Source organism: Chiloscyllium punctatum, chromosome 5, assembly GCF_047496795.1.
Source record: "Chiloscyllium punctatum isolate Juve2018m chromosome 5, sChiPun1.3, whole genome shotgun sequence".
NCBI lineage: Eukaryota > Metazoa > Chordata > Chondrichthyes > Orectolobiformes > Hemiscylliidae > Chiloscyllium > Chiloscyllium punctatum.
In genome coordinates this window covers 22,186,009-22,258,097 of record NC_092743.1, presented here as the reverse complement: position 1 = coordinate 22,258,097, position 72,089 = coordinate 22,186,009, and the positions used below count along the sequence as shown (strand labels likewise).

Sequence of the window (72,089 nt, the reverse complement as noted above, 5' to 3'; positions counted from 1 at the left end):
TTAAATTTGTAAATCAAGATAACTTCATGCTGGACATAGTGTTTAATTTCTGGAGCTTCTTTGTTAAGTTTCACCTCATCCTCTATTTTTCTCTATGACTTTCTCGCTTCCATATATTGTTTTAACATTATTGGGTAGCACTCACCAAGATGGGAGATATGGTTTTAAAAATACATAGAGTGCAGTGGTCTTGAAAGTTAAGTCTGTCGGAGGTGGATGTCCCAACCCCTTGACAGCTATCATTCACTGCTGGAGGGCCAACACTCCATTTGCCTTTTTTATTATTCACTAAACTCGGATGATCATTATTTTACAATTCATGCATAAAGCTTCCAAAATATCCACTTTAATAGCTTTCAGCCATTTTTCTCCAGTAAAATAATATTCAACTCCTTTATTTTTCCTGCCGCAGGTCATAACCTCACATTTCCTCACGCCATATTCTATCTGCCAAGTTTTTAACCTGTTTAACTTGTTAACTTTTTAACTTGTTTAACCTGTTTCTGTATTTGTATTATTCTAACCACTTGTCTTCCAACCTATTTTTGTAACATCTGTAAACTCGGCTATTGCACATCCTCTTTCCTCATCCACATCAGTAACATGTATTATAAATCATTGTGGCCCAGTACTGATCCCTGTGGCACTCCACTAGTTATGTTTGATCTGATTTGTTATTATGTGGAGGTGCTGGTGTTGAACTGGGATCGACAAAGTTAAAAAATCACACAACATCAGATTGTAGTCCAACAAGTTTATTTGAAAACGCAAGCTTTCCATGTTGGACTATAACCTGGTGTTGTGTGATTTTTAACTTTGATTTGTTATTGTCACATGCGCTGAAATGCAGTGAAAAATATTATATTGCCTGCTAACCAAGCAAAGCATACCTTACATAAGTACATCAGGATAATAGAACAGAATGCAGAATATACTGTTATAGCTACAAAGAAGGTGCAGAGAAAGATCAACTCTAATATATGAGAGTTCCATTCGGAAGTCAGATAACAGCGGAGAGGAAGTTGTTCTTGAATCTGCTGACACGTGTTTTCAAGCTTTTGCATCCTCTGCCTGATGGACGAGGGTGGAAGGAGTATTTGATGATGTTGGTTGCTTTCCCAAGGCAGCACGAAGTGTAGACGAAGTCAATGGCTGGGAGGTTGGTTTTCGTGATAGACTGGGCTACGTTCACAACTCTCTGTAATTTCTTCTATTCTTGGGCAGAGCAGTTGCCATACCATGCTGTGATGCATCCTGATAGGATACTCTCTATGGTGCATCTATAAAAATCAGTAAGAGTCGTTGTGAACATGTTGAATTTCCTCAGCCTTCTGAGGTGTCTATGACTGTTACGTCAACATGGATGGAGCAGGATACATCATCTATTTAATTCTAGGAACTTGAAGCTCTCAACCACCTCCACCTCAGCAGCATTGATACAAACAGGGACATGTCCTCCACTCAGCTTCCTGAAGTCAATGACCAACTCCTTTGTTTTGCTGACACTCAGGGACAGATTGTTGTCTTTACACCATGCTACTAAGCTGTCTGTCTCGTTCCTGTATTCTGTCTCATCATTGTTGGGGATCTGACTCATCACATTGGTGTCATCAGCAAATTTATAAATGGTGTTAGAGCAGAATTTGGCCACACACTCGTGAGTATATAGGGAGTACAGTAAGGGGCTGAGTACATAGCCTTGTTAAGCAATAGTATTGAAGATTATTTTGGCCAATCCTCACTGAGTGCGATCTGTGGGCCAGGACATCGTGGATTAGTTGTAGAGTTGGGTGCAGAGTCCTAGGTTTTGGAGTTTGGAGATGAGTTTTTTGGAATTATGATGTTGAAGGTGGAGCTAAAATTAATAGGACTCTGATGCAGGTGTCCTTCTTATCCAGATGTCCCAGGGATGAGTGTAGGGCCAGGGAGATGCTGTCTGGCATGGACCCATTGTGACAAGAGGCAAATTATAGTGGATCAAGGCATTCTGGGAAGCTGGAGTTGATGTGTGCCATTACTAACCTCTTGAAGCACTTCATGATGATGGATGTCATAACCACTGGGCAGAAGTCAAGGAGGCACTTTCCCTGATTTTCCTTTGGCACCTGGATGATAGTGGTCCTCTTGAAGCAGGTGGGAACTTCAAAGTTAAAGGTTAAAAATGTCTGTAAATAATCCTGCCAGCTGGATTGAAATGCATAGATAAGGATTCCATCCAAGTCAGTCACTTTCCATGGGTTCACTCTCAAGAAGGCCAGTCTGACATCTGCAGCAGTGACTATGGGTACAGGTGCACCCAAGGCTTTCAGGGCAGGCGACATCATTTCACTAACCTGTTCAACACAAACATAGAGTGCATTGTGCTCATCGGGGAAGGTTGCATTGTTGTCAAGGATTCCACTCAAGTTTGTTTTGTAGTATTATGTCATGTAATCCTTGCCACAGCCAACATGCACTCGTGTGGTTAGTCTGGGACTCTAGTTTAATCTGGAATTGTTTTTTGGCATCCCCGATGGCTTTGTGAATACTGTACCTAGATTCCCTGTATAGGACAGGATCACAAGATTGAAGACTTCAGACCTGGTCTTCAGTGAGAGTGGATCTTCCAGTTCATCCATGGTTTCTGGGTGGGGATTTGTTTGGATTAACTTCTTCGGCACACAGGCCTCTGCATTCTTACTGATGAAGTCTGTGATGGTAATGGCTCACTCATTTTGATTGGCCTCTGATTTTGTGAATTTAGAGCAGTCATGTCGGAGCTCATCCATCACCTCAGACCGGAAATGTATGACTTTCGGCACCAGATCCTTACACATCAGTTTCTGCTTGTAAGCACAGCTCTATGGTCTGATTTACCAAAATGCGGGAGGGGGGTGCAGTGGGAGGCATTTTTGATGGTTGTGCAGCAATGGTCAAGGGTGCTTGGGCCGCTGGTGGGATAAGCGATATGTTGGTGGTAGCACATTCTTGAAATTGACCTGATTGAAGTCACTGGCTATGATGAGATACAAACTGCAGTCAGGATAGCAAAGTAAATCCCCGTAGCTGCTAGTAAGTTCAGTACTGCACTTCACCATTAGATATTTTAGGTCCAGGCAGCATCAGGATAATCGTGTGTAAGCAACAAGAGGTGTCTATAAGGAGATAGACCTCCCCACATTTTGCCTTGCTCCAGGACATGATGTAGTCCATCTGGTTGTAAGGTAGAGTGAGGTGAAGCAGGAGTGAGCCATGTCTCTGTAAAACAAAGCACACAGCAGTCCATCTTGGTAGATGAGACTAGCTTTAAGTTTTTCCAGCCTATTTCTATGGCTTGGACATTTGCCAGGAGTATGCTGGAAAATGTTTGAAACTGTGCTTTTTCAATCTCAACTGTAGACCAGTGCATCTCTCACATTTCCTGGGTCAGTGGTGGGAAATCTTGAAAATGGCCCCCTTATCCTAACTCTCTGTTTTCTGTTCGTAAGCCAGTCATCTATCCATGTTAAACTATTCCCAAGTCAATTGGCTGGATAGTTATTTTGTGATATCAAATTATGCCAAAAGTGTGGGTTCAATTTCTACAGCGGTTACAATGAAGGACTCTCCTTCTCAACTTCTCCCCTGGCTGGAGCTATGGTGACCATCAAGTTGAGCCACCACCAGTTGCCTCCCTTTAATGAGAAAGCAGCCCAATGCTCTTGCAATTTCTGCACTGTTAATGGCTCCAACATAAACTGCTGAGAGCTTAAGTTCTAGCAATACCTTCCTGCATCTTCTTGTACAGATCTTAAAAATACTATACCTCTAAGGCTGTTGGATAGCATCCTGACATGTGACATTCTAGTATCAGTTGGTCAGTTAAGCAAGCAGTAAGTCAGACACTATGTACATGATTTAATAGTAACATAAATAAGAAAATGGAGTACTATTTGCTGTTCTGGTGGTCACACTATAGGAAGGATGTGGAGACGTTGAAAAGGGTGCAAAAGCTTCCAGGATATTAACTGGATTAGAGTATATTAGCTCTAAGGAAAGATTGGATAAACTTGGATTGTTTTTGCAAGAACATTGGAGGCTGACCGATGACCTGATAAAAGTATATAAAATTATGAGAAACATGGATACAGTGGATAGTCAGAGTCTTTTTCCCAGCGTGGAAATGTGAAATACTGGACATAGGTTTAAGGTGAAGGGAGAGTTTCAAGAAGTTATACGAGGCAAGTTTTTTATACAGAGGATGGTCAGTACCTGGAACATGTTAACAGTGAGGTGGTTGAATTTTTATGATAGCAATGGTTAAGAGGCATTTAGACAGACATATAAACTCATTGAGAATAGAGGGATACAGGAGATGTGCAAGCTGATGGGATTAGTTTAGAATGGTACCATGATCGGCACAGACATGAGGGCCAAGAGGCCTGTTCCTGTGCTATACTGTTCTACGTGCATAATCTAATCCAAACTCTATCTAAGTCTGTAATATAGTATTGGTGTACATACTTCATTGTTAATAAATTAATAATAATTTAGAAGGCTACATCTATATTGAAGAACAGCAAAAGAAACAATTGTGAGTACAATCTCTCAGAAAAAATAGATGGCCACAGTTTGTCCCTTTAAAAACATCAGTGGTTTGCAAGAGGCCCAGGACAGTTTCAAATTGACAAAACAATTCCAGAAGAATGTGCAAACCAAAACGTTAGAAAAAATGCATTCGATATATTGTTAAAGCTAAATCTGTGCACAGTCATTGGCTGATTCTGCAATTTTGTTTTCTTTCAAAATGCTAAGTTAATAAAAAAGAAAGCAGCAACAAGGAAAGGAACACCAAAATAAGAAAAGCATTATACTGAGCTGCAGACATTTTGTATATTGGCAAAATGTAAAGAGCACAAAGTTCCACTTTAAGGATGGAAGCAAAATCTGAACATGGATTGGTATTCACTCAGAATTTCAGTTATTTGAAGAAAGAACAAAAGTGTCACCTTGACGACAGATAGCTGACAAAGAAAGACAGGCAATTAAACTTCTTGTCACCTTGGGAAACAAAAATCCTTCGGTATTTCTAATGATAACAATCAAGGTTCTGACAAAGATTTCCAATTTTTAGATGATCAACGTAAGGCCTATATCAACTTCAAGATACACAGCTTGAGTTCATGTCACACCAGTAAGAGTTAAACAATAGACTGATTTAAAGGCAGCTATTCACACAAAACCTTGACTGCACCAAACATACTTTAGGTGAAAAGCTTCCAGCTTATTGTCACTACCTTTACACTTGTCAAACCTTTTCAAAAGGGACTTCTGGACAATCCTAAAGATTACACCATTGAGTCACTGCTGAATAAGTATGCACATTCAAAGCAAAGCTCGCAGGTCAGCAACATCTGCAGATGTTTGACTCTGCAGCAGCTGTTGCAGCCATCAACAGGATCTATGAAACATCTAGATCTTGCACTAGATATGGATTGCTTTGGTGAGTGAGACAATATCCAATGTTTTGTGTTACATACACGCTATGCTGTACAAAAAGTCCAAGTACACAAAGAAACCCTAGAGCAACAAATGCTTCATAGCAGCAAAGGAAGCAAAGGAAGATTCCTGAAGAAGGGCTTATGCCCGAAACGTCGATTCTCCTTCTCCTTTGATGCTGCCTGACCTGCTGCGTTTTTCCAGCAACACATTTTTAAGCAAAGGAAGAATGGCCAACCAAGGAATAAATGTTCTTCTATTCATGAAGTACCGCAATAAAGTCTGAGATGCAACTAAAACATTGCAGCTTTCAGACACCAGTAAGATAATACATTTTGTAAACCCGACACAAAACATTCTGAAACAACTCCACGAAAGCTGGCATCCCATCATCAAGTCAGCCTTTAATTACACGTGCATAGTACATCACACTGACCCAGCTAGCACAGAGCCAGCTCTCAGAGTGAACAAAAGACCTGACAATCCTGTTTCTAACTGTCAGTCAGGGCTCCTGATTGAACCAGATTAGCAGCCCCAATCAGGGAACTCATATTCGATGAAGTCCACCTGACTGACCTCATTACAATCACTACAGATGCCATCAGATAATCTGAAGCTGTTCCATCCATCCAAGTGATACACCCCAAAGGATATGTACTAAGTGCCAGAATTGACACTGCTGCAGTTGTTTACACATAAGGAATGTGCTCAGGAAATTAGTACAATATGGTGCTTATACACATAATAATAAGATAACTGCTTACACTGGACTGACATCCCAAAATTGGCGTTACCCATCTTAAATGTCAATACAGCTCCTTGGGTTGGACGCCTAAAATATTTTACAACAGGATCTTTAATTATTGATTTATCTCCACACACAGATCTACGTATTATTATGATCCACGAGGTGTTGAATACCTCAATTCCAACACCAAAGATTCCAGCCTGCAAAAACAAGACTATCTGTAGGCTGACTTGACTCTCTTGTCAACTTTAAAGGAAATTCCTTTGACCAGTCCCCAGACAAGGTTCTCCTTTTTGAAGCAGTCCAGATGGGATACATCAAACCATTAAGCTTATGAATGAGAAGGGATGTATCAGCTATCCTTGGCTATTCACTCATGCCTTGGTTGGTTGCAACATGTTTAATTTTTAACAGATCCTTTGTAGATAGTTTTCTCCTAGACCCAAGTGAGCTTACATTTTAAAAGGAGTCAATTTAAGATGGCTTTCTTGAACTATCAAAAAAGACTGAGTTTATTAATTTCTAAACACAAGAAGAGATAGTAATGCAACAGTGGCATGGATAGAGGATTGGCTAACTGGCAGAAGTCAGGGAGTGGGAAGAAAGAGACCTTTTTCAGGATGGCAGCTGGTGAGTAGTGGAGTCCTACAGGGGTCAGTGTTGAGACAACTATTCACATTATACATTAACAATCTGGGCAAAGGAACTGAGGCATTGCTGCTAAGTTTGCAGACGACACAAAAATAAATGGAGAGACAGGTAATTTTGAGAAAGCAGGGAGGCTGTAGGTGGAATTGGACAGTCTGAGAGAGTGAGCAAAGAAGTAGCAGATGGAAAACAGTACGGGAATAAGTCAGATTGTGCACCTTAGTTGGAAAAATAGAGGCAGACACACATTTCTAAATGGGGAAAGGTTTCAGAAAACTGAAGCACAAAGGAACTTAAGAGTCAGAGTTCAGGATTCTTTTAAGGTTAATATGTAGGTTCCATTGACAATTAGGAATGCAAATGCAATGTTAGCAAACATTTTGAGAGGTATAGAACACAAGAGCAGAGATTTACTGCTGAGTCTGTATTAAATTCTGATTTTAGTTTTGGGTCCTGTGCCCAAGGAGGGGTGTGCTGGAGTTGAAGGGGGTCCAGGGGAGATTTATAAGAATGATCCTGCAGATGAAGGACTTGTCATATGTGGAGTCGGTACTTGATGGAGTTTAGAAGGATGAGAGGGGCTCTCCTTGAAACTTAGAATACTGAGAGATGTGGATGGAGTGGAGATGGAGAAGATTTTTCTACTAGGAAGAAAAACTACAACCCAAGGGCTCGGCGATTGAGTGAGGGGTTTGACTATTTAGAACTGAAATGAGGAGGAATTTCTTCAACCAGAAAGTGTTGAATCTGTGGAACTCATTGTCACAGAGAACTGTGGAGGCCAAGTCATTGGCTGTATTTAAGACAGGAATGGATAGATTCTTGACTAGTAAGAGGAAACAAGGATTACAGGGAGAAGGCAAGAGAATAGGGTTGAGAAGTATATCAGCCATGATTGAATGGCAGAGCAGACTCAATAGGTTGAATGGCCTAATTCTACTCTTATATCTTCTGGTCTTATGGTCTAACACACATACAAACCGATTGTAAATAAGAGAGGAGTCCATAAAGATTCAAGTTAAAAACATAAATGGTTCAGGGGCTGAGTTGTTCATGAGGAGCAAATAGTTGAATATTAGAGCTGGTGCAGATAGCATTGCTGTTGGTAATTGAATAGTTGATTAAGATTCTTGGCTTTTTAGATTATTGAAACCCATTTGTCCTGATTTCTCTAGGCAGTGCCTCACGAACAGTATTCAGTGTTAGAGAGTATTTGGTCTTTGTTTTGCAATGCAGGGGTGTTTATGTGGCTTTTCTCACCCTCACTGCAGTCTAATTCACACACTCAGACATCCAATACTAACACAGACTGACCAAAGTTGAAGTGCACTTTTAACTCTTGCTCTAGTTGATAAGTTAAGTGGGGGATTAAAATGTGAATTATCCAAGCTGCTGTATTCTTTACCATCATGATTTCAATCTGAGTTATTCCCAGGAGCTAACAAATTCAGTTTGCAGTGCATTTCTCTCAATTGAAGCATCTTTGACAAGAGTCATCTAGACTCAAACATTAGCTTGCTTTCTCTCCATGGATGCTGCCTGACCTCCTGTGATCTCCAGCAGTTTTTATTTTCAGTTCAGATTCTAGCATCTTCAATAATTTGCTCCTACATTTTTGATAATTTGTCAGGTGTAATGTTCCTGAGATCCCTCTCTCTTCCTCTATCTAGGCAGTCACTGAATTTGCAGCTGCAGCAAACCTTTTGTTGTTTATTTTTTTAAGGGAGTCCCATTTGCAAGGAAAGTTCGATACATCCAAGAGTGACCAGGGATTACAATTCACTATCATGACAGCAATGCAGTATTACATCTGAAAGGTGATTGATCTTCCTTATGAATGCAGTATTTGCATTCTCAATAAGCTCAAACTGGAACCAGATTCCATTGTACAAAATATAATTTGCAAAGTTGAGAATCCCATCAATTAGTGAAAGTCCATTACGGGTGTTTTGAAGTAAGACTGTCCGATATGCATATGATTAAATCCAAGGACACTGAGCAGTGCACTAACAAGATGTCCTCACAAGATTCCTACCCAGGAAGAACTTAATCCTAAATTCTTAGATGCCAAGTTTTTTTTCCCAAGCTCAATGCCACGGACTTTTAGAACTCCCTTCTGTGGATACTGTTTTCATAGAACACCATTTTGATTGTCCATTAACCAGGATATTTTCCAATAATATATAGAGTACATCATAGAGGGTCTCTATATTTCAGATGACATTGCAGTTTTTTGAAGAACTGAATATGAGAATGACAATGCCAGCATTGGCTTATGATAATGGCAACTAAACATCGTCATATTTTGAATAGCAAAAATGTTAAATCAACATTAGCCAAATCAATGTCTTTGGACCAATCTATTTTCAAACTGCATTAGATCTGATCCTGCTGACATAGTTGACAGACAGGAATATGCCTGCATCACAAGGTGAAGATAACCTACAAAGGTCTTTTAGTATCTTTGACTTTTAACCCAAATATTCTAAGCTTTGCAACCAAAGCTTATCTGCTGAGAGATTTTCTCCATAAAGATACATTATGTATGTGGCAGCAATATATTTTTCAATCATTTAAAAATGTGCTATCATCTCAGAGTGAAAGTGAATGTATTGCAGAAAGTTAAAAATCACACAACACGAGGTTATATTCCAACAGGTTTATTTGGAAGCACTAGCTTTCAGAGCGCTGCTCCTTCATCAGGTGGTTGTGGAGGATAAGATTGTAAGACACAGAATTTATAGCAAAAGTTTACAGTGTGATGTAACTGAAATTATATTTTGAAAAAGACCTGGATTGTTTGTTAAGTCTCATATTTTGAATGAACATATTGGCTTTGGTTCTCTCATATGTAAATCGCAAAACATTTTTTACAAATTATATTCTCAAGTGAACTTTAACAATTGATGTTATGTTGGCCCAGATAATGTATTGAAGGTGTGAAATTCCCTCTCTGAGGCTGTGAGGGACACCTCCCACCATGTATATGGTAGGTACTCATGTGACTCAGCCAACGTTGTCTATCTCATATGCTGCAGGCAAGGATGCCCTGTGGCATGCCATGGTCCATTTATCCATTGCAGTAGTCTCTGCAGAGACCAAGCAGATACTACTGCAATGGATGAATGGACACCACAGAACAATCAACAGACAGGAGTGTTCCCTCCCAGTTGGATAACACTTCAGCGGTCCAAGACTTTTGACCTCGGACCTTCGGGTGACCGTCCTCCAAGGCGGACTTCGGGACAGGCAACAACGCAAAGTGGCCGAGCAGAGGCTAATAGCCAAGTCTGGTACCCATGGGGATGGCCTCAACCGGGACCTTGGGTTCATAACACGCTACAGACGACTCCATTGTACTATACTCATGCACAGACAAACGGACACACGCACGCACATACACAAACACTCCTACACACACACTCACGCAGACCTTTGCTCATACGTTCACACATACACTCTCGGACTTATACCTCTTTACACTCACACACATACACATAATCTCTCACAGACACTCATCACCTCCCCCCCCCCCCCCCCCCACACACACACACACACGCAGACATGAGCATATAACTTTGAGGGGTGAATATCTACTTGCAGAATTACATTATACTTTGCATGAATTCATGAAAGGTTCTGTAAATCTGTTTGTTTAGATTAGAATCAGTCTGACCATTGTGGCACAGATAGCCTCATTGGGGGGGGGGGGGGTCACACCTTCAATGCATTATCTGGGCCGACATGACACCATTTGCTAAAGTTCACTTGAGAATGTAACTTTTAAAAAGTTCTGTGATTTACATATGAAAGAACTTAAACCAACATTCTAAAAGATGAGAGACTTAACAAACAATCCAGGTTATTTTCAATATATAATTTCAGTTGTACCACACTATAAACATTTGCTATAAATTCTGTGCCTTACAATCTTATTCTCCACAACCACCTGATGAAGGAGCAGCACTCCGAAAGCTAGTGCTTCCAAATAAACCTGTTGGACTATAACCTGGTGTTGTGTGATTTTTAACTTTGTACATCCCAGTCAACACCAGCATCTCCAAATCAAATATTGCAGAAAGGCTTTGGAGCAGGTTTATTACAAGATGAGCATATCTGTTAAAGAATGAGTATGTTTACTACAACATGAGCATGTCCACTACAGAATAAGCGTGTTTATTAAAAGATAACCATGTCTATTACAGGATGAGCTTGTCTGTCACAGGATAAGCATGTTTACTACAAAACAACTGTCTATTATAGAATAAGCATGTCTATTACAGGATAAGCATTTCTATTACAGGATGACAAGCCTATTTGATTTGATTCTAAAATCCTTCCAATAGTTCAGGCGAACACCTCACACATTGAAAGAGAAACTTTCGCTCTAGTTTTTAGAATACACATGTTCCACACAAACATACTTGGCAAGTGTTTCACTGTTCACACTGACTACAAACTTGTTGAAATGATCAGTCAAAAACCTTTCTCAAATACACCTTGTGCAGTTTCACTGAAACAGTTTAGAAGTACAATACAAAGCAGGCTGACACATGATGGTCACTATGTTCTCAGCTGATTTCCAAATCCAGCTAAGAACAAGAATCTTCCTCTGGACCTATAAGTGGATTTTAATAAATCTGTGTTAGAAGATACTCTCCACATCAACCTCATTCATTTTTGTCATAACCAAGCTGAGCAAATTCAGCAAGATGCATCAGATAACGTCTAATTACAGCAACTCAAGAGATCATTGTCAATGTATGACCTGAACACATTCATCATGTTTCTGAGCACACACATTCTCTCAGATCATTCAGAGATGAACTGGAGCTTTTGGATTTTCAAAGACAAGGAAGTGATTATTCTACAAGCTCTACATCTTGATACACCTGAACACATCAACATAGAACATAGAACATAGAACATAGAACAATACAGCACAGAACAGGCCCTTCGGCCCACGATGTTGTGCCGAACTTCTATCCTAGATTAAGCACCCATCCATGTACCTATCCAAATGCCGCTTAAAGGTCGCCAATGAATCTGACTCTACCACTCCCTCGGGCAGCGCATTCCATGCCCCCACCACTCTCTGGGTAAAGAACCCACCCCTGACATCTCCCCTATACCTTCCACCCTTCACCTTAAATTTATGTCCCCTTGTAACACTCTGTTGTACCCGGGGAAAAAGTTTCTGACTGTCTACTCTATCTATTCCGCTGATCATCTTATAAACCTCTATCAAGTCACCCCTCATCCTTCGCCGTTCCAACGAGAAAAGGCCGAGAACTCTCAACCTATCCTCGTACGACCTACTCTCCATTCCAGGCAACATCCTGGTAAATCTTCTCTGCACCCTCTCCAAAGCTTCCACATCTTTCCTAAAGTGAGGCGACCAGAACTGCACACAGTACTCCAAATGTGGCCTAACCAAAGTCCTGTACAGCTGCAACATCACCTCACGACTCTTGAATTCAATCCCTCTGCTAATGAACGATAATACTCCATAGGCCTTCTTACAAACTCTATCCACCTGAGTGGCAACCTTCAAAGATCTATGTACATAGACCCCAAGATCCCTCTGTTCCTCCACCTGACCAAGAACCCTACCATTAACCCTGTATTCCGCATTCTTATTTGTTCTTCCAAAATGGACAACCTCACACTTGGCAGGGTTGAACTCCATCTGCCACTCCTCAGCCCAGCTCTGCATCCTATCTAAGTCCCTCTGCAGCCGACAACAGCCCTCCTCACTGTCCACAACTCCACCTATCTTTGTATCATCTGCAAATTTACTGACCCACCCTTCGACTCCCTCCTCTAAGTCATTAATAAAAATTACAAACAGCAGAGGACCCAGAACTGATCCCTGCGGAACTCCACTTGTAACTGGACTCCATGCTGAATATTTACCATCTACCACCACTCTCTGACTTCTACCGGTTAGCCAGTTTTCTATCCAATTGGCCAAATTTCCCTCTATCCCATGCCTCCTGACTTTCCGCATAAGCCTACCATGGGGAACCTTATCAAATGCCTTACTAAAATCCATGTACACTACATCCACTGCTCTACCCTCATCCACATGCTTGGTCACCTCCTCGAAGAATTCAATAAGACTTGTAAGGCAAGACCTACCCTTCACAAATCCGTGCTGGCTGTCCCTAATCAAGCAGTGTCTTTCCAGATACTCGTAAATCCTATCCCTCAGTACCCTTTCCATTACTTTGCCTGCCACAGAAGTAAGACTAACTGGCCTGTAATTCCCGGGGTTATCCCTATTCCCTTTTTTGAACAGGGGCACAACATTCGCTACTCTCCAGTCCCCTGGTACCACCCCAGTTGCCAGTGAAGACGAGAAGATCATTGACAACGGTACTGCAATTTCCTCTCTTGCTTCCCACATAATCCTAGGATATATCCCGTCAGGCCCGGGGGACTTGTCTATCCTCAAGTTGTTCAAAATGTCCAACACATCTTCCTTCCTAACAGGTATCTCTTCTAGCTTATCAGTCCGTTTCACACTCTCCTCTTCAACAATACGGTCCCTCTCGTTCGTAAATACTGAAGAGAAGTACTTGTTCAAGACCTCTCCTATCTCTTCCGACTCAATACACAGTCTCCCACCACTGTCCTTGATCGGACCTACCCTCGTTCTCGTCATTCTCAGGTTTCTCACATACGCATAAAATGCCTTGGGGTTATCCTTGATCCTATCCGCCAGGGATTTTTCATGCCCTCTCTTAGCTCTCCTAATCCCTTTCTTCAGGTCCCTTCTGGCTATCCTGTATCCCTCCACTGCTCTGACTGAACCTTGTTTCCTCAACCTTATGTAAGCCTCCTTCTTCCTCTTTACTAGACATTCAACCTCCCTCGTCAACCAAGGCTCCCTCACACGACCATTTCTTTCCTGCCTGATCGGTACATACATATCAAGGACACGTCGTATCTGCTCCTTGAAAAAGTCCCACATTTCCACCACATCCTTCCCTAACAGCCTATGCTCCCAACGTATGCTCCTCAAATCCTGTCTTACAGCATCGTAATTTCCCTTCCCCCAATTGTAAAATCTACCTTGTTGTGCGCACCTATCTCTCTCCATAACCAAGGTGAAAGTCACAGAATTGTGGTCGCCATCACCAAAATGTTCACCCACCAACAAGCCCACCACTTGTCCCGGTTTGTTACCGAGTACCAAATGCAATATGGCCTCCCCTCTGGTTGGACAATCTACATACTGCGTTAGAAAAGCTTCCTGGACACACTGCACAAACACCGCCCCATCCAATCTACTTGATCGAAAGAGCTTCCAATCAATATTTGGGAAGTTGAAGTCGCCCATGACTACGACCCTGTGGCTTCTGCACCTTTCCAAAATCTGTTTCCCAATCTGTTTCTCCACATCTCTGCTGCTATTGGGGGGCCTATAATAAACACCCAACAAGGTGACTGCACCTTTCCTATTTCTGACTTCAGCCCATACTACCTCCAGAGGCAGATCCCCCTCAAACTTCCTTTCTGCAGCCGTTATACCATTTCTAATTAGCAATGCCACCCCCCCTCCTTTTTTACCACCCTCCCTAATCTTACTGAAACATCTGTAACCAGGAACCTCCAACAGCCATTCCTGTCCCTCATCTATCCATGTTTCCGTGATGGCCACAACATCGTAGTCCCAGGTACCGATCCACGCCTTAAGTTCACCCACCTTATTTCTGATACTCCTTGCATTGAAGTATACGCACTTGAGCCCATCTCTGTGTCCGCAAGTAGTCCCTGTCAGTGCTACCTTCTCCACAGCCTCCCTACAGTCTTGGACATCCTGACACACAGCTAGCTTACTTGCTGGACTACAAGTCCGGATCCCATCCCCCTGCCAAATTAGTTTAAACCCCCCCGAAGAGTGCTAGCAAACCTACCCCCCAGGATATTGGTGCCCTTCTGGTTCATGTAACATGGGTGCAGAAAGCAGAGTATGGCTTGTGAATCCAGGTATTACTCACAGAATACTGAATGGCCTGGACAGAGTGGATGTTGGGAAGATGCTTGCATCGGTAGGAAATACTAGGATTCAAGCACACAGCTTTAGAGTAAAGGGAAGACTCTTTAGAATAGAGATAAGGAGAAGCGCCTTCAGCAAGAGAGTGGTGAATCTATGAAATTCATTGCCACAGAAGGCGTTAGAGGCGAGATCATTGCGTATATTTAAGACAGGAATGTTTAGGTTCTTGATTGTCAAGGGGAAAATGTGGGACAATGGGTTTGAGAAGCTTATCAGCCATGATTGAATAGCAGAGCATACTCGGTGGGCTGAATGGCCTAATTTCTTCTCTTATGTCTAATGGGCTTATCGTCTATTGGCTCAGCATTGATGAGGATTTTGATCAAATAATAAAGTCGTGTGAAACGCATCAACTCCATGAAGCTCAAGAATCGTGAAAATCTCACATTGCACATGAAATTCATTAGCAACTCTCATGCTGGGAAAACATATCTGTATGGTCCTTCCTTCATCCACTCTTACCACCCAACCACATGCACACAATGCATTGCTGTAAAGAAGTGAGAAAATTGGAACAAGAGCATGATCGATGAACGTGCAGACAGTTATCCTGAACTGAACCAGGAGAAAGCATCAGAATTTAAGATGTCCATACAAATACATGGGTTCATGGAAAGTGTCCAACCACAGATCATACCATGTTGCCATAAATAATTTCAAACCCTAAATGGAATAGGCAATATGCCCAAGTTGACTTCTTACCATTCTCCTGCCTTTTCCCATTCCCTTGCATATTACAAACACCCGATGATCTCTTAATGCTTCAACTGAATCTTCCTGCACCATACTTCAAAGCAGTGCATTCTTGACCTTAACAGCACACTGTGTGAAAAGGCTTTTTCCTTTGTCTCACACTTCCATCTTTGTAAATCGCATAAACCTATTCCTTTACCACATGTAATAATATGATAAATGAGCATATAACCCATACTATATGCAAGTCATTTAGAATACATAGCTGTTATTTAACTTCAAGATGTCTATCTCAATAGGAATTTGAGTCTCTGTGGTGTATGTTACAGTGGCCAACATGTAGTAAGACACATCACATCACACCTCACCTCATCATTATATCTTTTCCTCCCGAAAGACATTTGATAAAACCTATGAGATGATTAGGCTTGATCATCTATAATAATATCTTCTTTCATGGTTCAGTATAATGTCTTCTCTGATTGTGATGATGCTGTTCCTTTAACAAGATTATGTTGTCCTTGGTTTTTTTTTCTCACAAGGTCATAAAGACTCACGTTCCGAAATGTCTGGCATTGATCTACTTGAAGAAGCCTTTAAGATTTTTTTTAAATTTGTACAATGAGAGGGGAGTGGCCAGTGCCCCCAGCTCAGCTTTTCTCTGGCTTGGGTTTGGTTTGGTTTTAGCAAGCGGTCAGTTGTGAAGCTGCTAGACCTAAAGAAGCAGGTCCATGCCAATCCTCCCTCTCTCTGACATCTCTCCTGTAAGACCATGTTGGATTTTTCCTTTTCTTTGCAAAGGTGTGTTTATGGGGATTGTTGCAGGAATTTGAAACAGCATCATTAAGTTGGGATAATCTGTTGTGTTTTCGGATAGGTTGTTACTCTATATTCTGTTCTCTTTGGTTTTTGTTTCATTTGGTAATCTTGTAAATAAATTCTGTTTTGTTTCAAACTTTACATGATTTGACCAACTGCATCCCTCCTAAAATATCTGTGTTATACCTGCTTAAAGCAACTTGCAAAGTTAGGTTTTGGGCTACTTTCACGAAATGATTTGAGGGGATCTGGCCTGATCCATAATATGCTAATACTCCTGAGAAATATCAAGGGACGTTTTGCAACAGTAAAGATGCTATAAAAATGGTCCTTGCTATGTCTATTGATTAATTCTTGGCTGACAGAATCACAGAATTGCTGCCATGCAGAAGGAGACTACACAGCACATTATGTCTGCATTGGTTGGCTGTGGGAACAATTTGAATAGTGCAACTCCCCCTACTCATTTTACCATTGGCTTGTACATTCTCCCTTTTAAGACAATAATCAAATTGTCTCTTCAATATCTTAATTGAATCTGTCTCCACCATAGTCTCAGGCAGAGCATTCAGACCCTGAATTCAAAGTTGTGAATCATTTACAGCTTTTTCTTCACTTATACCCTATACACCAAGGTTTAGGTTAAATATATGGAAAAGCAAGAGTAAAAACCCTGACCCCTACTGATCTCTACTATTCTTCAAACATGCGTTAATCAGAACATTCTATTTTCTGTCATTCAGCCAATTTTGACTCTGTGTTTTATGTTATGAAGTTGTAGACATGTACTGTATCTTTAAGGGAGCTAAAATTTCTGGCTGGCACAGAGCATGCTGCAAGATTTAAAAATGTTATATTTGGTTGACTCAAATAGCTGGAGTTGTGTTGCCATGGTACAAAACAAATTCAAGTTCAGCCAATTAGTCTAAATTATGCCCCAGATACCAAAGTCAATCGAATTTGAATTTTACTGTTTTGGGTGACATCAACCAATGAAATGATCCAATGTTTTGGGGTATAAAATTGGACATTTTGAATAGTTAGAGGGAGAACAGCAAAGAGCTGCTAACCACCAACATAATAGCCAGCAGAATAGCCTCTGAAACGCACCTGTTCATAAGAAATTTGTGTAGCAGAAGACCGAAGCCGACCTAGAGAAACCTACAGAGAAAGTTCGACATCCAAAAATAACAACTGGGTTTGAAAGTGATTTGCCATAAATCTAAGAGGGAGTTTATCAGACCAGTATTGTAGAGTGGGAGCTAAAAATACGTTTAAGAGAAAGGAATTGTAAATAGTTGTTGTTTAATGTTCTCTTTTGGACTTAAAGAATAAAATTGTTAACCTTTTCTTCAAATAATGAGATCTGGGTTAATTCTACATTTAACAGATTACGGAACGAGGTGAGCTTTTCTGTGTGTCGGGTTGAAATTAGCAGAGGGGTTTACTCTGCGTCATAACAACTGTTCTGTAAGGCTTTGTCCACAAATCTGTTGTGTGGTGCTTTGTCAAATGTTTTTGGAAGTCCACATACACATCAGCAGCATTACCTTTAACAAACTTCTATTACTTTTTCCAAAAGCTCCATCAACTTGAGACACAATTTGGCCTTGAACAAATCGTTACCAACTTTCCTTAATTAACATACATTTTCCTAACTAACTATTAATTTTATTACAAAATGATGCTTTCTAGAAGCTTTCCCCATCACAGATGGTGAACTGTCTGATCTATAAATCAGTGTGTAACAAATGCAATTCTCCAGTCCTTTCACATCACCCCAAGTCTAAGGATGGCTGGAAAATTATGGTTAATACTTCACTCAATAGCCCTGGATACATTCATCGAGACCTGGCTTCTTGTCTACTCTAGGTACAGCCAATCTATTCAATACCTCCTCTTTATCAATTATAACCAATTCAATTATCTGACTTACCTCCTTTTTTCACCATGACCCACACAGCATCTTCTTTCTTGCTAAAAACAAATCTAAAGTATTCATGTATTATTGACCATGCACCTTGACTTCAAGTATAAATCCACTTTTTGGTCCCTATCAGTCCCACTCCTCATTTTACCACCCTTTTACCATTCAGATGACTATAGACAGCTCTTGGATTAGCTGCTAGTTTCTTTCCATAATCTCACTTTGTCTCTTTTATGTTTTTCACTTTCCTCCTGAAACTTCTATGCTCAGTGTGGGTCTTGAACTTACTGTCCACCTGAGTACATGACATCAGCATGTTTATTTTCATCTTTATCTCTAGCTCTTTTTGTCAGTCAGGAAGCTCTGGACTTGTTTGCCCCTCTCTTTCCTCTTTGTGGCAATGTACTCAAATTATCCCTTTTCTCAATGAAGTTCATTATTCACATACTGTTTTGTCTGCCAGCCTTGCATTCCAGTTGATTTTGGCCTCATCCATTCTCACCACACTGAGTTTGGGTTTTCCCCAGTTTAATATTCATGTATTCATTAATAAATAATTTATGTAAATAGAGAGCAACAGCAGTCCCAGATGGATCCTTGTGAAACCTCACGTACCAGTAGGGGCTAAAGGTTTAGCCCCTACTGTCTAGTTTCTGTTTTGTAATTAGCTTGCTATTCTTTGTGTTATTTGTTTTCTGATTACAGCAGTCCCAACCCTAGATATCAGTCTTCAATCCCTGAAACTATTCTGTTAAATCTCCTCCTTACCTTCTCAAGGACACTCAAATCTTTTACTGCCCCAGAAATATAACATCACAACCTCCTGTGCATGATTCACATTTTGTGTGACCTCCTCCTGAAATCCCCATCTCCCCAGCAGCTTTCCCAGGTCTCCGCTTTCTTCCTCATTGCTCCTGTTCTCCCTCTACGTTTGGCGGTTTCTAAGGCAACCTAAGAAGCCTAGCATCTTTCAAAACTGAGCTGAAGCAAAAGCTAGTGAAACCTTGGTCTACAGAGTTTTAAAAAAGCACACCAGCAGTCAATAAAGGCGAACTAAAGATTTAACTTGATGAAGGTAATGATCCTTTCAAATATTTCACCATGATTTGTGACTGTTAGAAACTAATAGATTAATTATTCCTTGACACCAATTTCAACAAAATGCCTTGTTTTATATTTTCATTAGCTCAGCATTTGTTTCAGGCAGACATCCAAGATACTTGGATAACATCAGATCCAGTAGGATACAAGATAGGAATCTCAGGACAATAGTAGGCCATTCAGCCTATCAGCCCTTCTCTGGCATTTGATGTATTCATGGCTGATTTCATACTTCAATGTCTTTTACCTATACTATCTCCATAACCCTTTATGCAATTAATAATCAAAAATTTAACATCCTCTACTTTAAATATATTCAAAGATGTATTTCTGCCGCAAAGTTTAATCATTGGCTTCACAGTACTAAATTGGTGAGTTTCACTCACAAAATGGGCAAAGCAAGATGCAATTTCTCCTTTAATTAGTCATTATGGAGCCAGGAATAAAAACACATATTTGTTAGATGCACATATCTTTTATTCACTCCTGGGATGTGGGAATTGCTGGCTGGGCCAGCATTTATTTCCTGTCGCTGGTTATACTTGAGAAAGTGGTGGTGAGTTGCCTTGTTGAAACAAAGACCCACAAAACTATTAGATTAGACTGGATTAGATTAGATTCTCTACAGTGTGGAAACAGGTCCTTCGGCCCAACCAGTCCACACCAACCTGCCGAAGAGTAACTCACCCGGACCCATTTCCCTCTGACTAATACACCTCACACTATGGGCAATTTAGCATGGCCAATCCACCTGACCTGCACATCTTTGGACTGTGGGAGGAAACCGGACCACCCGAAGGAAACCCACGCAGACATGGGGAGAATGTGCAAACTCCACACAGACAGTCGCCCGAGGCTGGAATCGAGCCTGGGACCCTGGTGCTGTGAGGCAGCAGTAAACAATTCCAGGATTTTGACCCTGAAAGAATGGCAATATATTTTCCAGTCAGTAAGGTGAGTGACTTGAAGAGGAACTTGCAGTGGATAATGTTCCCATGTATCTGTTGTCCTTGTTCTTCTACTAGGAAGTGGTCATGGGTTTAGAAGATTCTACCTAAGGAGTCTTGTGAATTTCTGCACAGCATCTCATAGCTGGGAATGTCAGGGGTGGAGGGAGTGAATATTTGTGGATGTGGTGCAAATCAAGTGGATTGCTGATTCCTGGATGATGTCTAGAATCTTTGGTGTTGTTTGAACTACAAAGAGAGGTGACATGTGAGTGTAAATCACGATTCAAAAATTCTTTTCAAACACATTAAAATCTTAAATACCATTTTGCTTTAATTCCAGCAATACTTCTTCAGCTCATTTTACTAAACTGATGGATGACAAGGAAGAAAAGACTGCAGAGGAATCTTGCCAGATGTCTGGGATTCTGGGGTAGACATGTTGCCTTGAATAATCTTGAAGATCTCTACAAAGCTTTCCTCTGGCCAAGTTAGACTTATCTACAATGCACTTCGTTTCAACAATGTCTTTTCGACCTTCTCAGCAATGTGCATTTTATGTCATCAATTCTTTGCCAACAATCTTGTGATGTTCAGCAAAACTTGGAAACTTTTCTTTTCAGTGCCTCAACAGAATGCAATAATGGGGTAGTTGTGTGCAGTTGGTTTTGGTAGCAACATGACTGTCCCAGAGAAAGTATTTAATGTCTGGCAGGCTATTTGACAGGAATGCATAATTTGGGCTAGAAAATTTGTGACCAGTTTAACATTTCTGTTGGATTCCATTTTGTATCTGGAGCCATATGATATTAAATGAATTGTCATACATTTTATAACCTTATTTGTACTTATAGAGGAGGCAGAATTGAAAGAAGGCGTCATAAAGTGGACTCAAAATGTTAATTCTGTTTCTCCCTCCACATATGTTGTGAGAAAAACGCGAAGTTGGCTGTGAATCCTATTGGATTGCATGGATAGTTGGAGCAATGGGGAATTTACAGGATCCAGGGGTGAGATAGAGTCATAGAGATGTATAGCACGGAAACAGGCCCTTCGGTCCAATGCATCCATGCCGATCAGATAGCCCCATGCAATCTAGTTCCCACCTGCCAGCACCTGGCCCATATCCCTCCAAACCCTTGCTAACACCATCCCACTCCAAGCCATTTTTCCCAGTGGTGGAATTGGAGAGAGTGGTGGAAGTGGAGGCTACCACAGCCTCTACAATCAATTAAGGTAAATAAATGGTCTATTAGGTCAATTGTCAGAGGCCACAAAGCACTAGGAACTCCATTGTTAGCCTGGAGTGGTGGCCTGGTAGCAGTGGCCTTTTTCAAATTTTGGTTGGAAGTTTCAGGATGGTAGAGAAACCACAGATACAGGCAGGTAGATGATCACCTCTAGGAAAAGTCAGCGTGGTAAGCAGGTAGTGCAGGATTATCTTATGTCTAACCCATCTCAAACAGGAAAGCTGTTTTGAAAAACATAGGGGGTAATGGACTCACAGGGACAGCCAGGTTTCTGGTATGGAGACTGGCTCCACTATAATGAAGAGTACATCAGGTTTGAAGCAATCAATTGTAATAGGGACTCTCTAGTCAGAGGCACAGACAGACATTTCTGCGCCTGTCAGAGAAACATCAGAATGCTGTGCTGCCTCCCTGGTGTCCGGATTAAGGATATCTTGGAGATGGTGCAGTATAACCTCAAAGGGGAAAAATCATTGCACATCAGTACTAACAGCATAGGAAGAGAAAGGGATGAGGTTCCAAAGAGAGAATATAAGAAACCAGGCAGGAGGTTAAAATGTAGGTCCTCGAGGGTAGTAATATCTGGATTACTCTCAGCGTACCAGAGTAGAAATAGGAGGATAGAGCAGATAGAGCGTGGCTGAGGAGCTGGTGCAAGAGGTAGGGATTCACATATTTGGATCATTGGAGTCTCTTCTGGGGTAGAAGGACACGATGTACTTGAATTGGAAGGGGACAAGTATCCTGGTGGGGAGATTTGCTAGTGCTGCTCTGGAGACTTTAAACTAAGAAGGAGGGGGGGAATCCAAGGAAGATAGTGAGGCTGATATAATTGGGAAGAGGAGCAAGTCAAATAGGGCAGGCAACAGCAAGGCAGAAAATGAGGTAAAAGCTGAAAATGTGTTGCTGGAAAAGCGCAGCAGGTCAGGCAGCATACAAGGAGTAGGAGAATCGACGTTTCAGGCATGAGCCCTTCTTCAGGAAGGGCTCAAACAGAAAATGAGGTAAGACTGATAAATTAACATGCATTAATTTCGATGCAAGAGGACTAACAGGCAAGGCAGATGGTTGGAGATATAGGACGGGGGTATCATAACTGCTACAGAATGTGACTGGGGGAGAGGCAGGGCGAGCAGCTCAATGCACAGGATATAGATGGTTGAAGGAGAGCTACAAGAGAAGAGGGGAAGTGGTATTTTTGATTAGGGATAACATTATACGTTTACTTAGTGAGGATATTCCTGGGAATATGTCCAGGGAAGTTATTTGTGTGGATCTGAGAAATAAGAAAGGAATGATCATCCTTATTGGGATTGTACTGTAGGGACCCTTTTGGTTAGTGGGAAATTGAAAAGCAAATTTGTAAGGATATCTCAGATATGTGTAAGAAAGATAGGGTTACAATTGTAGGTGATTTTAATTTTCCAAACAGAGCCTGGGATTGCCATAGTGTTAAGGACTTGGATGGAGAGGAATTTGTTAAGCGTGTAAAAGAAAACTTTCTGATTAGTATGCCGATGTACCAACTAGAGAAGGGAGAAAACCTGGGAGATAAGGCAAGGCAGGTGACTGAGGTGTCAGTAGGGGAGCACTTTGGGGCCAGTTATCATAATTCTATTAGTTTTAAAATGATTATGGAAAAGGACAGACCTGATCCAAATGTTTTAAAGTTCAAAACTGGAATAAGACCAATTTTGAAGATATTAGGTAAGAACTATCAAAAGTTGATTGGGAGCAGATATTCACAGGAATAGTAGCAATTGGAAAGTGGGAGGCCTTTAAAAATTAGATGATGAGAATCCAGAGACAATGTGTTCCTCTTAGGGTTAAGGGCAAGGCTGGTCAGTATAGGGAATGTTAGATGACTAGAGAAATTGAGGCTCTGGTCAAGACAGAAAAGGAGGCATATGCTATGAATAGACAGTGAAGATCAAGTGAATCCCTAGAGGAGTATAAGGGCAGTAGGAGTATACTCAGGAGGGAAGTCAGGAGGGCAGAAAAGAGACATGTGATAGCTTTGGTTAGTAGGGTTAAGGAGAATCCAAAGAGATTCTACAAATACATTAAGGACAAAAGAGTAACTAGGAGAGAATAAGGCCCCTTAAAGATCAAAAAGACCAGCTATGTGAAACACAGGAGATGGGTGAGATACTAAATGAGTGTTTCACATCAGTATTTACTGTGGAGAAGGATATCAAAGCTAGAGAATTTGGAGAACTATACAGTGGCACATTGAAAAATGCTCATATTACAGAGGAGGAGGTGCAAGATGTCTTAAAACACATAAAGGTAGATAACTCCCTTAGACTTGATCAGGTGTATCACAGAACTCTGATGGAAGATAGGAAAGTCATTGCTGGGCCTTTTGCTGAGATATTTGTATCATCGATAGCCACAGGTGAGATGCTAGAAGAACTGGAGGTTGGCTAATATTGTGCCATTATTGAAGAATGGTGGTAAGGAAAAGCCAGAAAATTATACACCAGTGAGCCTGACATCATTGGTGTCAAGTTGAGCCAGGAGGTAGTATTGTGAAATACTTACTGGCCCTAATGTGAAAAAAATCCTCATGAAAATAAGCAATGGTTTCTTCCTTATTCCATCAATGCTGTTGATAGTACTCACTTTGTTACAAACCCAGCATAGTCTGCAATTAAGGACCCTCCTCAGGTCTGTTCAGCCACTTCTCAAATACATAAGTGTAAAACATACCCTGGCAGTATTAAACTAAACACAATTGTTAAAACTTTGCAAGTTAAATAGTGGATTGCATCCATTTGTATAACTATGATGCTAAGCAACATAATTCACATATAAACAGTGTTTTCCAACAGTTGAACCTCTGACCCACAACAAAGCCTAGCTACTACACGACTTACAGTTTGTTCATTTGCACCCAAAGCAGTTTAGCTGTCTAATATTCACTATGCAGTTCAGCCTGTTTCCTTTGTTAGTAAAGTTCTCTGGCAACAAAGACAGTGAAGAATAAACTGACAGATTACAGCTCAGTTCCAGCAACAATCTATGGCAGTTGAAAAGGAGGACAAATTGCATTTCAACATACATCGAATGAGCTGACACAAGTGAGCTTGTCTCCTAGACAAGGAAATTGTGAATAAGTCTGACAAAAAATGCACACTCGTGGGCAATAAAAAGCAAACTACTCTAATGGTGGAGTACACGATATTTAATTGTTATGATTATCTTACTTGGTTTTGCTGCTTTATAAGGAGAAAGTGAGGACTGCAGACACTGGCGATCAGAGTCAAGAGTACAGTGCTAGAAAAGCAGAGCAGGTCAGGCAGCAGCCGAGGAGCAAAAGAATCAATGTTTCGGGCATAAGGCCTTCCTGATGAAGGGTTTATGCCTGAAATGTCAATTCCTCTGCTCCTCGGATGTTGTCTGACCTGCTGTGCTTTTCCAGCATCACTCTCTTGACCTTGCTGACTTATACGTATCATTCCCTTCCTTAAAAGCACCAAGTGTTCACTCAGTCTGTAGAATGGATTCAGTCAATCACAATGTAGTAGTTTACAGTGTCTGAATCTGAATTTAGTAATATCAAAGGTAGCGTTCAGAAATGAATCCATTTTAAACCAATGTACATGTCAATGCTCCACTCTGTTTCTTTCTAACTAAACCCTATGAATTGCACAAGGGACATTAACCTTTCTAATTAATTGGGTAGTTCACTCATACAAAACCAAGCAATAAATAATTAATATTCCTTCAGCAGGGTGCAGTTTGGACATCAGAGACTTCAAGTGTACAAGAAACTGAATTCAGAAACTGACTCCTTTGGACGTCATACCTCTAATGCTCTGTTATTAGGGAATATGAATGATGCCTACCCCATACTGCATCCTGTATAGATGATACATAGTTAAAGTGAGATTGTGGATAACTGCACATAGCTGTCCATATAGAGTTGTACAGCTTAGAAACAGACCCTGTGCCGAATCTGTCTATTTTCCCCATGTCTTTGGCATCAAATTGAAAAAGGAAGCCGCTAGGTTAAATGTCACAGGAACATGTAAACAAACATATATCATAAAATGAAGATGTCTCTGTTGCTCTCTAGCTACTCTGTCATGGCAGCCACATTGTTTCAGAATGAATCCAGACTAACGACATCAATTGAGCAAGTCATTACTGTAAATGTAGGTGAGCCAAGCAGCTTATTCCCAATTTCCAATTCATCCCACTAGCCTTCCTAAAATATTTATTAAACCATCAAGTTTCTGAGAGAAATAAATGTCTTTTGCCCTTTTGCTTATTCCCAATTTCCAATTCATCCTACTAGCCTTCCTAAAATATTTATTAAACCATCAAGTTTCTGAGAGAAATATATGTCTTTTGCCCTTTTGCCATTTATGGAAACATTTTTGGGTAAATAACAAAAAAAAACTATTTATGGAAAATGTGTTTTTTCAATCGTGATCATGAAACCAGATAGAAGCAATTGTTTTTCATAGGCAAGTTCTGAAAACCATGTCTTCCTTTGGAGATCTGTGGTGTTTTCACACAGACAGATGCCTGGAAACTGCAGAAACAGAATACACAAAGAGATGAATACGATCCTTGTGTCTAATTTCCATCGAGGTAGCTGTAAATATTATGACCTGGTGTTACTACTCTCTTAGATTCTCCTCTATCAGTTCTGCTATGTCATGAAGATTTTATCTGCTATGTCATGAAGATTTTATCAGTTATGTCCCTGACTGATTTACATCGTGGTGAATTTCTGCCCATGGGTTGAAACTGGAAATCGGTGCCATTGACTTCATTATTGGGAGTCCAAACCTGAATCAGAGGTTGAAACTGAACATGGAAGTAGTGTGCCCATTATTGGTGCCTCTGTATGACCACAACTCTCTGCTAGTTTGACTGCCTCCTTTGATAGTGATTGGTGGGGTTGGGGAAGATACCTGCTCAGACAGTCAGCCCCAATTGACTTATTCTAATTTCTGAGTCTCTTGTCCCACAACCATTCCCCCATTCCCCCCTACACTTCCACTAGCATCCTGCCTCTTGCAGTCCTTCCCACAGCACAGACTCATTGCCTCATCCATTGCCACTTCTGGAAAAGAGGGCCTCAGGCTGAGAGAACCCACTCACATTGGCATAGTTCTTTGCTCTTCCAAACGGAGGCTAGTTCGCTCCTGCATTTGCTGCCAATATTTGTATGCAGCTGGCCTATTAAGATGCCTGGTCAGGTGACCTGGAGGGGCGGAGCTTGGGGACAGTCAAGAACCAGTTGTGGAGGTGGGAGCATCGTCAATAAAGTGTTCCTGTTCTGATTTACCATTTGTCTACCTGCTATATAATTCCTGGTCCTGATAACAATAGGTTCATTAGAGAGCCTAACAATAGCAAATGCAGGATGGAACCAACCTCTGGAGAAGCATCACCTTGCAGAATCTTATACTCTTACCTCTCGGAATTGGAACCGCACTGACAGGGCCCCTTGAAAGGTCACATTATTCTCGGCGGACCAGAGCAGATGTTTGAGAACACCACTAACTGCGAGTTGTCCTCAAAACCATGCAGCATTTTTATCAGAAATATATTGCAGTTCATTCAGTGTCAGTTAGCTATCATCCTAGGTCTCCCCCCCTAACACCACTGTGCTGTCTCTACACCCAGTGGACCACAATTGTTTAAAAAGGCAGCCCACCAGCAATTTTCAAAGACAATTAGGGATAGGTAATCCATGCTGTTGTAGCCAGTGATTCCATATCCAATGAGTGAATAAAAATCATGTGTTCACAGGACTGTGAAATGCAACATTATTTGCAGAACTTGCGCAGATCAATTAATATTAATGAAAACTGTATTTTTTGCTATGTAAGGATGATATATGATCCAGAATAGAGAATAACATACAATTCTTTCACTGTCCACAGAATTCAGAATAATGTCTTTCGGACAATTTATGAGCTTCTAATTTCAAAAATAGTTGAAGCATTAATAGAAGTCCTGATCCTAAATATATCTCTGACTAAACATTTAAAGAAAAGAATTCATTCTAAAGTGTTTAAATTGTAAAACCAACATCTAACAGGAGCCTATCGACTTCCCTACAAACCGGTGAGGTCAAAATGTCCACTTAGCTTTGAGTTTTAAAAGCCAATGGATTATATAAAGAAAGAAAAACTCAGAGAGGCAAAGCATTTCAAGCGTGATAAGGTCCTGGGAAAGGATGAGTTAGGTAGGAGACTTGGATGACGTTGCATCAACAGTTATGTAGGCAGCTAAACGTGAAACACTTAGTTGAAAATTTGCATTGTGCTGCAGATTGTAGCAGATGTTGTAAATCTGGAATTAGCTCTTATTAACTTCTAAAATAAAATGCAGCAATTTTTACTGTGGACATTTTGTTGGCACATATCTATTCTGATTTTTTTTCATTATTCACTTCTCTACACAAGCTTGCCAAAATCTCATCCAAACCAGTTAAGCTTGACAACGGTGTTACTTTAAGAATTATGTATTATTTTTGTTTAAGTTTCATATTCTATTTCTGTGGAGTTCCTTACCATTGAAGAAGTGTTTGTAGCTTATTGTGGTTTTTAAACAAAGCTTCAATCTGTATTTTAATTATTAAATGATAATTTTCTTCCCTATTTCACTAGAGTCACTTTTAATTTTTTTGTATTCGAATCCTCACACTTTTTCTTTGCAGTTCAAATTTCATTTTCTGTAGTTCTATTGTTCTTGGGTGTCTGCAGTTCATTACTTTTTACCAAAGTCATGCAGACTTTAAGTGAAAGGAAAGATCTGACGTCAACTGCCTCTAAATCATTACTTGAGTTCCTCTGAGCCAGCCAAAGGCAAGTCCAAGACGATGCACTGTGTGTCACATCACTGAAGCATCTGAAATACAGAAGGAACCAGCTGCATTCACTGTGCTCGACTGTAAGTTCTACTAATGTTCACTTCGTAAGAAAGTTTTATTAAAGATAATCAAGGAATGTGATTTTGTACTTCTCCAGAACTGAAATTCTTGAACCATTCTGAGTTTTTTTGCTTTAGTGATTTAAATTAAGCTTTATCTCAGATAAACAAAGTAGTATTTTACTGTCTGTTTCAAGATATATTTAGTTATTCCAGGGCACAGCACCAGAATTTCAATGTTAATTATGTTGCTAGTGATCTGTTGTTTTCCCATTTCTTTGACTGTTAAACTGTAGCATTTTAGTAAAATGAATATATTAATATAATGGATTCACAGTTGGATTTACTATATCATGTCCTTTTGCAGTATTACATTGTCTGTGTAATCCCTCACCCTGGGTAACTTTACCAACCTGCCTTTCCTATAGAGATGTTAATAATACTGTCGATTAATTCTGTAGCTGTTCGTTTTTACTACAAATACATATTTTAAGAGCTACATCTAAGAATAGTACTTGAGTTGACGGTTTTTTTCAAATTAATGACGGTAATGAGATAAGTAATCTTCCAAGCATTTGTTGAATCATTTGCACTGACCTGCAGAAAATGCAATGTGGTATTGAGAGTCTGTCGTAAAACCTTTGAGGTAGATGGTAAGGAACAATATAAATTGTCAGCTATAACCATAACAATGTATATTTTTCTAGCACCCTTATGGAAAAGAAATTTCCTAGTGTTTTTCAAGAGGAAAGGGAATCCAAACCCAGCATAGGAAGGATAAGTCAAAAACCAAAACCACTATCCAAGTTTTTAATACACTAATAAACAAAGGAGAAGAATAATGTGGCAAAGTGGTTTCAGGCAGTAAACTGCAGAGTGCAGTTATCGGTAGTAAGGAAGAGCGCACAATTATTCAAGGTGCTATGCACAGTGATAGCACATACGATGATAGACGTTAAAATGGGATAAACTCGTGAAAGAAAATGAAAACAAAGATGAGGATCTTGACACTGGTGGACTGGGTGGGCAGAATTTGGAGAATGCAGGAGTTATCACTGTTACAGAGTGTGAACCTGAGAACTGATGTCTGAATGAAGCAGATCTTGCAGAAGATAAGTTGGTGTAAGCAACATCTAGGAAGCCCTGAAGATTCTGTATCTGAATTAGAATTTTAGTAGCGGAGAGGAAGAAACAGGGTCAAAAACAAATGCATCACAGAAGTTGAAAAATAGAGCCTCAATGACAGACAAAAGTCAACTCAAAATCAGTAAAGGTACAATACACTTGGTTGAGAGCTGAGAAAGATGGCATTAATTTTGCTGGGATTGAGTTGGAGGAAACTTTGGCTGTCCATGACTTACCAATTGGAAGACAGTTTCAAAAGTACAACAAGAGATTTTGGTGACAATATTTGAAGAGGTAGAAGTTATGCTGCCGGTATATAGGGAGACAGAGAGTCATAGAATTATTCAGCAGGGAAATAGATTGTTCAGACTTGTTCATGCTGACCAAATATCCTAAATTAATCTAGTCCCATTTGCCAGCACTTGGCCCATATCCCTCTAAACTCTTCCTAATCATACATTTATCTTAAGTGTTGTAACTGTACCAGACTCCACCACCTCATCTGGCAGCTCATTCCATACACACACCATCCTCTGCATGAAAACATTGCCCCTCAGGTCCCTTTTCAATCTTTCCCCACTCACCTTAAGCCCATGCCTTCTAGCTTTGGACTCACCTATCCTGGGGAAAAGACCTTGACTATTCACCCTATCCATGCCCCTCATGATTTTATAAACTTCCATAAAGTCACCCCCTCAGCCTCCAATGCTTCAGGGAAAATAACCCCAACCTATTCATCCTCTCCCTATGGCTCAAACCCTCCAACCCTGAAAATATCCTTGTAAATCTTTTCTGAACCCTTTCAAGTTTCACAACATCTTTCCCGTAGCAGAGAGACTAGAACTGAACTCAGTATTCCAAAAGTGGCCTAACCAATGTCTGCAACATGACCTCCCAATTCCTATAGTCAATGCACTGACTAATAAAGGCAAGGGTGCCAAACACATTCTTCACTATCCTATCTAGCTGCAACTCCACTTTTAAGGAACTATGAACCTGCACCCCCAAGCTCTCTTTGTTCGGCAACACTCCCCTAGGCCTTAACATTAAGTGTGTAGATTCGGCCCTGATTTGTGCTACCAAACTGCAGCACCTCACATTTATCTAAATTAAATTTCATCTGCCAGAAATTAGGTTTTGGTAAGAGTAAATGGAGGAGACAAGAGTCAGCGAGTGGAGGCTGAGGTTCAAGTAGAGTACAGAGCTAGAGAGGAGACCAGTCAATGTTTTAAGTTTAGAAGTGAAGGAGCACATGAGTTCCTTAGCATCAGTTGTCAAAACAGCAGAGAAGACAAATAATGCTATAGAAGAGGAAGTTGAGAATGTTCTTATCCTTTATGATGATTTTAGAGGAGTGGGAGGTCCTAGGACAGGAGTCAGAAACCATCTGTAACTGAAGAACATTTCTTTAAACTATCTCAAATAAAAACTATCAGAAGCTGCAAGACAAAAGTGCAGCCTTTATAAACATTGTAAATTGATAAGATCTACTGGTAGAAAGCACAATTTGCATGTTTAATCAATAAAATACATGGAATGAATTTAAGTAGCATTTGAAGATAAATTGTAATTGAGGTAAACCCATCTCTTAAGTATCATTCATCAACTTATTATTTTTTCTTCATATCCCCAGTATACGCAAGAGCAAGTTGTAAGATTAGTCTCTTATCCTTATGATAAAGATAGACTTTACTTCGTGCTTTTTCAACTTTTCTTATAATAAAGCAATCCAAGTGAACAATTTTGAAAAATGCAGATGAGAACCACAATTTGCTGACTCCTGTATTGAATAACATTCATAGAGAAGAAGTAGGAGCAATGATTGTAACAAACAGAAAAAAAAACTTTAATGTTGACCATTGGGAACAATAGAAACTTTAAATTTAAAAGAAGATAATCAGGATTTCCTCCTTCAGAATGTCACACATACTTGGATACATAAGACGATAAAACAGATGTTTCATTGCAATATGTTATTTACTTTGAGTTCCCATTATGGCAAATGTACTTGTCTCTCATCCTAAAAGTGCTTGTGTTTGTTTTACGATGCCTCTTAAACCACACAAGCATTTCTTCAGTATATTTGTCTTTTTAAAATGCAATTGTTAGAATAATATGGATATTGCAAAATCAAGCCAGAGAGTCTGTACTGTCTGCATCATACACTCAGAAGTCCTTATTAAGAAAAATTGTTTATAATTTTGCTTGGCTATTTACACACACACACACAGAGCCACATATACACACACAGCCACACACACACAGCCACACACACACAGAGCCACATCCACACAGAGCCACACACACACACGAGCCACACACACACACAGAGCCACACACACACACAGCCACACACTCAGCCACACACTCACACACAGAGCCACACACACACAGCAACCCCCCCCCCCCCCCCCCCCACACACACACACAATGCTATTCAGACTCAATTTCTTTCCTCACTTCCATCGATGTACTGCATTTTATATACACTTAATTGCCCCTATTTCTTTCACAAACAAATTTCACTCTATTATAGATGGACTCAGTTCTTCCTTCTCCTGCTATTCCACTATTATTTTTTACTGAAATGCATACTTTTACGTGCTTTCAAGCTCTCTTACTCTCCATCTTTCCTCCTTCACTTCTTTTCTCTTTCTTTTCTTTCTCCCTCAGTTCTCCCTCACATCTCCAAAGACTAGCTTTGATTTCCAAAAAGGCACAGGTTTTGAAACATTGTTATATAAAGAACGTGCAAACAGCTACAGGCCCCAGAAATTCTATGGGGACGCCTACCACAAGAGCTAAGACCAAGTAATGGCAGAGCCTCCAGGAAGGTGAGTAACTGGCCATTTTCAACCACTCAAGTTTCTCTCGGAATTCTCAAATCTCTCTTTTGGCGATGAATGGCATGACTTTGTACTTTTTGCTTTACCCTCCAGGTAGTACACTGCTGGTTACTAGAAATGTGAGTTGACAACAATATAACAATGTTGTGTCTGAGATTTTATGATGGTCATATTCAGTGATCACTCTCTTTAGTCAATGAAACAGTGGACAGGGAAGGAAACAATGGGACTGACAGAAACAACAATCAGGAGGAGTGGGGAAGATAGAGCATTGATCTACAGTGGAAAAGAAAGATAAGACAAATTAGAAGAAACAATCAGGCAAGTAAGATGTTATAACCCAATTAGTTTTTGAATTTATTATATTTGTCCTTCAGATAATCTGAGTGAGGAAGTGCTGAATGTTCATTACTTCTGAGCCCTCAAGTATTGATCTGACATTATCACCATGATCAGGAAAGAAGGGAGGAACTTGAAACAACGTGATCATTACAGACAGTGTACTGGGAAAACCAATAGGAGATCTGGAGATCTGAACCAAAAGCCAAAATTGTTGGAGGAACTCAGCAGGTCTGGCAGCAGCTATGGGAAGAAAGCAGAGTTGATGTTTCAAGTTCCATGACTCTTCATCAGAAGAAGGTAGTATTTATGCTGAAGCTGAAGTTGGGGTGAAGGGTGTGGTAGTGAAGGGAAGAGTTGAGCATTCCGTAAGTTGCCACTAAAAAGGGGTTGTGCAAGATTGTTCATGGTGTCTGCGATGACATGAAGTCAAAGAGAAGTACAACATGGAAACAGACCCCTCGGTCCAACTCATCCATGCTAACCAGATACCCGAAACCAATCTAGTTCCATTTGCCAGCACTTGGCCCATATCCCTCCAAATCATTCATATTTATGTACACATGTACAAGTCTTTTAAATGTTGTAATTGTATCAGCCTCCACCACTTCCTCTGGCAACTCATTCCATACATACACTACCCTCTGCATGAAAAAGTTGCCTCTTAGGTCTCTTTTCTCTCTTTCCCCTCTCACTCTAAACCTATGCCCTCCAATTCATTATCTTCTGTTAATATCACTTATGTTATTTAACTATCTCTTTTACAGATCATTCTACCAGTAAATTAAATGGACGTTGTAACATATACAGGATAAGAAAGTTGCAAGGGGGCATTCAGATTAAGTGAACAAAAATTTTATGGTTGATAGTGTATTTGCATGGATAAAGGTTTAGCTAATTAACAAGAAACAGAATGAGAATTGGAATAAATGAATAATTTTCAGACTGCAACTAGTCGAATAGAGCAGAGATCAGGTCTGGGGCCTCAAAGATTATGATTTACAATAATGACATGGATGAAGGGACTGACCATGCTAGTTAAATTCGTTCATGATGCAAAGACAGGGAAAAGCACCCTGTCAGGAAGATGAGAAAAGATACAGTTAATGTAAATGGGCAAGTATTTGAAAAATAGCATATATTTGAAAATGACATGCCGATTTTGTAACTGGAATAGTAATAGAGTCCCAATGCTCTGGGGGTATGAGTTTGACTCAGACTATGGCAGATGGTGAAATTTGAATTTAATAAATTAATATATCATAATAAATAAAGCTGGTCTAATGGAAGCCATTGCTGATTTTCATAAAAACCCATTTGATTTACAAAGTCCCAAGGCAAAGAATTGACTATCCTTACCCAGTCTGATCTACGAATGCCTCCAAATATGATTGACTCATAATTTCCCTCTGAAATGGCCTGGAAAGCCAATCAGTTCAAGGCATGGTTCATGAACATTGGCCTTACCAGCAATAATAACATCCCATGTAAGAAAAAAAAATTGTGGGAATACACAAGTTTGACAGGATGAATATGGGAATTATTCTGCCTGGAGGTCAGTGGTGAGTGGTGTCCCACAGGGCTCTGTTCTTGGGCCTATGCTCTTTGTAGTTTTTATAAATGACTTGGATGAGGAGGTTAAGGGGTGGGTTAGTAAATCTGCCGATGACAAAAAGGTTGGAGGTGCAGTTGATAGTATCGAGGGCTATTGCAGGTTGCAGAGCGACATAGACAGGATGCAGAGCTAGGCTGAGAAATGGCAGATGGAGTTCAACCTAGATAAAGTGATGCATTTTGGAAGGTCGAACTTGAATTGCTGAATATAGGATTAAAGACAGGATTCTTGGCAGTGTGGAGGAACAGAGGAATCTTGGTGTTCAAGTTCATAGATCCCTCAAAGTTGCCACCCAGAAGGATTGGGTTGTTAAGAAAACATATGGTATTTTGGCTTTCATTAACAGAGAGATCGAGTTTAAGAGCCACGAGGTTTTGCTGCAGCTCTACAAGACCCTGGTGGGACTATACTTAGAATATTGTGTCCAGTTCTGGTCGCCCTACTATAGGAAAGGTATGGAGCTTTGAAGAGGGTGCAAAGAAGTTTACCAGGATGCTGAAAATGTGTTGCTGGAAAAGCGCAGCAGGTCAGGCAGCATCCAAGGAACAGGAGAATCAACGTTTCGGGCATCAGCCCTTCTTCAGGAATCTAGGATGCTGCCTGGACTGGAGGGCATGTCTTATGAAGAGAGGTTGACTAAGCTCGGACTTTTTCACTGGAGAGAAGGAGGAAGACAGGTGACCTGATCGAGGTATACAAGATAATGAGAGGAATAGATAGAGTCAATAGCCAGAGACTTTTCCCCAGGGCAGGATTGACTGGCATGAGGGGTCATAGTTTTAAGATATTAGGAGGAAGGTATGGAGGAGATGTCAGAGGTAGGTTCTTCATGCAGAGAGTTGTGAATGCATGGAATGCATTGCCAGTGGTGGTGGTGCAAGCAGAGACATTAGGGACATTTAAGCGACTGCTGGACATGCACATGGACAGCAGTGAATTGAGGGGTGTGTAGGTTAGGTTATTTTATTTTAAATTAGGAATAATCCTCGGCACAACTTCGTGGGCTGCACTTTTCTATATTCTATGTTCTTTGTTCTAAAACAGAATATTATTTAAATGGAAAGAGGTCGCAAGGTACTGCAGTGCAGATGTTATGTGTGTGGTAAATAAACTGCATGTTAATATGCATGTGTCGCAAGTAATTAGAATAACAAATGGTACTTTGGCCTTTATCACAAGGAGAATGGAGTGTATGAGTGCCAAAGCTTTGCTACAACTATACAATAAATTGATGATATCGAACCTGGATGACTGTGTACAGGTTTGGCTCCCTTACTTCAGGATGTTTCTACTTACACTGGAGGCAGCTCAGAGAGGGGTCACTAGCCTGGTTGCTGGGATAAAGGTGTTGTTTTGAGGGAAGATTGGTTGAGCCTATACTCATTGGCAATTAGAAGAATGAGATATAATCTTATAGAAGCATATAAGATTCTGGGGGAGTTTGGCTGGTTAGATGCTAGGGGGGAACATTTCTTCCATCAGGAAATCTAGAACTAGAGACCACAGCACAAAAATAACCAGTCTCTGATTCAGATTGGAGAGGAGAAGAAAATACTGCTGTCAGAGGGTCTTCAGTCTTGGAATGTTCTTCCCCAGAGAGGCTGGGGCATTGAATATAATCAAAGTTAAAGTAAACAGTTTATTGCCAAAGGACTCAAAGATTATAGAAGATAGGCAGGAAATTGAAGCTCAGGCCACAATTACATCAGTCGTGATCTTATTGAATGGCAGGACAGTTTTGATGGGCCAAATGGCCTACTCATGTTCATATTTCTTATAATTCGATGATATTTGGAAAACAGGAGTTGCTAGACAAAAAAAACTGTCTAGTTTTACCTTTTACCATTTGTTGCATAGTAGAACAGCTAGGAGTTACAAGTGTCAGTGTTGGCATAAAAGAAACTTTGAAACAAATTGCTGCCTGTGATTGAGAGAGTCCAGAGCTGCTTGTACAGGTAGTGTGCAAGTTAGATTATAAACTTAGTGCCTAACAGCATCCTTGTGGCATCAGTTACCAGCCCTAAATGACCTTAGGGTGATTAATTCAAAGAACGTAAATCCTGTAATTGCTGGTATAACAATTAGTTTCAATGGGAAGGTGTGGGGGAAGCTGAAATTCTTTTGGTCTTGATGAGGTGAGTAGTAGTGCAAGGCAAATTGTCCATTAATTTGGAAAGAGCCTAAGGTCACAGCATACCGTGCTTTTGCCACAAAGTAGCCCTTTTTTTCGTTAACTGATCTTGCAGGTGCTTTGATCTTGGTCTTACTTTCTGCCATCTTCCATAGACTCAGGAGATGAAGGGTTAATAGATGAGAGTGTGGGGCTGGATGGTACAGTCTTTACATGCCGAGCTTTTGCACGCATTTTAAAACATTGTCACGAGTCACATCAAAATATGTCACAGCGCATCAAAAATAGCACTTCCCTTGCCTGTGAATTTAGTTCAGTGCAAGCACCATGAAACTCAGAAGTCTCTCTTTGCAGAGCTAGGTTAAAATGAGCTACTGAAGTGAGATGAAAGCATATTTGCTTTTATTTTTAATGATGTTTCGCAATTCCATTGTCTTGCACGAGTTTCATTTCCCTTTCACTCAAATCTTACTATCTGACAGTTCATTTCCTGCTCGTGGTCACCATTATCTTTGGAATAATCTCACTAAAACGCACAGGCTGAAAAATAAAGTGATTATCAGCTGAAAAAAAGCAGATGCATCTGGGGATGATGTGGCATCTGGAAAGGGGAAGATGTGAGAAGGAAATAAATTTAACTGTAAATTACGTTGCAAAGGAATTCACATGATAAAATTCCCACTCTTAAAGTTGATGCGCTGTATAAAATGCACTGCAAGAATTACAAACTGTCCTGCAGACAAAAGCATAGCTGCTTTTTAGCATTTTACTTTCGGGACCAGACAATCCTGACAGTCCACATGAAGGCAATGTAGAAGGCAACCTGCCATCTTATTATTGGGACAAAGACCATGAGTATAACCGCATAAGAAGGGCAGCACCTTATTTCACCTGCACAACTGGTTCAGTGGTACTGACTCCAAACGGCCAACAGAACCTCAAAGTGCTGTTGTGCCACTGAGTGACAGAAAGAAGACCCTCAAAGTAAATCACAACAGAGCAAGCTTGGGAGAGATATATCAATGCCCGTTAACGAGCCTCATCAGGACTCAGCTAGAAAAGCATTCCTGCTATGTTTCATCATGGAGGATGCAATTCCAACCTGCCCAAGGAATGCATCCCTTGGAGCCGGGTGAAAATTGATCCGCTGCTTAAAAATCAGAGGTGGACCATTTCAAACAGAGATAAAAGTGATTTTTTTTTCTTCTTTCAATCTCAGAGGATTGTGAGTCTTTAGAATTTGCTTCTTGAAAAGGCAGTGGAAACAGAGACCTTGAATATTTTTAAAGCATAGGTGGATAGATTCTTGCTAAGCAAGAGAGTGAATAATTTGGGTATGAAATCATTCCACAAACATTCGTATCCCATCACCAAATCACCTCTTATTTACGCCTTGACATTGGTCCAATTCCCTCAGACTCGAGTTACAGAATCTCTGACATTTCTGTTTATATCTATTAGCCAGGACTCTCTCATTGGACCAGGTTAACAGCCCCAATCAAGGAACTCATATTCTATGAGGTCCACTTGCCTGACCTTGTTATAATCACTGCAGGGTAGAACTATGGATATGTAAATTTGAGGTTACAATCAAATAAGCCATGACCTCGTTGAACAGAGGAGCAGACTCGAGGGGCTAATTCATTTACTCCTGCCCCTTGTTTGTATGACAACCCACACCCACGGTCCACCCGTCACCAAAACAAAATTGGAAAGCAGAAAGCTCAGACTCTGTACAATTGAGAGAAAAAACAGAAAATGCTGGAGTAACTCAGCAGGTCTGGCAACACCTATGGAGTGCGAGAAACAGAAATTAATGTTTTAAGACCAATATGGCTCTTCTTCCTCAAATCACCAGCACCCATAATATTTTGCATTGGCTCAGTAAAATCAGGTTCTACCTTTTTTTTCACCTTTGCACCTGTCGATATTTCAGTACCTCAGAATTGTGCAGCAAAGCGAGCCTGGTACAGGAAAGTGCAGGTGGTAGTGAGTTTCTTGGTGGTACAGTCTCAATAGCCTCTGCTGTACTGTATGATTCTAAAATTCTATGCAGAGACCACTTTTCCCACTCTCCTCAAGAATTCTCCATTTGTTTTTAATGCTCTTTCCCAATACTTTTCATTATTGTTATTTTTCAAATGTTGATCCACTTCCCCTTTAAAAGTTAAGATGAATTCTGCATCCATCATTGTTTCTGGGGCGTCATTTCATTTTGTAATAATCATCTGTGTAAAATGACTTCTCCAAGCCTGAAAAAGGGTTACACCTGAAACATTGACTTCTCCACATCCTGATGCTGCCTGGCTTGCTGTGTTCTTCCAGCCTTCTGCTTGTCTATCAGGGAGTCAGAAGGCATTTTTTAAAATTCAAGATATACTTAATTCATAAAAAAATATCTTTATATACATACATAATCATAAGTCAAATGCATCTAGGTTCTGTAGAGTAGCATATGAAGGAAGCAAACAAATATTGGATTTTGACTCTATCCAAACAAACCAAAGGCACCTCCTACTTAACCAGGCTATGTTTACATGCATTTAAGGCACTTGGTGGGTCCGGTAACAGATCCCAATTTTACTTCGGCAGAAGGACCTCAGATGGCAGTCTTTCCCCACTGCACCTCGGCTGCAGTTGCCTCAAGTTTTAGTGCATCCCTCAACATGTAGTCCTGGACCTTGGAATGTGTCAGTCAAGGTCAACTCCTTGTTCTGGAAGACCAATAGAGATTTTTTAAAATTTCAATATATACTTTATTCATTAAAAATATCTTCTTATATAAACATAGTCATAAACACAGTTCGGTCCTGATCAAGGAGTCAGGAGCTGATTTATTTGCCACAGAGTTCTGAGCTGTAGTGATAACTATAACTGGTATATAACTGATTCAGTACAGTTTCTGGTTGACAGTAACCCCTTAGATTGTAGTTATTGGGAAATTCAGCAGTGGTAATGTCTTTGAAAGCCAAGGTGAGATAGTTAGGTTATCTCTTGTTGCAGAGTATCACATAAAGAAAGAGCTTATATTTAATTATACCTTTCGCATTGTCAGGATATCCAAACAGTAAGTTATATCCATGTAAATAAAAGAGAAATATTACAATGGCTAAAGGTCTGAAATAATAACAGAATGTGTAGGGGGGAGGGTCTGGCAGCATGTTAGAAGAGAGAAACAGTCAATAAGACTTGCTGAACTCCACCACCATTTCTGTTTTGAGATGCGGTTGTAATGTACAAAATCCAACAGCCAAACTGCACATAGCATGCATTCACAAATAGCAATGAAATAAGTGAGCAGGCTGTTTGAAGATAAATGTTGGCCAAGATACCTTCCTCTGGACTCCACTAAATTCACTCAACAGAGTCTTAGTTTTATAAATGCCAGTCATAGCTCCTCTGTTAGTGCAGCATTCTCTCTGTATTCTAAAGTGCCTGTTCGATCACAACGATACAGAATTGTTACAGCACAGAAGGAGACCATTTGTGTCTGTGTTCGACCTCCAAATCGGCAATTCCCCTGGTATCATTCTTCTGCCTTCTCCCCGTAACCTCCACCATACTCTGACACATTACATTCCAAACCCTAATTACTCACTGTGTTCTTCTCAGACCACCTTTCTTTCTTTCTCTAATTACTTTGCATCTATACTCTCTTGTTCTTAAACTTCTCACGAGTGGGAACATCTCCTCCCCATTTACTCCGTTCAGACTGCTCATGATCTCCTCTTTGCCTTCTCTTCTTCAAAGAGATCAGCCCCACATTCTATATTTCTAATTTTATAACTGAAAGTCCTGTGAATTTCTAATGCACTCTCTCCAATACTCTCGCATCACCCAGATGAGTGGCTCCCAGAACTGGATGCAACACTCTACGTCAGGCCAAACTAATGCCCTATACATGTGTTCAACATAACGTTCTTACTGTTCTTTACTCTATACCCCAGTTTAAAAAACCCTTGGACACTGTATATTTTAATAACACTCTCTCAACATGTCCTACCATTTTGAATGGCTAAAATGCACCTATGTCCCCAGGTCTCTCTGTTACTGCATCGACTTTTGATTGATATTGTTTAATATACTTTGCCTTTCCATGCTCTTCCCACTGGAAAAATCACCTCACACTTCTCCACATTGAGCCTCTCACCTGCTACCTAACCATCCACTCCCCAACTTGTCGATGTTGCATTATACGTGAGTTTAACGCCAAGCAGTAGGAGAGTCTGTGCTGTACACAGCTCACCTTCTTTGTGGATCCACCTTACCCACAGTAATCCTGACACAATGTTCTCTCCAACCCTGTCTCAAAATGTGTTTTTTTATCATATATCACACACTTAACACTGATTGACAAATCCTCTCCTTTTTGATTGAAACTTCTTAAATCTTGTTTAAATTCCATATCCTTGGGTTAATGAATAGTCAATTAACATATATTAGTATTATCATGGGGAGAATCTCAAGTTTATCTACATCATCAGGTTGCTGAATGGATTTTATTTTCTGTAGCAGTTTTGAGATTAACCTTTCGAAGGGTTGGGGAGGAATGAGAGATCCAGACACAATGGAACCATTGTTGTTATATTCTGGATTAATGGTGCTAGAAGAGCACAGCAGTTCAGGCAGCATCCAAAGAGCTTCAAAATCAACATTTTGCGCAAAAGCCCTTCATCAGGAATAAAGGCAGTGAGCCTGAAGCGTGGAGAGATAAACTAGAGGAGGGTGGGGGTAGGGAGAAAGGCCCTAAAGGAGCCTTCCACATCCATCAAAGTTTTACTTGCACATCCACTAATATCATTTATTTTATCCGTTGCTCCCGATGCGGTCTCCTCTACATTGGGGAGACTGGGCGCCTCCTAGCAGAGCGCTTTAGGGAACATCTCCGGGACACCCGCACCAATCAAACACACCGCTCCGTGGCCCAACACTTCAACTCCCCCTCCCACTCTGCCGAGGACATGGAGGTCCTGGGCCTCCTTCACCGCCACTCCCTCACCACCAGACGCCTGGAGGAAGAACGCCTCATCTTCCGCCTCAGAACACTTCAACCCCAGGGCATCAATGTGGACTTCAACAGTTTCCTCATTTCCCCTTCCCCCACCTCACCCTAGTTCGAAACTTCCAGCTCAGCACTGTCCCCATGACTTGTCCGGACTTGTCCTACCTGCCTATCTCCTTTTCCACCTATCCACTCCACCCTCTCCTCCCTGACCTATCACCTTCATCCCCTCCCCCACTCACCCATTGTACTCTATGCTACTTTCTCCCCACCCCCACCCTCCTCTAGCTTATCTCTCCATGCTTCAGGCTCACTACCTTTATTCCTGATGAAGGGCTTTTGCCCGAAACGTCGATTTCGAAGCTCTTTGGATGCTGCCTGAACTGCTGTGCTCTTCCAGCACCACCAATCTAGAATCTGGTTTCCAGCATCTGCAGTTATTGTTTTTACCCATTGTTGTTATATGGAAATCAAAAAATGCTACAAATCATAGCGAAACAGGCAGCATCCATGGAGAGACAGCAAGCTAACCCTTAGAGTCTAGATGACCCTAGCATCCAGCTCTGATGCAAGCGCAGTAATTTGCTCTCCCATTGTTGTTATATTGTAAGTCCTGTTAACAACTTCACTACAAGAGCTGAATGGTCAGGGCAGTCATTTAAATTTGAACAAACTACTTCAATTGCGCAGTCAGACTGCTTCAGTTGTTTCTTTATTCTAACATAATCGTGAAGTCAATCCTTCATGTCTGTATCTTTGTTGGAATAATTTCATTTCAGCTTCCAGATTGTTTGAAAAGCTCGGTTAAAATTTTTCTTCCTGAGTTACAAATTGTTGCCCATTTCTACTCCTTGTCAATTTACAAACTGTCTCTGCAGTACCATAATTGGGCCCTTTGATGTTCAATTTAGTTTAAATGCATTCCTGTTGAAGAATTTGCCACAACACTAAGTTAATGTTGGCAATGTCTCCCTGTGCTAGTACAGTCTCCGTGTGCTAATATTGTTAGACTTGCTTAGTTCATTATACTTTATAGCTTATAGTGGGCAGCATATGTAACATCTTCTCTCCTTTTTGTGCCAAATTCCTCTTTAGAAGTACTTACTTCCATCTGTGCTCACTTTACTAGCTCTCTTCATGTTGTGCCCCCATCTCTGGTTCCACAAAATCAGGGCAGCAAGGTTCAGCTTGTGAGCACCAGGATTTTAACAAAGTTCTGAAAAATGTAGATGCTGGAATAAACCACAGGCACATATAGCATTAGAAACTGACCTAGCATGGCATGGTGAGATGGTGGGAGAGGGAGGTTGTGGGAGAAAATAATCCCTAATTATTCTAAGCATTTATCACATATTTGATTATTTAAACTTGTTTATCTATTAAGGACAGATAACTTGCACTTAGTAGGGTCTCGATGAGCTCTAGTAGTTAGTATGTGAAGAATTCAAGTGATTATTCTGAGGATAAATTTTCTTATCCATATCTTTCCAAAATGAATGAGTGAATTAACTCTGCAAAGTAAGTGGTTCAGCAAATTAGCTCACTTCTGATTTTGAATCTGTGGGTGTAGGTCACGCTCCAAAGTCTGGAGTAAAAAAATGTCTGCAGCCACTCAAGTGGACGCTGCGTTATGGATGAAAAAATAAATTGAAGTTCCATCAGCCTGCTCAGGTACAATGTAAAATATCCCATGGAACTTTGAAGAAAATTAGGGCCAGGCTGTTTTGGCATTGCAGCCAAAGGTTACTTTTCAACAAAATGTTATTTTGTCATTTTTCACAATGTGAATCCTTGCTGAATGCAAATCCATTAATGAGTTTGTCTACAAAATATCTGTGACTGGTGTGCCTTGTGTTTTCCACACTCCAAAACAAAGATTCAAAACGCTGAGGCTTCATTGAATGTATTTCATTCAAATCCCCATGTAGCTCGTGGAATGATACATTATTTGACAGCACATGACTGAATTACACAGGGAAATATGGCACTCTCAGGATATAATAATATAACAGTAATTCCATTTTAAAAGTCTTACTTGTCTGTGAAATGATTCAAGATAATCTCAGACTATGAAAGGCATGTTTGTTTGTCACATTTGTTATCATTACATATCAAGAAAGTGTTTATAATTACTTCAATTATATTGCTCTAAGACACTTGATTCATCTCCCTGCCAAATGAAAACATAGTTAATGCATTAATCAGTGAGTAGTGCCAAGTCAATGATCTATTTCAGCCTCCTCCACTGGTCCCCAACATGAAAGATACCAGTCTTCAGTCAATTTAATCACTTCATGTGATATAAAGAAGTGGTGGGAGCCACTTGAAACTGCAAAGGCAATGGGCCCTGACAACAATCATACTGAAAGTGTCTGCTCCAGAACTTGCCTCACCCCAAACTCTTCCAGTACAGTTACAACACTGGCATCTACCCAACAAAAATTCCCATTTATGTCCTGTAAGTAGGACACATCCAACCTGGCCAATTACCGCCCCATCAGTCTACTCTCGATCATCAGATGGAAGTTGTCATCAACAGTGCTATCAAGCAATACCTGCTCAGCAATAATAAGCTCAATGACATCCAGTTTGTGTTCCTCCAGGGCCATTCAGCTCCAAACCTCATTACGACCTTAGTTCAAACATGGACAAAAGAGCTGAATTCCAGAGGTGAGGTGAGAGTGACAGCTGTTGATATCAAAATCACATTTGATCAACTGTGGCATCAAGGAGCCCTGGCAAAACTGGAATCAATAGATATCAAGGACAAACCCTCTCCTGATTGAAGTCATACCTGGCATATAGGAAGATGGTTGTGGTTGTTGGAAGTCAGTCATCTCAGCTTCAGGACATCTCTGCAGGGGTTCCTCAATTGTATGTCCTCAGCCCAACCATCTTAAGCTGCTCCATCACCTTCCCTCCATCAGAAGGTCAGAAGTGGGGGGTGTTCGCCAATGATTGCACAATGTTCAGCACCATTCATGACTCCTCAGATACTGGAGCAGTCTATATTCAAATGCGACGAGATCTGGACAATATCTGCGTTTGGGCTGAGAAGTGACACACAAATGCCAGTCCATGACCATCTCCAATAAGGGTCAATCTAACCACCTTGACATTCATGGTGTTGCTGAAACAGAATCCACTATAATCAACATACAGGGGGTCCCATTGTCCAGAAGCTCAACTGGGCTTGTCATATAAATACAGAGGCTATAAGAGAACGGCAGAGGCTAGGACTACTGCAGCAAGTAACTCGCCTCCTGACTCCCAAAAACCTGTCTACAATCTGCAAGGAATAAGTTAGGAGACTGATGGAATACTGCACCAACGCTCAGTAGCAGCAGTATATACAATTTATGCGATGCACTGCAGAAATTCACCCAAGATCTTTAGACAGCACTTTCCAAACCCTAATCACTTTCATCCAGAAGGACAAGGGCAGCAGATACAAAGCAACACTACAAATTACAAGTTCCCCTCCAAGTCACACACCATCTTGTCCTGGAAATATATTGCTGTTTCTTCACTGTTGCTGGGTCAAGATCCTGGAATTCCTTCCGTCAGGAAAATGTGGGTCTATCTACAGCAGAAAGATTACAACAGTTCAAGAAGGCAGCTCACCACCACCTTCTCAATAGTAACTAAAGAGGGGCAAAAAATTCTAGTCAGCCAGCAATACCTACACTGCATGAGTGAATAAACAATATTTTTAATTGCAAATCTAACTACATTAAAACCTATAGAAAGACACAGCAATCAAACACAAGGGTTGCTTATCAATCCCGCAACATTATCACTAGACCTGAAACATTAACTCTATTGCTCTCTCCAAATTTGCCATAAAGGATATTGACCAAAATATAGATTAAGATAGTAAACTTACAAAGATGTGGGTAAAGTAGATTAGTTGATAATCTTGAAATGTTGAAAGTTTTGATGGAGAACATCAAAGAATATGAATGTAGCTCTATTGTGCAATGTTAGGTATTTAGAATATTAGCCAGCAATTACTTAAACAGATGAACTCTATAATCCTTTAGCTGTGACATTGATTAATTGGCAGATGTTAAAATGGCATATAAAAGAATTATGTTTGTCCATTATAATCATCTTTTGTTTGAAGATAGGATTTTTAATAACTCCTCACATAAAAGAAAGCTGAGGGAACTTGAGGGAAACAGCAAGCAATTATGAGACATTTAGCTCCCAATAGAAAGGAAATATTCAAATTTTTAGATTAGATTACTTATAGTGTGGAAACAGGCCCTTCGGCCCAACAAGTCCACACCGCCCCGCCGAAGCGCAACCCACCCATACCCCTACATTTACCCCTTACCTAACACTATGGGCAATTTTGCATGGCCAATTCACCTGACCTGCACATCTTTGGACTGTGGGAGGAAACCGGAGCACCCGGAGGAAACCCACGCAGACACGGGGAGAATGTGCAAACTCCACACAGAGAGTCGCCTGAGACGGGAATTGAACCCGGGTCTCTGGCGCTGTGAGGCAGCAATGCTAACCACTGTGCCACCGTGCCGCCCAAAATGTCGAACCCCAGATTGTTTAACGTATTTCCCAGCAACTTGTGCAGTAGAATTTACACTGACGTATGGGCATGAGTGCTATAAACCAGATGGTGCAGGGTTTGGGGGATTCTTCATGGGGCACAGGAGAGAAAGCACCTAAACTGTGGGACTACAGAAACTAAAGCTTTCCAGCAATAGCATGCACACAGTTAACTCAAGCTGTATTTGTTAACAATAATTTTAGATATTCACTACTAAAAGGTTAATGACCCTTTTAAGTTTAAGCCTAACAAATGGTTTGTGAAACATTCCCAAATTTTAGACTTGGCAGCATTTCTCTTCATTTCTAAAAATTGTTTTAAGCTTCTAAAAATTTTTTTAGTTTAAAGTGATTAATAAAACTTGATTTCTTGAAACAACGATGTCTTAACACTCTGGAAGCTGAACGTAAGTGAAATATTGTAATTTTTCATTTCTTATTAACTGTCATATCCAAACCTTTCACTGAAATCCATGATATATTTTATATTTTACTCATTCATCCTCAATACTAATCTGTCCCTTAACCTCCTTGTCAGAACATTTTCTGCAAATTGCATCGTTCACATAAAAGGGAGTTGGTGAAGTCAGATTATTAAATGTCAGCGGTAAACAGAATGAGAATAGGTATTTCCAGTTCAAAACAAGTTTAAAAGGCTGACAGATTTTTTGTTTCAGAAAGCAATTTCTTTGGTCAAAGAATTCCATAAAAATGTACAGTGCTAATCTTTGTAATTGACTTCGCAGTTATTTCCATTTAAGTTAATTCACATTCATAGCAGGCTCATTTTGAAAGGTTGGTCCTTCCAGGTTCCTCAAGATCTCTATTGGTAAGTTGTCATCTAGCATACAGTGAACCAGACAGATCTGCTCATTCCCAGGTCCAATTCCTGGTTTATACTGCCATCTGGGTTTTACTATTAGCGGGGTAAAAACTTTAGCTCAATGTCTGGGGACTGTGCTACCAACAGAGATAATTCAGTAAATACACATTGTGATGAAAAGCGTTTGGATATCAATATAGTGTCATATGGATTTTGGTTATTTTTGTAAACATTTTTCTTCTTTAATAAAAAAAAGGCTCAAAATGTTCTCCTAGAGCAGTGACCTAATCCAGTTTTTGTTAGGCTGCAGGTCTTTTGGTGTAATTGCAAAGATGTTTCTACTGTAGTGTTTATGACAGGTAGGGTGAGTATTTAATAGCTTTGTTTTCAATTCAGAAGAATCTAAAATGTGCATTAAAATGATCAGTTAGAAAATATCAAACTTGAGTTTAGAAGTCAGTATAATTTCTCTCCTAGAAGAAAGATTCAGAGAATAAGTTATCTCAGCAGAAGCATGGGTTTTGAAACATCCAAACCAAGAGCATTTGGATACAAATCAGCAGATGATTAGAACTAAGGAAGTTCAGGCTCTCAGATTAATAGAAAAGTTTGTGTTGGTAAATTTAGAAAGGACTCATCCAATTGTCTCTGTTCTTCATGGCCAACAAACACCATCATCAGTAAAATCCTAAAGAATTGATATTGGATATAAATTTCACTATACTTGAGTATCAGTAACAGGAAGTGTCTGGAAACAGGTCAAACTTTGCTTTGTGTTTTGAACCTTACTTCTATAATAAATTTATTTTTGTTTTCATTTGTTCTTTTGTATCAAACTTCTGTTCTATTGCTAAAGAAATATTTCCAGCCTTATAAGAGTAAGTCTCAGTGGTTAATCATTCTATTAATGAAATGAATGAGGGTAATGGAAGAAAGCAGTAGATGGAATAGATGGTCAGCCATGCTTGTATTGAAAGGTGGAACAGGTTTAAAGGGCAGAATGGACAACTCCTGCTCCAGTTTTCTATATTTCTATGTAAACAAAATAAATATGACCTATCTAGCAAGGCTTAATTCTGGGGTCTGACTTGACCAGTAGTATCAAGAACCAAAACCATACCAACATGCACAACTTAGCCTAACTATATCAAAGGACAGTTGGGTGCATTAAGTTGGTGCACCTTCTTGTTCCTTTTGACCTTAGGTTTGATTTCATCCTTGATTAATTAGGTAAACGTTTCCCGTCTGGTAATCATGATGTTGGGTATTCTAACTACCTGTATTTCTACATGATAAGGACCTGTAACTAACTGTTTCTGCTTCTTCAGCCCCCTCCACACTATTGATCTCTTGAAGCTTTTCTCAGCAATATCCATCCGCACTTGTCTCAATAAATCACAGAGATTGGAAGAGTGTTTTTTTTTTATGCTCACTTTAAATCCAATGTAATAGTTTGGTAATGTAGTAATCATCATAATGATATTGGAAATGTTGCAGCCAAATCTTTTGCAAAGCAAGATCACTAAGAGCAATATAATATGGGCAAGATAATCTGATTTTGTGCTGTTGATCAGAGATAAGTACTGAACAGTACATCAGGGAATCATCCCTTATGAATTCATTTTAACATCTCAAAAGGCAATGGGCTGGATTTTCATTCTCGAGGCAGCTAATCATTGAATCAATGATTGTCTCCTTTAAAAATCCATGCCTGTATCTCTAACTGTGCAGTGTGCTCTCTCTCAATACCACACTGGAGTGTCAGCACTATACTTGTGTTCATTCCCTGTAGTGGAACTTAAACCTGGCACCTTAGGATTCAGAGATGAGAGCACGATAAAGACTAATTTATTAATCTGGTTACTAATGGCACCAATTGTTCTGAAAGAATCTAAAAAAGACAGTTCAGATATATGCACTCTGGTTATGAATTTCCCCTCTTTTGTTTCAATGGAAATAGATTACTGGTATATAGGTCTTCAGACATACAAAATGCTAGAATTGGTTGATCCTTTTCTTTAACTACTTAGTGTACTTACACCACGATATGTGGCCCTGAAGAAGGAATGGAAAGAAACGGTTTTATAGATACTAACAGTAAAGCTGGTGAATGGTGCATACTAATCTGACTTGTTTTGAATAGTGCAGAACAGAGCTCAAGTCCAACCAAAGCTACATTTCACAGAATCATAGAACCCCTACAGTGTGGAAACAGGTCACTTGACCCAACAAGTCCACACCGACCCTCCGAGTAACCCACCCAGACCCATTCTCCTACCCTATTACTCTACATTTACCCCTGACTAGCGCACCTCACCTACACTTCCTTGGACACTACGGGCAATTTAGTGTGCCAATTCACCTAATCTTTTGATTATGGAAGGAAACCTAAGCAGTCAGAGGAAACCCACACAGACACAGAGAGAATTGCAAACTCCACACGGAAAGTCGCCCCAAGGCTGGAATTAAACCTGGGTCCCTAGCACTGTGAGGCAGCAATGCTAACCACTGAGCCAACTTGCTTTTTTTTTGTTAACTGTTTTTCCTTCAGGTTTGAATAATTAATGCATAAATAGGATGTAAATCATCGACAAAGAGACGCATTATAATTTTAAATGTCAATACAAATCAGGAGCACCAATTCAACTAAGGTCACAACATTACCCTTAGGTTGAAATGAAGTCATGAAGATTAAGGGACGATTCCCTGATGTCCTGATCAACAACACAAAATCAGACTATCTTGCCCATTCAAATTGTTCCTTGAGATCTTGCTGCGCAAAAGATTTGGCTGCAAAATTTCTAATATCACTATGATGATTACTACATTTTCAATTAAATGTCAATTGTATTTCTACGCAGATGGTTTGACCTGGTCATCACAGCTTCGTAAACTGAAGCAGATTCAAGAGGTCACCTTCAGAATAGTAATGCACAGGGCAATGTCTCCATGCATTTAGAAACAATCCGAGAGATTAGCACATCACTGTCAACAAATCAGGAGCACTCATCAACTAAGGTCACAACATTACTCTTATTTCCTTTCAAACCTGTGTTTTGTTGTAAAGGATATTCCATTGTGTTTTACTTAGGAAATGAAGAAATGAACTAATTAAAGCAAAAGCAGTGACCATGTTCCCAATACTAATATAAACCTTGCTGGCTCATTTAATATGATTATGATCAGAAAATGGCTACTGTTAAACAATTTTTAAATCATCCTATTGAGACATACCTCTAAGGCAGCTGGAATCCGAACTCAAACCTTATTAGCCTGGAAATAAATATACTATAGGTGCACCATGAGCACTCCTGATAGTGGTCAGTGTAAGTCTGCTGGGTTTTAATACCCGCTGGTATCAACTGGTTCAGTCTGTTAGTTTAACTGAGTTAAATTTAGTTCAATTGTTCTTTTAGTCTAACTCAGTACGTTGACAGGCTGACGAGGGGAGAGGCCATTCTAGACTTAGTGCTCGGAAACGAGCCGGGGCAGGTATCAGATCTGGTGGTAGGAGAGCATTTTGGTGATAGTGACCACAACTGCCTCACATTCTACATAGCTATGGAGAAGGGGAGGATTAGGCAAAATGGGAGGATATTTAATTGGGGAAGAGGAAATTATGATGCGATTAGACATGAGTTAGGAAGCATGGATTTGGGAGCAATTGTTCCATGGTAAAGGCACTATAGACATGTGGAGACTGTTTAAGGAACAGTTGTTGCAAGTGATGAATAAATATGTCCCTCTGAGACAGGCAAGAAGTAGTAAGATAAAGGAACCTTGGATGACGAGAGCGGTGGAGCTTCTTGTCAAAAGGAAAAAGGTAGCTTACATAAGGTGGAGGAAGCTAGGGTCAAGCTCAGCTCTACAGGATTACAGGCAGGCGAGGAAGGAGCTTAAAAATGGTCTGAGGAGTGCCAGGAGGGGGCACAAGAAAGGCTTGGCAGAACCGATTAGGGAGAACACAAAGGCATTTTACACTTATGTGAGGAATAAGAGAATGGTCAAAGAAAGAGTAGGCCCGATCAAGGATAGCATAGGGAATTTGTGTGTGGAGTCTGAGGAGGCAAGGGAAGCTCTAAATGAGTTTTTTGCTTCTGTCTTTACAAAAGAAACAAACTTTGTAGTGAATGAAACCTTTGAAGAGCAGGTGTGCATGCTGAAATGGATAGAGATAGAGGAAGCTGATGTGCTGAAAATTTTGTCAAACATTAAGATTGACAAGTCGCCAGGCCCGGACAAGATTTGTCCTCGGCTACTTTGGGAAATGAGAAATGCAATTGCTTCACCACTTGTGAAGATCTTATCATCCTCGCTCTCCACTGGAGTCGTACCTGAGGACTGGAGAGAGGCAAATGTAATTCCTCTCTTCAAGAAAGGAAATAGGGAAATCCCCGGCAATTACAGACCAGTAAGTCTCACGTCTGTCATCTGCAAGGTGTTAGAAAGGATTCTAAGGGATAGAATTTATGACCATCTGGAAGAGCATGGATTGATTAAATGCAGTCAACATGGCTTTGTGAGGGGCAGGTCATGCCTCACAAACCTTATAGAGTTCTTTGAGGATGTGACTAGAAAAGTAGATGAGGGTCTAGCTGTGGATGTGGTGTATATGGACTTCAACAAGGCATTTGATAAGGTTCCCCATGGTAGGCTCATTCAGAAGGTTAGGAGGAATGGGATACAAGGGAACATAGCTGTCTGGATACAGAATTGGCTGGCCAATTGAAGACAGCAAGTGGTAGTAGAAGGAAAATATTCTGCCTGGAAGTCTGTGGTGAGTGGTGTTCCACAGGGCTCTGTCCTTGGGCCTCTTGGATGAGGGGATTGGAGGATGGGTCAGCAAGTTTGCAGATGACACAAAAGTTGGAGGTGTCGTTGACAATATAGACGGCTGTTATAGGTTGCAGCGGGGCATTGACAGGATGCAGAGATGGGCTGAGAGGTGGCAGATGGAGTTCAACCTGGATAAATGCGAGGTGATGCATTTTGGAAGGTCAAATTTGAAAGCTGAGTACAGGATTAAGGATAGGATTTTTGGCAGTGTGGAGGAACAGAGGGATCTTGGGGTGCAGGTACATAGATCCCTTAAAATGGCCACCCAAGTGGACAGGGTTGTTAAGAAAGCATATGGTGTTTTGGCTTTCATTAACAGGGGGATTGAGTTTAAGAGTCGTGAGATCTTGTTGCAGCTCTATAAAACTTTGGTTAGACCGCACTTGGAATACTGCGTCCAGTTCTGGTCGCCCTATTATAAGAAAGATGTGAATGCTTTGGAGCGGGTTCAGAGGAGGTTTACCAGGAGGCTGCATGGACTGGAGGGCTTATCTTATGAGGAGAGGTTGACTGAGCTCGGACTTTTTTCATTGGAGAAAAGGAGGAGAAGAGGGGACCAATTGAGGTATACAAGATAGTGAGAGGCATAGATAGAGTCGATAGCCAGAGACTATTTCCCAGGGCAGAAATGACTAACACGAGGGGTCATAGTTTTAAGCTGGTTGGAGGAAAGTATAGACGGGATGTCAGAGGCGGGTGTTTTACACAGAGAGTTGTGAGAGCATGGAATGTGTTGCCAGCAGCAGTTGTGGAGACAGGGTCATTGGGGACATTTAAGAGACTCCTGGACATGCATATGGTCACAGAGATTTAAGGGTGCACACATGAGGATCAGTGGTCGGCACAATATCGTGTGCTGAAGGGCCTGTTCTGTGCTGTACTGTTCTATGTTCTATGTTCTACCTATAGGTTCTTAACCAGCATGATCAGACATGTTATGATACATTTCTGGAGCAGGTGAGACTTGAACCTAATGGCATTGTCTCAACCCATTCCAACATAAGGGCCCCTCTACTCCACCCATACACTCTGTTTCGGCAATAGGATTGCACCACCTGCTTTGAGGTTTAGAATATAGAATCCCTACAGTGTGGAAACAGCCCCTTCAGTCCAACAAGTCTACACCAACCCTCCAAAGAGTAACCCACCCAGACCCATTCCCCTACCCTGTATTTACCACTGACCAATGAACCTAACCTACACTATGAGCAATGCATGGCCAATTCACCTGACCTGTACATCTTTGGACGGTGGGAAGAAACCAGAGCAGCCAGATGAAACCCACGCAGACACAGGGGGAATGTGCAAACTCCACACAGACAGTCATCCGAGGCTGGAATCAAACCCAGTCCCTGGTGCTGTGAGACAGCAGTGCTAACAACTGAGCCACCATTTTTGTTTGATTGGATATAATAATTTGCAATAAATAGTATTGAAAATTTCCTACAGTACAGAAACTTAGTCCATGCTAATATTTATGATCCACTAGTCTCCTTCCACCCTTCTACATTTAACTATGTCAATATATCCTTCAGTTACTTTCTTCCTCATGGGCTTATCGAGCTTCTTCTTAAATGCATCACTGAGATGTGCCTAAGACTCTTAGCAATTTTTTATAGATTCACCTTAGAAAGTTTTCTACCTGGATGCATCACAGCTTGGTATGGCAACTGCTCTGCCCAGGAGCGTAAGAAATTACAGAGAGTTGTGAACACAGCCCAGTCCATCACAAGAGTCAATCTGCCTTCCACTAACTCCATCTATACTTTTCATTGACTCGGAAAAACAGCTAACATAATCAAAGACCTGTCCCATCCCAGTAATAATCATTTTCAACCTCTTCCATCAGACGGAAGATACAAAAGCTTAAATACACAGGTCCACAGATTCAAGAACACTTTCTTCCCCGGTGTTACTAGACTTCTGAATGGACTTCCAAAATTTCAAATTTAATGTTGACCTCGCTCTTTGTGCACCTTCTCTGCAGCCGTAACATTGTCTTCCTCACTCTGTTCTATTACCCTAAGGCACTTTGTATGGTATGGTCTGCCTGTAACTGCATGCAAAACAAAACTTTTCACTGTACCTACGTACATATGACAATAATAAATCTAATTAAATTAAATGAAGTAGCAAAATCCACATTCCCACCACTCTCTGGCTTTCACCTAGTTTCCCTATTGCAGACAACTTAAGTGCTAAAATGGCAAGATCAGACTAGGATGAAATTGGCTGTTCAGGTTGATAGGTGTGGTCTAACCATAGCTCAAAACTATAAACTATTAAATTACTGACTTAATCTCAACCTTACAAAATCATTTCTGCTAGTAAACTTTGGTTTTACTTTCCACAATCACATAGAATTTGCAAAAAAGAAACATGCCATTCAGCCCATCTGATCTATGTCAATACTTATGTTCCACACAAGCCTCCTCTCACTCTACCTCACTTATTGCAATCAGGATAGCTTTTTATTCCTTTCTCCTTTGGGTATTTATGTAGCTTCCCCTGAATTGTGGCCATCTCATTCACTTCAACATGTGAACTGGTTTCATAATGTCCCTCTATTTCCATCGTGGCATGTTATAGGTACTCACACAGTCTTTTCAGGATCAGATATGGATATAAAAGAGTGAGTTTTGTGAAGCCAAAGCTTCTATACTACTAGGAGGTATCAGGAAATTGTGGTCAGCCTTGTAATATGAGATCACAAAAAATCCATTCTCCTATTTATTTGCCCCTCATGTCTATAGTTACAGCTTCTCCACAGATGCTCCAGTTTCCTCTTACAGTCCAAGGATGTGCAGCTTAGGTGGATTGGCCATGCTAAATTGCCCATAGTGTCCAGGAATTTGCAGGCTAGGTGGACTAACCATGAGAAATGCAGGGTTACAAGGATAGGGTGGGGAGGTGGGTGGGTCTGGGTGGGATGCTCTTCGGAGGGTTGCCGTGGACTCGATGGGCTGAATGGCCTGCTTCCACAATATAGGGATTCTATGATTCTCTCAGATCAGAGAATTTCATGGCATTTCTGCCATTCTAAACAGAATGGAGTCAATTTAATTAATAATACTGAACTAAAATGGTGCTGAAGAGCTCTATTTATGATGCTAACAGCAATTAAAGAAGTCAAGTGAGAGAGAAGACCCAACAAGGGGTCTTGGAACTTGGAGGGGAAATCTGGGAGCAGTTGAATGGCAATACAGAGTAGACATTGGCCTGGGTCACAGTCAGAGATCTGAAAGCAACAACTGCAAGAATAATTGTAATATCTTGGTTCAATAAATTCTGGAAGATTATCACTCTTTCCTTTGTAAAGATAGTGGAGAAGTTGGGTTTGGAGAGAGAGAGGCTCAGTTGTTGAAACAATGATCAATTTTCAGAGACTAGAGTTGCCTTAATCTAATTTGTCAATTTATATATCAGTCATTAGTTTATGGCTACACTCTATGTATGTGTGAGAATTTGACACCAGATTAGGAAAGAAGCAGTTAGAGTAATTCATTATTAAAATGTGAGGGATCAAAAGGCTTACAGGCTCCATCACTCTCACCTCCAAGGAAAGGATCATTCCAGAATAGGCCTCAACTAAGATAAACAGATCTGATCCAGAATTTGCAACATTGCCATGTCATAATTTACGCTACATGTCTAACAACAAGCAAAAGTGAGTTATGGTCTCAAGTGTTTTATTTTAAATCTATTTTACTGGGAAATCAAGCAACAATTTTCTAATTTGCCGTTATGTTTTTCAAACAGTGCTACAAATCAATGCATTCCATTCATGCTTCACTGTACTTTTAAATCTAAAAAGAGCTCAAAAAAGCTATTTCAGAAAGAAGATGCAAGTTTGCATTTTTAGAGCATTACTCACAGCCACTCCACTGTAGGAAGGATGTGAATGCAATGGAGGAGGTGCAGAGGAGATTCACCAGGATATTACTTGAGGTAGAAATCAATAAGGCAGAAGTGGGTACTGCAGATGCTGGAGATTAGAGTCAAGGTTAGAGTGGTGCTGGAAAAGCACAGCAGGTCAGGCAGCATCCAAGAAGCAGGAAAATCGACGTTTCGGGCAAAAGCCATTCATCGGGAATGACCTCATTCCTGATGAAGGGCTTTTGCCCAAAGCATCGATTTTCCTGCTTCTCGAATGCTGCCTGAGCTGCTGTGCTTTTCCAGCACCACTCTAATCTTGACTATTACCTGAGGTAGAGCAAATTAGCTCTGATCAGCTTGGGTTGACTGAGATGTAAAAGATTATGAGGGACACAGACAGCATGGACAGAAAATAGCAGCTCCAGCTCATAGAAGGGTCAGTAACAAGGGACCACAATTTTAAAGTAAAAAAGTAGGATGTTTAAAGGGGAATTGAGCAAAAGGAGTTTCATCCAGAGGGTGATGAGAATTTGGAATGCACTGCCCAGGAGGTTAGTAGAGCCAGGGAAACCTCACAACCATTTAAAAGTACTTGAATACGCACTAGAAGTGTCATAACATTCAAGGCTATGGGCACTAGCGTACATTTAGTGGTGCAGTCTTGATGGACTCTTCTGTAGTGCATGATTCTTTGATCTTAACCAACTTCCCAGCACTCCTTCAGAAATACATCATCAAGTTTAGTGCTCAGGTCCTGATGTGAAACCTGAACCTGGAACTTTAGGACTCTGAGGCAGAAGTCCAGGAGGTGGCACGGTGACTCAGTGGTCAGCACTGACCCAGGTTCGATTCCCACTTCGGGCAATTGTCTGTGTGGAGTTTGCACATTCTCCCAGTGCCTGCGTGGGTTTCCTCTGGGTGCTCTGGTTTCCTCCCACAGTCCAAAGATGTGAATTGACCAAGCTAACCATAGTGTTAAGTGCATAAGTCAGGGGTAAATATAGGTTAGGGAAATGGGTCTGGTGGGTTACTTGTCGGAGGGTCAGTGTGGACATGTTGGGCCAAATGGCCTGTATCCACACTGGAGAGATTCTTTAAAAAAAATGCTTCCAATTGATCAAGAGTTAATGCTCATCAAATAGCTTTCAAAGAAGTATAAATTATTTGTGAGAAAAACCCAGCCTTTTTAAATAACATTTCTCTTTACTGGCATATGGTTTATCCCTAAGCAATTTTATGTCTATTGTTCAAATACAAGACATGTCGCTAAAGGTCTTCATCTTGCACACATCAGAACAAACACAAGAATGCCAACTGTGAAAAAAAATCAAAATAACTATACTACAGGTGAAAATGCTGCTGATGGCTATTAAGTCAATGCTGATTGGCTGAGAGACACCACATAGAAAGGAATATGGAATTATAAGATCCCCAGTCAATCAAGTAATTCATAAAAAGTGCAAGACTTGGATACATTCCTTTTGATTTCATAGAATGGAACCCTGCATATGAATGCAATAATAAATGAGCCAATTTACAATCTCAATTGTCTCTTGTATAGATAAGGTATAGCTGTTGGTATATTCAGGATTTTCAGCCAGTGCTGCCCAATCACAGGATCACATTCAACAATTGTCTAACAATTCTTTACTATTAGGTAGAACATTTTTTGCAATTTATTATTCAAACTGATTCTTCATGAAGAGTGATTGAATCCATTTGCCTGTTTGTTGTGTGTCATGATGTAAATCAGACCTTATCTTCGAAATGTGGGCTGACAGAGAGCAATTGATTGCCTGACATTGTGCATAAGACACGTGTTCAGTCCTCTACATCTCTAACTGGGGTGTCTCACACTGATTTTCAGCCAGCTTTGCGAAAGTGGAGGCCTATGCTATTGAAGAGCTTCGGTAGTTGCTGCAGTCTAAGTTGCACCACCACCAAAAACTCTTCCTTTGGAGTGGAGAGAAAGAGAAATCCTTTCCCACATTGTGCAGGAGCCACCAGTCCCATTATTTCTACCCTTTACTGAGATTTGCCATTGGGCATCAGTCAATGAGACGCGAGACTTGAAATTCATCTAATTATAGTAGACCTGCACGTTGACTTTCCAAATTATTTCATGTATAGATAACCCTAGTATGCTGTAACCTGATACTAAACATCAATGAATTTCTACCCCACCCGTGCTACCTTGACAGATATGAACAAACAGCACAGACTGGGTTCTATGAGTCTGGTCTATTAGACTCGGCAGCACAAAGAATGATACATTTACCTACTTGGCAACAGAACTCTAATTTTGCAGAACTTTAGATCTTTATTTTCTGGCACACAGGAAATGCTTACCTGTCACATTATACAACTATTCTGGGAAACCTCATTTCAGACAGTCTCTTTTCATAAACAGAGGCAATGGATTCTGACAGAATAAGAAAGCTGTGCTGTTAAAGTTGCTGCAGTGCAATAAATTATACAGAGAAATTCAAATTTCCTTTTTAGGTAAGTCTGATACGTGACTTGCACATGAACACTTAAACATCCAAAAGCCTTCAATCCAAACAAAACTAAAGAAACTTTTGTGTATGGTGAGTAAAACTTGATTAACGGACCAAAGTATCCACTATATAGTAATCCAGGATAGCTGTGCATGACGCTTTGTTGAAGTAACAAAACAAAACTGAAAACTGGGGGCAGTCTTAAGCCCACTATGGTGCAAAGTATGAGTAGTCTGCTGCTCCTTATTCTGAGGAGCATGTTGACTGAACTGTGTGGCTCATAGCACAAAGATAAGCTAAAATTCTGCAATCAAATAACCTTGGTTTTTAAGAGTGGTGCAAGCAGATCCTGCTGGTGGGTAAATCGTGGCTGTCCGTAGTGCCACATTGTGTCATTTGTTGAAATATAAGTGCAAATGTCAGCTGCTGCTGAGCTGTGATTTCCCAGCAAGCAATGCCCATGTGCATCACTCCAATAGGAAGCAGCTGACCACAGATCTGTTATACACCTACAACACAGGCAGAAGAATGCAAAATGTTATATCTGACAAATTGGCACATCTCATGACAAGCACCATTGGTTAGACTTCTATCTGCATCCTCCAATTTGAATATAATTTGTATTGTACCTTGCTGAGACTGCATGCAGATTGACAACATAGAGTCAGAGAATCATAGAGGTATACAGTACTGAAACAGACTCTTTGGTCTAGCTCATCCATGCCAACCAAGTTTCCAAAACTGAACTGCTCCCACTTGCCTGTTTTTGGTCCATATCTCTCTAAACCTTTCCGAAATAATTCTTCAGAAGTCGGCATCCCATCACTAATAACTCTTTATTGATAAATACATAGCCTTTGACAATAGCACTGCTTATGACTGAGTCAGGGCTCAATATCCCTGATACTCACTCTTTCATGAGAGCTAGGTGTCTCTAATTGGACCAGATTAAACAGCCCCATGCAGGGAAATCATATTTTATTTATTTATTTATTCCACAATTTACCACTCTGTCAGGCAATATTTCAGAAGAAGTGCAAGTATTTTCATTTCTTTCTATTAGAGACTGACTAGCTCCCGTATCTCTCAATATTTTAACTTCTTTACCTACTTCCCCTGTTCGTTTTGAGCAAATCTTACCCACGCAGGCTGACCTGATTACAATCAATCCATTTTCTGATCCACGTACCTTGCCAAATGTCTTTTAAATGTTGTAAATGTAGCTGCCTCCACCACTTCCTCTGGTAACTCATTCTATATATACACTATCCTCTGTGTGAAACAGTTGCCCCTCAGGTCACTTCTAAATCTTTCCTCTCTAGTTATGGACACACCTAACCCTGGGAAAAAGACTTTGGCTACTCACCTTATCTATGCCTTTCATGATTTTATAAATCTCTATAAGGTCACCCCTCAGCCTAGAGTCATAGAGTGTAATGTCAACAAGGATTCTGCATTATTGCTTGGTGGTTCTCAAACTTTTCATAGGTTTTGGTATTCTTGGACTCCATGATTTAAATTATATTACTGTATAATACATTTCCTTTTGAACTTTTTTGAGGGTATCATACTATATATAAGCATATAGTTGCCATAAATATAGAAAAAAGCCAAACATTTTCCAAAAAAACAATGCAATGTATATTTGTATTTAATGTTGTTTGCTCTGAGTTTCTATCTACAGAGATTTCAAGCATTCTAAACAAGAGTTAATTTTTATAGTTATATTCGGAACAAAGCTAGCTTGAGGGAAGATAGTATGCATGGGCAAACCTGTATTTGACACCCTTCCTTTGAGTTTAAATATGTACTACATAAATATTTTTAAAAGCTCCAGTCTTTGAGCATGGTTGAACTCACTTGGCGCCCTCCACCAACACCTTATGAATTGTGGGTTTTACCGAAGACAGTCATTACATTTCTCTTAATATCCCTCCACACGTGCTCCCCTGCTAGTTGGGGCTGCTAGCCCATTCCACATTACACATCATGGTCCTGCTCTGCTCCTGTATCTGGATCTGCATCAAATCCATTTCCAGCTACTGCTCATGACCACAGCATTCCACTCCCCCTCCTTGATCGTGATACCATAGTCAGTCATGCACATTAACCAACAAAAAGTTCCGCACTGCACTGTTAATATTATTCTACAGGTTTCCTGGAAAGTTCCCGCAGACTTCAGTTTAAAAGCCATCACCCTAGTGAAATGACGGATCTACCTTCTTAACCAATGAAAGATTTAGGGATTGTGGAAGTGGCAGAAATGACAGTGATGGAAGATTCCTGATGAAGGGCTTTTGCCCGAAACGTCGATTTTACTGCTCCTCGGATGCTGCCTGAACTGCTGTGCTCTTCCAGCACCACTAATCCAAAAAGTGATGGAAGATGGTCAAACCAAGTACAGAAGGAGAAATAGTGAGAGGGAGAGAAAGGAAAGAATTAATTAGAAAAAAAGACAGAAAGGATAAGCAATGAAAGAAATTGCACTTTAAATTAACGTATGCATGTTGAGTGTAGCAGGGTGATTGAGGGTGAGTTGCTGTTGAGCAATCCTAATTATTTACTACAAGTGACCACCCAGGTGTTTGCAACTCACAGCATACCTCTTCTTCTTCTCTTGAACTTCGAAGCTGATTTGTGTCTTAATAACAGCGTTCATTGTAAACTTGTCCTTACTTTCCTGGGAAGGTATGGACCGATTTAGCAGCAATCCTTTTTTCTTCATTCCTTCCTTCCCAAATACCATCATTTGTTATTGTTGTTATTTTCTACAGCTTCCTCCCTTGCCTTTCTTTTCATAACACTAAATTCCAGACCTGTTATAGCAGTCACAAGGACAAACTGCTACAGAGTACAGACAACTTTTCTATCGTCACAAGCACCAATCAACAGAGGGTACAAAAACCATGACTCTAGACTGAGGAAATTGGAAGTGGGGCGATCACAAAAAAAAGAACTTGCACAGGCAGTTCCTATGTAGACAACAGTTCCATTCTGGAGTCCAGTTGTAAGTCAATTTCTACGCAAGTCAGAACAATGTAGGACAATGTAAAGCAGCTGTTTGTAAATTCAATCCTGCATGGGATCACATCTGTAAGTTTGAGCTTTCATATGTTGAATGTTCATAAATTAGGAACCCCTGTAATTCATGTAAAACTTTGTCATAAACAATGTATGAAGACAGTACTTAGTCATGGGTCAGGCAAGAGAAAGAAATGGGACGGCAATTAAGAGAAATGCTCAAAGACCTACTCAGAGATGCATTTTATGGAGGTTTTTAAAAGTGGAAAAAATATCACAAGACAACAAGAATTAATGGATCAGAGAAAGGAATGCAGGAATAGGAAGCCTTGATTAAGGATCTAAAGACCTGTTCCTCCCAGGACAGCAGCTAAGGGTTTTAAATTAAGTTATTTAAATAAATATGGAATTAAAAATCCAGTTTCGGTAATGGTGCATGGTCATAAACTCAATAGGTTCAATAATGTTCTTTAGAGATGGAAATCTGCCATCCTGATCTGGCATGAATGTGACTTAAGGCTCACAACATGCCTGGCATTGCCTGTAGAAATGGCCCAAATAATCACTGCATTCTATCAAACTACATGTCACAGCCATAATAAACACATGAAGCAATCCTATAACCAACAGATCAAACCAAAGCTCTATTGTCCTGCTACATTCAGTCATGAATGATGTTAGATGATTAAACTGATAGCACATTATTGAAATGGTGAGTGATTGCAGAGTTCTGAGATGCAGAGGAATCCAAAATGAAGACAATGACAGTTGCTGACCACAGGTTTATGAAAACTGCTCTCACTGTTATGCTATTTTGGGTCAACAAGTACGTATACTGATCACCTCTGGGACTAGGTTTTGAATCCATCCAAGGCACATGCAATTAAATCTTCCCTATTTGTGTTAGAATCATAGAGTCATAGAGATTCATAGCACAGAAAAAGGCTCTTTGGCCCATTGTATCTGAAACCAGTTAACTATTCTAATCTAATTTTCCAATGTCCCATTGCCTTGTTTGGCTTGGCATCACAATATACATCTAAATACTTATTAGATGGTATGAGGGCTTCTGCCTGTACCACCCTAACAAGCACTGAGTTCCAGATTCCCATCATCTTACAGTTGAAAACCTTTTCCTCACATCTCCTCTACACCTTCTGCACCTCACCTTAAATTTATACCCCTGATCATTGAACCCTCCATCAAGGGGAATTGTTTTTCCTGTCTACCCTATCTATGCTGCTCATAATTTTATACATCTCAATCATGCCTCTCTCAAACTCCTCTGATCTAAGGAAAACGACCCCAGTCTATCCAATCTCTCTTCATGTCTGAAATTCTCCAGTCCAGGCAACATGTTGGTAAATCTCCCCTGCAACCTCTCTAGCACTTTCATTTTCCTCCTTCAACAAGGATTCCAGAACTGCACACAAAAATCTAGCTGTGATCTAACCAACATTTTATGCAGTTCAACTTTTAAAATCTATGTGTCAATGAATAAAGGCAAGCATACCATTTGCCTTCTTAGCCACTTTATCCGCCTGTTCTGACACCTTAAGGGACTGGTGTACATGCACACTAAGGTCCATCTGATCTTCGGCAGTTTCTAGGGTCCTACCATTCATTATGTTGCACTATAAAAAATGATGTCGGTCACTTTCAAATCAGTTCCTAATGGAATCATAACCAAATATATATTTTGGCACCAGATGAATCTGTTTTCCTCATAGAAGAGAAGGTTGAGGGAAGATTTGATAAAGATACAGGTTGTTCTGCTATAACGCACGTTTCACCAGAACAAATTGGTTTTAACACAATTGATAAATTGTGAATGTTGTTGGATAATGCAAACATTTTACTGAAGGGGTATAAACGATTTTCCATTAGCAATCTTCTACAACATGGTTTTCTATAGCGGTTTTCCATAGCGTGATTTTCTATAGCGAGGGGTTGCAAAGGAATGCAACTGTCGTGTCATAGCAGAACACACTATTTACAAAGGGATGTGTAAGGAAAATGTTCCCTTTGATGGAATGATCAGGAACAAGAGAACACAGATTTCGGGTAATTGGATAAAGTATCCATGTCATCAGGGAATCATTTCACTCAGCTGGAGCTCAGGGTCTGGAATCTGCTGCCGAAGAGTGTGACGTACAGCATGATTGTATTCAACCAGAGTATTCAAGAGGAGATTGATTATTATCTGTTACAGGAGGATAGTTCTGCAAGGACCAGTACTGAGTTCACAGTTGTTTGTCATTTATACAAATGATTTGGATGAGAATATTAGAAGCATGGTTAGTAAGTTTGCAGATGACACCAAAATTTGTGGTATAGTGGACAGTGAAGAGGGTTATCTAAGAGTATAACGGGACTTTGATCATCTTGGCCAATGGGCTGAGGAGTGGCAGATACAGTTTAATTTGCATAAATGCAAGGTATGCATTTTTGTAAGACAAACCAGGGCAGGACTTGTACAGTTAATTCCGGATTAGTGGTGCTGGAAGAGCACAGCAGTTCAGGCATCATCCAAGTAGCTTCGAAATCAACGTTTCGGGCAAAAGCCCTTCATCAGGAATTCCTGATCAAATGATTCCTGATGAAGGGCTTTTGCCTGAAACGTCGATTTCGAAGCTACTTGGATGCTGCCTGAACTGCTGTGCTCATCCAGCACCACTAATCCAGAATCTGGTTTCCAGCATCTGCAGTCATTGTTTTTACCTCCTTGTGCAGTTAATGGCAGCACGCTAGAAGTGTTGTCAAATGGAGAGACCTGGAGCACAGGTACATGGTTCCTTAAAAGAGACATCCACAGGCAAATAGGTTGGTGATGAAGGCATTTGGCTCGCTTGCCTTTATTGGTCAGAGCATTTAGTATAGGAGTTGGGACTTCATGTTGTGGCTGTACAGGAAGTTGGTAAGCCAACTTATGAAGTACTATGTACAGTTCTGGTTGTCCTGCTAGATGAAAGATATTATTAAGGGTGGAAAGGGTGCAGAAAGATTTACAAGGATGTTACTGGATCTGGAGATTTGAGTTATAAGGAGAGGCTGAATAGGCTGGGACTTTTTTTCCTGGAGAGTAGGAGGTTGAGGTGTGACATTAAAGAGGTTTACAAAATCATAAGGTGTATCGATAAAGTGAATAGCAAATGTCTTTTCCCCAGGGTAGGAAAGTTCAAAATCAGAGGGTTAAGGTGAGAGGGGAAAGATTTAAAAGGGATCTGAGGGGCAACGTTTTCTCACATTGGGTGGTGTGTATATGGAATGAACTGCCAGAAGAAGTGGTAGATGCAGATAAAGTTGCAACATTTAAAAGATATTTGGAGAGGTATATGAATAAGAAAGGTTTAGAGGGATATGGGCCAAATGCAGGCAAATGGGACGAGCGTAGTTTTGGAAACCTAGTCGGCATGAACAAGGTAAAATAAAGGGTCTGATTCCATGCTGTATGACTTTATGACTCTATGGCAGGGATTTGGCACTGTGTAAATTGCTCCTACAGAAAGCCAGTGGGGACAATGGGTCAAGTAACTTTCTTCAGTGCTGTAACCATTCTATCCTTCTGCAAAACTGATTCAGTCAATGAGAGCTCAGTGGAGGTGCAAAAATAGAACCTGACTGTTAGTTCTATAGGTTTTTTGTTGCTTCATGTTTAGATTGAAAGGTTATAATATTTGTGATCAGGTTAATTATTTAGATTGTTAATACCTATGAATGGAAATGCATTAACAAGGTGAAAACTGGAAAGCACTGGAGCAGTGCAGTGGGTCTCGCAGCATCATGTGGAGAGAGAAACAGTTTGAGTCCAATTTAACCTTGCTTTATGGAAGTGCTGGAAAACCATTCCAAACGGGAGCCATACCAGACTCGAGATATTAACTCAGTTTCTCTCTCTACACAATGTTGTCAGACTTGTTGAGTTTCTCCAGCACTTTCTGTTTTTATTTCAGATTGGCAGAATCTGCAATACTTTACTTTCATTTTATGCATTAAGAGACGTTGAGTAATTTTGAACTTTATCACCTGAATGGTAAAGCAGATCACCTTCCTTAAAAAAATCACCTAGCTTGCTTGAAGGAATGAAAAGTGGGCTGGTTCAATAATGAGTAGAAGATCAATCTAGTGTTGATGATCAAAATTAACTCCATTAAGTACTGGTTACTGGGCTGGGGGGTGGGGAAGTGGGGGGGGAGTAGGTACTGCTTTCTTTATCTCAACCTGATATTTCATATTAAAATATATTTCTTCCTAACACTGATTTTTGTCCTGTTGTAGGTCACCAAAAAGATCAGCCATGCCAAATTCAACAGTTGAACCAAATCTTACAGACATGTCTACAATCAGCCTTGCCAATGAGACTCACGACCACAAGGAGCCCTACTTACATAAACTGGCGCACCTTGATGAAGCACTCTACAATGATTACTACAATCTCTGGCTTGCCTTAATGATAATTAATGTTTTCATATTTGTAGTTGGCATTGTCCTCAACAGCGTTGCATTGTATGTGTTCTGCTTTCGTACCAAGACCAAAACAACATCTGTCATTTATACCATAAACCTAGTAATCACAGATTTGATGGTGGGTTTGTCCTTGCCAACGAGGATAATAATGTATTACAGTGGTGGTGAATGCCTGACATGCTCTTTTGTGCACGTTTTCAGCTATTTTGTGAACATGTACTGCAGCATTCTATTCTTAACTTGCATCTGTGTGGACAGGTACTTGGCCATAGTCCAAGTGGAAGCTTCACGCAAATGGAGAAACCCTCATTACGCCAAAGGGATTTGCGTTTTCATCTGGCTATTTGCCATTATTGTCACTTACTCAATTCTCACCACAGCAATCCAATACGCCTCTTGTTGCCTGTCTAAGCTCTTTGCTCTTACAGTGTTTGAATACTTTTTGCCTTTAGTGATCATCACGGTGTTCACCATTAGGATCATGTGTGCCCTGGCCAAACCAAACCTGATGCAGCAGAGCAGGGAAAGGCGTATGAGAGCTGTCCAACTTCTGGTCACTGTACTGGTTATCTTCATGATCTGCTTCACACCCTTTCATGTCCGCCAAGTAGTGGTCTATGCAAACCCTAAACTGCCTCTTCACATCAGCTTAATAGTGTACCACGTCACAGTGACCTTGAGCAGCCTCAACAGCTGCTTGGATCCTATTGTCTACTGCTTTGTTACTAACAACTTCCAGTCCACCGTGAGGAACATCTTTGTCAAAGTCGAGCCTGAACAGAACAGCGGTGAGGTAATCAGTGTACAGAAGAGCTCCAAGGTGTCCACTGGAAAGTCGGTAGTTTCAAGCATGATGATGAATGGCCCTGCACAAGACAGTGAACAGTGAACAGAACACACAACAATCATGCAGCTCAAAGAGGACTTTCATGTCTCAAGATTTTGCTATAACTTGCTTTGTACTACATTTTATGCCTTGATGTTCATAATACATCATTTTGTACAGTTTGGTGAAATTTACTCAAGGTGTCCTTTACCAGAAAAGAATGGAAGGCCTGGTTTTCTTTGTTTAGGTAATGCTCCATTAGTTGTAAGACAATCTGGTGTTGGCAGACAAAGGAAAGAGAAGCAAAGTCTTAATGTTTGGTGCATTAGTTTATAAGATGGAACAGAAACCCTTGGCCCTCAACCAAATACAATGGAAAATCTTTGTTCTTTTTGCAAAAACAAAAATGTGGTTTCCAGTGTTTATAGGCCTGTCTGCTCTACCTTTCCATTCTTACAGCATCACCTCTTATGATGTATGTGTCTGACTTGCCTGGAAATTGTTGAATATATTTTGTAAAACATTCTCTAATTTATTAACTTCAAACATGTGCCTTTATGTAGATATAAAATAACCACAGGAGTTATCCTTGGATTGATAAGCTATAACTTCAGAACATTCAGAACTCCAATTACTCCCCCTTCTAGGGGCTCAACATATTAAATGTATAGTATAAAATAATGAATTGGTTCAACTGCATGACATTCAATACATTATTTTGCTTTGACAAGCTGAGGCATTGTACGTTTAAGCTACGCAAGAATAGAAACAGGTTTGATGTTGGGTAGCTTACCTTTCATTCAAGGGGTAAGAGGTTTTGGAATATGTTGCTACTTTACGAGAACTCTCTATGTGCCTTCAAAAGGGTCCAACTCAGTTCTTGACCTTGAGGAAATTTATGGCACCTGCCAGATTTTGATATTGGTGGCAACGTGGGGACTCATATATTTGACAGGCTGCTAACCCATCATGTTCACCCCCACTCCTTGAGCTGTGCTTCACAAAATGGTGGGCAACTTATCTATTCCACATAGGCTCATTGGGATCCTTAGCTTCCCATCCTTTAAGTTGATACTTAATGTTGCAAAAATTGTAATTTTAAAATTCTGCCCTATTTTCAAAACTAAAAGTTTGATGTCAGCCCAGTGAGCCACTGGATTTGACAGTTTTAAGTGGGTACCTAAGAACCCAGAAAATAGTTCCACATACGATGTTAGACGAAAGCCCTTCAGTTCTACAACTGTTGATCTGCTCAGTTCTTGCCTAGCCTCCATATTTAATGCCCATCTCCCCAGTAAAGCCACTGGAACACAGACTTAAAAGTCTGGTGGCACAACTAGTTAACATTTACCTTATGTTCTGGGTGAATACAGAACAAAAATACTCCTCATTGTCTTCTGTTCCTCTCATACCTTTTTTGTTATTTTGCTGTTCTATACACTTTTAAATGCACTATAAAAATTTTGAGCTACTGATATTGTTGGGCTAAGATTTCTTTGTGTGCCACTTGGGGCCTGATGTATACACTCAAGCCAATGTTTATGAGAAAGAGTGTTTTTCAGCTTTGTTATACAATGATATACTGCAGCATTAGTCCATTAAGCAGCAAGTTTTTCACTGAATAGTGAAATTCATTTATTCTTTTGCTGGTCTTAGGTCACTTATTCTGAGTCGGGGAAAATTGAGTGAACATAAAGTATGAGCAAGGCCATTAAGTCATTTAAAGCCGTGATATACTGAGTTTTTAGCTTTCTATTTGTAATAAACTGACATTGTTACTGGATGTTTTCCTAGGCTGTGATAAGTCAGAAGGTTATGAGTGTTCAGGACTTTCATTGAATGTTTTAAAGGAGAAGTGGATAATTTCTTGACTAATAACAGAGTCAACATTAGAAGTAAATGGGAATGTGGAATTGAGGCCACAATTAGATCAGCCATGAACCTATTGAATGTGGAGCAGAATTCAGTGGTCAAATCTCTGCTCCTGCTCCTAAATTGTCTGTATGTTATCGATTGTGTTTCCCACACCTTCAAACCAGGATTGTAAATTACTTGTAAATCCATGACCCAAAGGAATGCTCTATCTGAAGCAAGGCTAAAAATCACACAACACCAGGTTATAGTCCGACAGGTTTATTTGGAAGCACTAGCTTTCGGAGAGCTGCTCCTTCATCAGGTGGTGGAGTATAGTAAGAATGTGTCAAATTGGCCAATGGCTATAGACATTTTTGTGTTCAACACAAATTCTGTTCCATTGAAAATGTTAGATTATGATTCAATTGAAAGTATTTGTGGTGCCCTCTTCTATTTGTCTTGTCAAGAAAGCAGCCTGTTGGAACTGCAAATATATCTGCAATCATTCCCAATGCAGGAAGTGCAATTTAGTTAATTCAAGATGATAGTTTTGCCTGCATCATCCTCCTGCTATTTTGGGCACTTGTTTATTATCCAGTAATTTATTCATTGAACACTGAGTGCTGACAAAACAATCTTAGACCTTGATCTACATCTAAATGTCCAAATTGGGCTGTCAATTAATATTAGATTATCTACAGTATAGAAACAGGTCCTTCAGCCCAACAAGTCCACACCAAAGCTCCAAAGAGTAATCCAACCAGACCCTTACCCTATATTTATCCCTGACTAATGCATTTATCATCATGGGCAATTTAGCATGGCCAATTCATCCGACCTGTACATCTTTGGATTCTGGGAGGAAACCCACACAGACACAGGGAGAATGTGCACACTCCACACAGACAGTCACACAAGGCAGGGATCAAACCCAAGTCCCTGGCACTGTGAGGCAGCAGTGCTAACTACTGAGCTACTGTGCCACCCCAATTTTTAACCTTGATGTTCTAACATTAGATAGCATCAGCGGTGAATGGACAAAATTACGTACAGAAAGCATGCTATATTTGTCAAGGGACAAAACACAATGTTAGTCTTTGGCCCCCACAGGTAACTTCAGTGCTTCAGTGTTGTCTAACTTTAGCATGTATTAAACAAGGGTACTCATGGACAGCAAAAGTTAGAGTTGTTTATCTCCACTCAGCTCTAACAAGCTGTAGAATATAGACTTCTGATTAACAAGACAGATATGGGTATTCATAAGGTTTCCAGCTAACATAAGTGTTATGTGTCAACATTTTCACCAGTCTGATTCCCTCATTCCAATGCAGAATTCCTCGAATATGAGGTGTGTGAAGCTAAATAGAGTTTCACAATCTACCAACTGCCACAATGACTAAATGAGTTTGTGTATTCTGGGCATTTTGAGATGTCTGCAGCTGAGGCTAAATATGAAAGCTAAAGTCACTGCAGTACCACTCTCTCATTAAAGAGATAGTTAGTGCTGGTTTAAACTGATGGTCACCACACCTCAGGCATGGGGGGAGGTTAAGAAGAAGACCCCTTCATGGTAACCTCAGCTGGTGTGAGGACTGAATCCACATGCACTCTCAAACCTGCTGTCTGGTCAACTGAGCTAACCTCATACGGAATAATGGGGTTGAAATGCCATCCTGCTTTCATTGTCACACTAGTCTATGAGAACATCAAGCATTCCATTCAAGTATTATAGCATAAGTTATTAAAGTGTTTTCTTTAAAAGCTATCACTGAAAATGCTAAAAACCTGAAATAAAAGTTGCAAACTTTTACTACGAGAAGGCAATTAAGACTCTTCTCCAGAACATTGTAAATATGTTGCCTATTGCCACGCACATAATCTCCATGCTCACATTTATATGGAGCAACTTTGCGGCAGAATATAGTCTGTAAGGATTTATGTGTTTCAAATAGATATAACAACATTTAGTAATCTTAAATTTGTAAGGATTATATTTGTTAACTTTTGTACATAGTCTGTAAAATTCATTTCTGAACTATTAAACCTGAGGCCACAGGAAATATATGTGTAGAAAAGTAGTGATTCATTTCAGATTTGTCACCAACAAACCTACACTTTCACAATAATTGTGTCATTTAGAAATGTTTGTAACATGTTAATTATTAATGCTGCAGCACTTTGCAAGTTTGGGCTAGACTGCAGACTGTCGTATGTGTTCCGTAGTTTATGTATTTAACTTTAACTGCTGATCAATGTGCAAGGACCTTTTTCTGTGACTGTTATGCCATGTGGCATTTAAAGGATATTGTTTGGGACCAAAGTAATTGATGTTTAAGTATTTGACATGTTTGTTGCCCATTTATATGTGCCAATATTTTGTCAACATATGTACATATATATATTCATTTTTGTATAGTTTCCCCAATTTCTATGGTATGAAATATTAGACGTGTTGAAATGATTTTTAAAAATTCACTGTGAGCTTGGAAAACTCTGCTGAAATAAAGAGAAGCCTTTATTACTAGCTTTGAAAGTCTCCAGCTTGGCTTAGTTGGTTGCATGTCCATGCTTAAACATTATAGGTTCGAGCCTCTCTCCATGGAAACTGAATTTTAGTTGAAATTGAAAATCAGCACCCTGTTCCTGCAAATCCAGGGGAGGCAATCACCTGGTATTATTAGGGACAAGGGTTCAAATCCTGGCAGAGCAGATGGTGAAATTTGAATTCAATAAAAATCTGGAATTAAAATGGCCATGAAGCCATATGTAAGAAACACCTATCTGGTTCACGAATGTCCTTTAAGGAAAGAAATCTGTCATCCTTACCTGATCTGGCCTACATGTGACTCTAGAACCACAGCTATGTAGTTGACTCTTAACTGCCCTCTGGACAACAGCCAGCGATCCCCATATACTATGAATTAATTTTAAAGAAAATTCAGGTTAAAGGCATTATCTGCCTTTGAAAAAGAACAAGTGCCATTGATGCAATGTCATTGCCAATATTCCGCCCTTATAAACCAACTTAAAAATGGGACCAACTTGCCCCTTTTATTGAATTGAGCAGTTGGGAATGAAGAATTGATGCCACAATCAGAACAGCCATGGTATTGTTGAATGGCAAAGCAGGGTTGGAGAGGTCAAAAGGCCTACTCTTGATCCTAACTTTTATGTTTAAATATCATCAGCATAGTAGTACTGTAAGTTGCTAAATTACCCACCAAATGCTCCTGAGTTACTATGTGTACAATTTAATTTTATTAATTCATTACAAATACTACAACAGGGAATGACCAGTGATGTACAAATGTCATGGTGTATATTGAGAGATTATGTGTATACATGTCTAATAATTGGTTGTATTAATAAACTCATATTTTTGTTGGCATTTATTTCAAGGATATTGAGATATGATCAAAAGCATCTAATGGGTGGTTGCATTGTCTGTTTGCCAATGAAAGCTGGTTAAAGTTCAGATTGGTTAAATAGCTCAGGCCCTTGTCAATACTGAACTACAAAAGGTAATTATGTAGGCAGCCATACAGCCACACTGAAGCATAACCATTTCCCAATCTTGAGAGAAAGATTTTTAATAACCATTTATGCCTTTGCAAGGAGAAATATGGTATTTTTCTTACACCTAAAAAGAGAAAGATAAATAAGAATCTGTCAGGCAGGCAAGCCTGATTATAACTTGTTAAAACAT

At 40.2% G+C, this 72,089-nt stretch overlaps 1 protein-coding gene across 2 annotated transcripts; it reads left to right on the top strand.

Moving 5' to 3' along the window:
- The first annotated feature begins 28,504 nt into the window (after positions 1–28,504).
- gpr20 (G protein-coupled receptor 20) lies at positions 28,505–67,302 on the top strand. 2 transcript variants are annotated; one of them, XM_072569936.1, is made up of 2 exons: positions 28,505–28,573; positions 65,515–67,302. In XM_072569936.1, exon 2 carries the CDS (start codon positions 65,534–65,536, stop codon positions 66,590–66,592), a length of 1,059 nt encoding a protein of 352 aa, XP_072426037.1. In that variant the 5' UTR covers positions 28,505–28,573; positions 65,515–65,533; the 3' UTR covers positions 66,593–67,302. The 2 variants fall into 2 exon arrangements, with proteins under 2 accessions (XP_072426037.1, XP_072426036.1); XM_072569935.1 differs by lacking the exon at positions 28,505–28,573 and adding an exon at positions 32,458–32,511.
- Positions 67,303–72,089: the final 4,787 nt, after the last annotated feature.

Excerpts from the sequence above, each read along its gene's own strand:
- gpr20 (XM_072569935.1), top strand. The coding sequence starts at position 32,492 with ATGGCAGAGCCTCCAGGAAG. Across the intron at positions 32,512-65,514 it reads ATGGCAGAGCCTCCAGGAAG|GTCACCAAAAAGATCAGCCA; the intron begins GTGAGTAACTGG and ends GTCCTGTTGTAG.